We start from the raw sequence: 71,574 nt of genomic DNA, 5'->3' as shown, positions 1-71,574 counted from the left end.
GCAGTACTAAAGGGTATCTGTCATGACTGTAATATTTCTACCCCCACCCCCAGAGGTGTGTGTGTGTGTGTGTCTGTGTGTGTGTGTGTGTGTGTGTGTGTGTGTGTGTGTGTGTGTGTGTGTGTGTGTGTCTGTGTGTGTGTGTGTGTGTGTGTGTGTGTGTGTGTGTGTGTGTTCGGGTGTGAACCCCAAGGCTACAGTACACACGCTTCAGTGGCATAGTGAGTTGGACTGGTGATCAGAAGGTCATGAGTCCAAGTCCCACCTGGGAACACCACCACTAGTGTGCCTTTGAGTAAGGCCCTCAGCCCTAAGAGAGACTGTCCCTATAATCTCTAATTGTAAGTCACTTTGGATAAAAGCGTCTGCTAAATGGTAAAAAATGTAAATGGAAAAAAAGTTATGTACAGTAGTGTATCTCTGACATTAGAGACTAGATGGACTCTGACGTTGTCCCCTTGAACTGGGAATAAGATATGACGTCCATCTTCCTTCAAGACAAAACACACAGTCAGCTGACTCGCTATCAGCGCTGTAGAAGTAGAATCCACTGGCTATCAGACATTCCTTTACTGACGGGACCTTGACGTGAGCTTTGTTATTAGAAGCATGTGATGAACTATTAATGATTTAGTTCCTACTGGGACCATGTATACTGAAAAATGTATCCACTCACTGCGATGTAAGTCAGCTCCTAAGTGCAAATATCTTAAGTTAATGCTTTGACACCGGCATCCATGAGAGTGACATAGTGACACTCTAATCTAGTTAGTTACCACAGTGAATGCCAATTAATCTGTCCAAAAGAATTTCCCGCAGTGATGATGGAATGATTGAGATTATTCTAATAAGTCTCCTGTGTGTCTGGTGACTGAGACAAAGTGCAGGGGGGAAATCCAGCCTTATTTTGATCAATCTCGCAAGACAAAAATTGCGATTATCAAACATAAGCCTGGATTTTCCTTCAGCGACGTTGATGGAATACCCCCCAGGACTCGGATCAGCTCTCCCTTTTGAAAGTTTCCTTTCACCAACTAAGGTATTCAAGAGTATCTCACAAACTTGCCCAGACACAGCATACTGTAGCTGCGACACTTTACTTTCTCCTTTTCTTTTTTTAAAGGTTATTTTTTAGAGTGGGACAGTCCCACTTACATATTCTTAATATTTTATTGGGTAGAGATAGCGTAGGAAGACAGCAAAGTAAGGAGGAGAGGGCGTGGGCCAGAGTAGGGCGTGGGCCAGAGTAGGGCATGGGCCGGATTTGAACCCACGCATATGTGACACAGTCTGATCACATGGTCCTCATGTCGGGATCCGATGTAATGGTCTGACTTTTCTTTCGAAAAACATGAATACATTTCTGCGTTGTTGAAAATCAATGACACATCGCTAGTCAACTAACAAAGCTTGTTTCGTGAGCCTGCTCACAATGTAAAGTAGTGTTATATTTAACTAGGTAGCAGTGGGCATTACTCACCCAATCCATTTTGTTGCAGCATTTTGGCTTGACTAGCGAGTTTGTGTTGTGATTCGTATTTCCGTAGTTCCGTGTTTCAAAAGAAAAGTCTGAACATTTTGATTGGTTGCCGACATGCGGACCAAATGATCAGACTGTGTCACATACTGTATGTGTGCACTGTAGGCAATGGTGCTGGACCACTGGACCACCCCAGGCCACTACTGTCTCCTTTTCTGCATGAAGCATTATGGATCTGCAACCTGACTGTCGAATAGGGGAATCAGCCGTCAAAGAACATTTAGTGGCTGAAGTGGTTTCCTTGCAGTTGGATTGGTTGCAGGTGTAGGCATAGTGCTCTGAGAGCTAAATGATGTCCTTCTGAGAGATAGAGCACACTTGTGTGGGGAGGATCATTCACATAATTATACCTCTCAGTGTCTCCTGCACTCGTGTTTGGTTTTCCTGTTAAAGATGCTGAAATTGGGCATTTAATGTTGAGTAAATTGCCACCTGTCATTTCGTCGATTAGATTGCCCTCTCCTTTCACCTGTTATCAATGACTCAAAAGCATATCTGTTGGTTAGAGGTAATCATCTGTGCATGTGAATAGCTTTTCACTCCACCCAATTCATTCTATGGCTTACATGTTCTCAATCCACCAACCAAGTGTGTTTTCATAATGTATCTGAAGTAGGTAATTATACATGAAGACTCCTGAACGTAAATGATGGGTTGCTGGTGTCAGGGCTTTTGCTGTGTAGTGTCACTTATGAGAGAACGTGAGTCTGTGCAGTAGAGGGGATATAGCCACGTGTTCATGGTCAATAGGTGGCCCTCCCTAGAAACGAAAAACTCAAAGAGACTTCAAATCAGATGAACAAAGACGAGCTTTATTCAGATTAAGTAACACAGGAGAAAAAAAAAGTAAATGAAAAAAGTATGTCCATTCAAATTAAGATGTACAGGTGTAACTTTGTTACATGTCAAAATTTAAAAAATGACAACATTGAGCGATACAGTATTTCATCAATAAATTAAGGTTAAGCCATTGTAACATGAACATTGTGTTTGATTCCAAGAACATTCTTTTTGGAGCTTTACAAAAAACAGCATAAAAAAGCAGGATGTGTACAACCAGATGACTATCTATTCTCTGCAAAGGAGTGTGAGCAGAATTCACTGTGCCATGATGAGTAAAAATGTAGCTTTACCACATCACTGGAGAGATGTGGGGCAGGGGAGGCTGGTGGAGGTAGAAATCGGAGGATGGGCTCATTGTAATACATGGAACGGAATAGGTTATGGTTACAAACACACGTGTTTGATACAATTCCTTATTCCATTCCATGCATTACAATGAGCCCCGTCCTCCGATTCCTACCACCGCCAGCCTCCACAGATGTCGGGCCTTAGTTGCTAACTGTTGATTCGTTTTTTGAAATTGGTCGGAGCTCGGTTCCACAAGGTTCTCAAAATGCCTTTTTAAACTGCCTGGGTCGTCCATAAATTCTGCAACTGAGAACTGAGAAACCCTACCGGTTTGCGGTCTTAAAATAAGATTTCACACATTAAACTGCCCCCCGAAATGTCCAGCCATGACTTTTGCGGCGGTGCCTGTCTGTTGCTACAAACGATGCCCATTTGAAGATGAGAGGTGAGATGCCCAGTTGAAGAGACATGTTTCTTTCTCTCCCAGAGACAGGAACTCCACCCCTGCTCACGCCTGCCCCTGCTCGCACTGTTGCTAGGCAACACATTAAATTCCAGTGTTACGTCCAAAGAACTCAGAGCCTCTGCGCAAACCTAAAAAAATCACCCAAGTCTTCCATTAAATGGAGCTGTCGACAGCTCCTAACACAAGATGACTTCAGTGAATACAACAACAACAAGAACAACAACAACAATAACAATAACCACAACGAGGCCAACAAGAAACTGTTTAACAAAGCCAGGACTAAAGCAGTTGAGGAAACCACCAAAATAAAAATCACACAATACGTATAAAGATTTTTAAAGCAAATGGAAAAATGACTTTCTCCAGACAGGGCCAGCCTGTCAGTTCAAGTTCAGTTTAAACACACCCGTTCATCCCCCAACCCCCCCCCCCCCCCCCCTCCCAGACCATGACCCAATCCCCCCATCTACATGTCTTAAGCTTCCACACATTATGAATGAGATATTCTCCCTTTAAAATGTGTAAGGATTTTCTTTAGTATGCTGTAGATCTGTGTTAACAAATGACCGTGAGCAATCAGACGATCAGAATGACCAGCCCTGAAAGCCACTGAAGGGCAGATGGCCCATCCTGGAGCAGGATGCGACTGTCAGCGGCATTGTTGACAGAAACAGGTGATCTCCCCTGCCATGGGGCTGAGCTTTCTCGAGGCATCATAAGGTGCTTGACCAGAGATTTTAGAATTATGTATTGTAATAGGCTCTATGACTTCACTCTAAAATCCAGGGATTCAAAATTAGGGATTATTTCTCTCTTTTTACATGTTACGTAACCATGAGGCAGAGAGGATTTAAGATCGGGGTTTTATCAAAGCAAAGCTTACCGTGGAGGAACCAGGGATCTGTTTGCCCTCATTTGGGCATATCAGAGGAAACAGGTGGAGATGGAGGGGGATTCTATTTTTGTTTGTTTTAGGACACAGGATTTTTGTTCACTTGGAAAGCTACCAACACTGCGGTACAGCGCGGTACAGACAACCAACTGTATCAGCAGGAGAGAGAAGAATACACACCTTACTGTACCTCAGGATCTCTTAATAACCAATTACCCTGAGGTAAAACAAACAAACAATTAAATCAAGATGATACGCAATCAGGTTTAAGACGGTGACCAACGAAAGGAGAAGAAAAAAGTCATGACAAAAACAACGTTCACACGTTCTTTATACCCATGATCTTCTGTTTTTACTGTCACAACATGTCCTCTCTCCTCCTGCTCACATGAAACGTGGAGTCACACTCCTCCAGATGCACTCAGTCCATCTTCCCCACCGTCTCGTTTTAAGAGCGGGTACGCTTGCCAAACCCTTCCCCCATACCTTACCATACATGTTTCTTTCCTGACAGATTCAATTTCCTAAAAGAAATACTGCAGAGGAGGTCGCCATGGGAAACCATTCCTTTAAGGACCTCAACGGACAACCAGTATCTCGACTCCCCCCCCCAAACCCCCCCCCCCGCCCTCATAATGAACCCCTCTGGGTATCGTTCCCTCTCAATGCCATTGAATGAATGAATTCGGAGACCACCGCATCCTTTTCAGCATGGGTGACGTTTTAAAAGGTTAATGTGCAGAGAAGGAAAGACGAATGGGCGAGGAGAACGCGTGCACGTCTGCATTTCAAAGAGGTCTCCTCAAAGTTTGTGTCGAGAAAAAAAAGGCGACGTTTACAACCACTATCTCCTTGTAAAAACTGATCTTATGTCAGCCAGCTCACTTCTTAGTAGGAACATTACCTGCAGTCTGTAGTGTCTCAGGTCAAACAGCTTAAAGTGCATTTTGTGTACGTTTGGGGTACACAAGATTCTAAAACCAGAATACTGCAACTGATCACCTCCTTAACAAAGACATACATGCCTGTCATATAGGCATGTATGTTACAATGCAATTTAACACCGTTTTTTTTTTTACTGTCCTTACAAAATAAAGTCTGCCCAAAGCTATGACTGGTGAGGGGTGGGGGGTGGGGGGGGGGTGTGAAGATGAGGAATACCAGTATACAGTAAACTTCAGTATACAGATTAAAAACATGGAGGGCAGCAGTCTGTCGTTGAGAGGGTCTCGTGAGGGTGGGGGAGGAAAAGACGGGGTCCAAGAGAAGCCCCCCTTCCTTCGAGATCACACTTTATTTCCCCTCACCCTCGACCAATCAATGCCCCTCCCCCTCCTTCTGCCCGTTCGTTCGTCCGTCCAGCCAATGGAGCGCTTCGCTGGTCACTGCAGCAGTCTCCCTCTGTCTCCCCCCTGCATCCTCATTTTCACATGACGGAGCAGCTCTTGGCCTTGTCCTTGCTGAAGGTGGAGGAGAGCAGCTCCGAGCGGCTGGGCAGGTGGAGGAGTCTCTTGGAGAGGCGTCTGGGGGGGTTGGGCTTGGACGAGGGCTGGAGCTTGTTCATGCAGGCCAGGGCGGCCATGCGGAACACGCTGTGGATGCTCTTCTCCGAGGTGAAGGCCGAACACTCCAGGTAGGCCTCGGCTCCCAAGTGCTTGGCCATAGCTGAGCCCTGCAGCGGGATGGTAAGAGGGAGAGAGAGGGTGTGAGTGAGAGGGCGATGGTGAGGAGTGGGAGGAGGGAGAGAGAGAGAGAGAGAGAGAGAGAGGAAGAGAGAGAAGGGAAATAGGACACACCTGCTCATGGGAGACGGGTGTCTGCTTCTGATTGGACAGCTCCATGAGCGTGCACACATCCGTGCGCAGGTCTGTTTTACAACCTATCAGGAGGATGCGTGTGCTGGGGCAGAAATCCAGGATTTCCGTCTTCCACTACGAAGATTAGATTAGATTAGATTTAGATTAGATTCAACTTTATTGCCATTGCAGAGAACCAGAAGTACCAGACAACGAAATGCAAAGACAATGACATATAACTACCACAGGGCTGTTACGGCTTCATCATAAACTACAGCTGTGATTGTGTGAGGTGTTTTGGGATAATGATGACTATGGGGAGAGGGGAAGGGTGACAACAACAACAACAACAATGATGATGATGATGATGATGATGATGATGAAGATGATAATGATGATTATACCTTCTTCAGTGCACCGTCAACTATGTCTGGTCGGCTGATGTCGAAGCACAGAAGCACTGCGTCTGAGTCGCTGTAGCAGAGGGGTCTGACATTGTCGTAGTACGGAGAGCCTGCAGGGACACACAAGGTTGGCTGTGGGTCAGTGACAGTGTTTTCAAGGGCTTTTAGAGGGCCTTCACACCGTATTCCCTTGTATTCAAAAGAGGTCATTCTGAGACAGTGATTCATGGCTGCTTGGGCATGGGGTTGGAGGTTGGGGTGGGAGTGGGGGTGGGGGGAAGTTTCTGGGCAATGGGGACAACAGTTTGATGCTAAGATGGTGTAGGCGAGGCTTGGATGCTCTGTGCTGACAGAAAGAGACACTTTAGTACAAGCACAAGGAGTCTGTCCCCCCACTGTCCGCCACCTCCCACTCCCCCCTGGTAACTACGGCAACAGCCTTGGTAGGTAATGCTTGAATTCAACACTATTATAACCCCTCACCCCACCCATTTGAACACACACACACACACACACACTCTCTCTTTTCTTCTCTTCCCCACCCTAAGACCTACAGTAAATCATTTCACTAAGCCCCACGCCTTCTTCCCACTCACTGGAAGAATTCTTCCAATAAATCAAATTAGCAAGCACGCACGCGCACGCACACGCACACGCGCACACGCACACGCACACACACACACACACACGCACACAGGGTGACAGTACACTATAATTCTACCCCAATCACACCCCTGTTACACAAAGGATTTATATTAGACTCTTGTTTGTGTGTGAGAATTCCCACTTGAAATCCGATAGCAGAGACGCAGATCTCTCTCTCATCCATCACACGAGACTCTCTCGTAGATTTGGTTTGTTTTCGGGTGTGTCTGGTGTGTCTGGTGTGTTCTACCGTACATGGAACAGAGAGATGGCAGAGGGTTTGGATGGGGTCTTTCTTCCTTACTTCCTTTTTTTATTGTTTACATTTACATTTTAGCCATTTAGCAGACGCCTTTATCCAAAGCAACTTACAACAAATACATTTGTCTAAGTAAGTGAAAGATCTATCCATCGGTCATTGCAAGAAAAGGTAAAATAGAATAATACAGAGTGTGTGTGTGTGTGTGTCTCACTTTAGTTTAATTGTTTCGCTAGTGTTCCCCATAGTGCCCTTTTTTGGGCAAAAAGCACCTGCCCTTCCGTAGGTCTGGGCATGTCCCTGTTCTCAAGTAGCCAGGAAGTGAGTGAAGTGACTTAGTCACTACATGTCTGTACTCGCAGTTGTAAAAGTGGGCCAACGTTTGTGCTTACATGGCAATAAATCACACCATATGTGTGGTCCCCTCTGGTCGGCAGGAAGAGCCCTGTGCTAAAAACAGACCTGGGCAGGATGTCCGTCCTCTATTGTGTTCCCCTCGACACACAGCCTCATCACTCACAATACCAACACTTAGATTTAATTTCCCCCTCATGCTTGTCTAACCCAAATGTGCTCCGGAAAGTCGTTAATACTAAATAAACCAGGATGTAAGAACTTAAGCAAAGTTTACCCCCCGTGGGACTTTGACATACAATGCTGCCTTGACAGGATATCATGAAATATAATATATGTTTTGATGATATTGTAGAATGAATTATTTTATTTTTTTCAATTTGCAATTTCCTGCTCCTTGTAATCCAGTCATCAAATTAAAATATGTAGTTTATTATATATTTATTACACAGTTCAACAATCTGTCAGAAAATATAACCGGTAAATTATGTTTTCCTCTCAATCTGTACCTTAAAATGGGTAGATCAGCTTTGAAATTAGTCAATAGAGTTTAAGTTCTATCCGATTGCACTGCTTGCATCATTTCTCGTCCCTTTTATTCATTTATAAAAACATGTTTTCCCTCTCCCCTAATTGGAAGACATGAAAATAAAGCTAAATAAAATGTACACAGATACACATAAATATGAATATAGACCCTTATAATTTAGAGATATTATGGGCTATTGTGTTTGCCAGCAGTCTATTTGCAGCACAGTAGCACATTGGCCTGGTTCCTCTGAGTAGGAGACAATGCCCACATTGGCATACAGTGGCCCAGGGTGACGCAACACTGGAGAAAGAGATGGCTGTGAGCCCCGGAGCTGGGAGAGGGTGGGAGCCCTGACACCTCCCACACACCCCCTGGATAGAGACACACACACCACACACACAACACACACAACACACACACCCCCCCCCCACACACACACACACACACACACACACACACACACAGCTTCTGAAGAACTGACATCATGACAGACAGGCCATGATTTCTTGATGAAAGCTGGAGAAGCAGAAGTAAGGTGAATTGAAAGGAGGGTCTCACTTTGAGAGGGCAGCAGCACAGACAGGAGTAGCATAGTGAACTACACATCAGACACAGCAGCAGCAGCAGCAGGATCTTCCTGTTACACAACCCACTCTGCAGCTCTGCAACAACAGCCTGACCCCATAGGGACCTTCTCCCTCTATCCACAGAGGAACGGCCTGGGAAAGTTACAGGCAAAGTGAAAATAATAATAATAATACAGAGATACACGCTTTAGAGAACAACGTGACATGGCCATGTAGGGCAGGCCAGGACGCCACCACAAGGACAGATAAAGCGCTTTGCTTTAGCACTGTAGATAAGGACAACTGGAGGGACGTGGGACGGGGAGAACAGGGGAGTCCTGAGGTGTTTCCACTTATATAAGGCTTTCAGGCCTGGTACATCGGAGAGGTACTAAATATATATCTTTCGCTCGATCTCCCTCGTCTGTGCCTTCTGCTGCTCTCTGACAACAACACCCCCCCCCCCCCCACACACACACACACACACACACACATACCATCCACCCCACACCCACCTCTATGGCCAAGGCAATCCCTTTCGCCAATGAAAGCCCCCCTCTGCAGGCCAACTGGCACAATTGGACTCCCTCCAATCAGAGAAGCCAACCCAGGCCATAGGATCTGATATGAGATTGATTTTGTTGCTTCTATCACATTCCGACACGTAGAATGGTGTCATCATGTCAGCGGGTCACCACAACTAATTACAACAGCAAGTAGTAAAAAAAATATAATCTATCTCTAAGCATAAGGTCTTCAACCATTATTAAGATGAACCTTCTACATACCCACAATATAATGAACAAATACAAAATGTGAGATGTTTGACAAATATGCATTGAACTGGTCTATGTATGAGCGAGCTATGTATGTGTGTGTGTGTGTGTGTGTGTGTGTGTGTGTGTGTGTGTGTGTGTGTGTGTGTGTGTGTGTGTGTGTGTGTGTGTGTGTGTGTGTGTGTGTGTGTGTGTGTGCGCGCGTGCGTGTGTATCACAGGCTGGGTTGTACTGAGGTGGAGCTGTCATGTCAGACCCAGCCTCTCAGGATAGCTCTCTTGAGAGCGGATCACTGTCACATAGATTCTATCATTGTACAGTATTCCCTCTAAGCCAGAGAGAGAGGGGGGGAGAGAGAGGGAGAGAGAGAGAAAGGAAATGAGAGAAGAGAGAGGGAGAGAGAGGGGGGGAGAGAGAGAGAGAGAAAGGGAGAGAGAGAGAAAGGGAATGAGAGAGGAGCGAGATAGAGGGAGAGAGAGAAGAGAGAGAGAGAAAGGAATGAGAGAGGAGAGGGAGAGAGAGAAGAGAGAGAGAAGAGAGAGAGAGACAGAAAAAGGGAGAGAGAGAGGAGAGAGAGAGGGAGAGAGAGCAGACAGGAGATGAGACGGGAGCAGAAGCACCTCCATTCCATTCCGCATTACAATGAGCCTGTCCGCCACCTCCACCAGCCTCCCCCGGCCCACACAATCTCCCTACAGAGACCTACAGTCTCCTGCAATAGTGGACCCACTGGTTAACAGGATCAACTGATAACCATCTCACTGCAGGACAATGTCAAACAACAACACAACAATTATGCAGAACTGAGACGGTAAATAATCAAACAATGGCCTGCAATCACTCAGTGACTGCTGACCAAGTCTGATAGCATTGTGTGCAGAGCGGGTGGGCGGTAAAGAAAGGCTATCTATGGTCAAGGCAGAAGGAAAGAAGTCAGGTTTTACTGCCACAAGTCCTCCCAGAACTTGAATGATGAGCCATTTCGGCTACTCTCTTTGATTTTTATCTTGGGAGGCGTTCCAAAAAAAGGCTATAGCCACTTCCATGATGTGTGAGTTTGCGGCCACTGTCTCCACCGTTTCTACAGGTAGACCAGCTCTCATTGTGATGGAGAGTAGTATAGAGAAGTGTGGTTCTCTCACCTGACGTGTCCCAAAGACTGAGCTCCACACGCTGGTCCTCCAACTCCAGGCAGGCTGTGTAGTTCTCAAATACTGTCGGAACGTATGTCTGGGGGATGGAGCACGGAATGCATTCGTTACTAAACAATCTATGTAGATATAACATACATAATTGTAAAGGTAACCTCGATTGTAAAACCAGGGACCCAAATCATCTCAGTGTGAAATCTTTCTCTCTTAGTGAATCTAATATTTACAATTCACCATCACAATTTGTGTAACATTGACAATTATCAATCAGTCTATCTCTGATCAAATGATCAAAGATAATGTAATCTGACTATCTAATGAAGTATTCTGCTACATTAATATCAAAGTTCATGCTTTGGACAAAACAACTCCGTGGTAATAATACACAACTTTCATCATGGAATTACAGGATTTGTTGAAATGACGCGATTTATACAACTAGATAAATAAACCTGACGCATAGAAATGTACTTTGTTCTCATTAGCGTGTTTGTCTTATTATCATCATCATCATCATTTGTAGAAGTGTTCCAGAAGAGCCAGATCATGTAAAGTCGCATACCTCTGGATAGCAGTCCTTGGCCAAGACTTGCAACATCGCTGTTTTTCCGCATTGAACGTCTCCAACCAGCACCAGTTTACATCTGGCCACCAAAGGCTGGGTAAGCCTCCTCTCCTTCATTGTGGATATGGACAAATAAAGAGTATTCTTCTAATAAATAAACAAACAGAAGAACAACTTTGTAAATCCTCTGCCTGCCGATTGATCAGTGCGCTCCTGAGACTTCCACTTGCATACGGTGCTTGCAGAGAGCGATCTGTGCTGAGTTATGACACTGCGGAACTTTATATTGTCCCGCCAGCCAATGAGCGTTCTGCTGGTGGTCGCGCAGCAAAGCTTCGGAGCGCACATATACATACAGAGAGTAGCACTTGTTTTAATAGGTAAAAGGCTGAGAATATGAAGGAGATAAATAAGAGACACATCGTGACGTTAGAATTATAAGGTTCTATCTCCATTTTTGGTCAAAATTGAGTTTTTTTTTGCATAATCTGATCCATGTTTATTAATGCCAGTGTGGTGTTATTTTTAAAATGTTGACATTTTTGAGTTAGTAATTAATAAAATACAAAGGTTCCATCTCACAAAACATAATGGAATGTAAAAACGTTGACGCTCAATATCTCTGAACTACCCTAAACGGAGATAGAACCTTATAATTCTAACGTCACGACATGGCAGTCAGGTCTATAAACTCGTTAAATTATATCTTGTCAGAAAGAGAAATTATTATTTCAACACTTTTTTTGTTTGTTAAATGTGTGTCCTTATACGAAAGGAAATGATGAGGGACATACACACATATCAATAATAACGTGAATGATATTGACCATATTTATGTTAATTAAATATGCATTCATATAATATCTCTCAAACGATCTCACGATTGATTTTCGGGTATTGGACCAATCATGACCACCCTAGCTGATCGTTTGTGGTCGATTTGTTTGGCTTGATTCAGTTGCTCTTTTCCTGTAGAAATGTATAGAACAGAGAAATGAACAGCGGCACGTGACAACGGAGTGTTGACGTAGTATATATAGCGGCATTTAAACAAACCCCTGTTTCATGGCCACAATGACCTAGTTTTCTTTGTTTATTTTATAGTCAGAAAAAAAAAATAGGTCAAACTCAGACGCATTGACCTATATCTGAGCAATTACACTTATGTATCTAAAATAGATCCCCTCTCCATTCTCTCTCTCTCTATCCCCTCTCCATTCTCTCTCTCTCTCTATCCCTTCTCACTCTCTCTCGCTCTCTCTCTCACACACACACTCACAGACACACACACACACACACACACACACACACACACACACACACACACACACACACACACACACACACACACACAATGCCCCACACAAGGGTCAACCTTGTCTCCATGCTGCCTGTGATAGCTTTTTGGACTTTTACAGATATGAAAATGTTTTTGTGTGTGTATTAGAGAAGCATATCCTTCCTCTTTGGATCGGCAGACTCCTGACTCCAAAAAGTCGTATCTAGGTTCAAGGGGTTCACAGTCTTGACAAGCAACATTGGAAACATGTTGTCTTCACGGTCCCCTTGTGAACTTCCCTTCCTGTAACAAATGAGACCAAGATAACATATGACTTATCAGCTAAAATACAATTTAAGTAGTTCTCGTCACTGCAGTTCTTTGTGAGAGCCCTGCGCAATACAAGTGGTCACAAAACACTGACAGACTTTATCTGTTTATCTGTTTATCGCTTGTATGTCTATACCATTGCACAGGGTAGACAAGGGATCCCATACCTGAATCGATGTGGGAAAAAAGGGAGTTGCACAGATGTTTTTAAAGTGCTGTATGACTTTCCCCAACATGTCACTTTTACATGTATGCATCAAGCAAGCAATCACAACTAGGGTACATTTACATTTACATTTTTGGCATTTAGCAGACGCCTTATTCCAAAGCGACTTACAATCAATACATTTGAATACTAAGCATGTGAATCATCAGTCCACCATTCGTAGCAGGAAGAGTAATCTAGCTCAGGGCCGGGGCCATTGATAGAAGGAAAAACCTTCTCCTATCACCTTCTTCTAAAACCTAGTTGTTGTTTTTTTACAATCAATACATTTGAATACTAAGCATGTGAATCATCAGTCCACCATTCGTAGCAGGAAGAGTAATCTAGCTCAGGCCCGGGGCCATTGATAGAAGGAAAAACCTTCTCCTATCACCTTCTTCTAAAACCTAGTTGTTGTTTTTTTACACTGGAGAAAAAGAGAAACAGTACAAGGGGGGCAATAGAAGTTCTTAGGGACACAGTAGAGGGGGAAGCGGGTGTCTTTAGGAGACGTAGTGCTGAGGGGCAGAAGATGTCTCAGGAAGAGCAGTTAAGGTGTAACCTGAAGAGATGGGTAGTGAAGATGGGTAGTGACTCTGCCGTTCTGACAGCCGTGGGTAGTGCTGTACGACTCAGGGACCTGGGACCTGGACTCAGACTCCTGTTTTCAGAGTTGATGGAGTTAGTTGTAATGGATGGCATGGAATGAGGAATGGTGTTTAAACATGTGTTTGATATGTGTTTGATGCCACTCCTGATTCCGTTCCATCCATTAGAATGAGCCCAGTCTCCCCATCTCTCCATCCACCAGCCTCCCCTGATGCATTGTACTCAAGTTTCAAGTTTCAAGTTTACTGTTACGTCACATTACACAAGTGTAAGATAGTACATTTCTTAGGCTTCGATTCCTGACATTGCAGCACAAGACAATAAGGCAATAGGTAGAATACAAGATAAACAAAAAAACTGTTACAATACAGGGCAAGTGACAATACGATTATTTACATTTATCAGTATTTAGCAATTTGTAGACAGTAAGGCACTAGGCTTAATTCAATAAAAAAGTGTCAATAGTACACGACATAAGTGAGAGTATTAAAGTGACTGTGAGCTTAAGCTTATGTAGTCCGTATGCATGGGATGTGCTCATTATTAGCATCTGTTGTTTGTCCTGGTTCCTTTGTTTATTGTAACTGCCAAAAATGGCCCCTGGTTTTGGCATGGATTAATATTTCTTATGACGACTGATGGATAGACGATTCACTTACTTAGACAGATGTAGATGTATTGTTGTAAGTCGCTTTGGATAAAGGCGATTTGACTGGGCTAGCGATGTATTGGCAGAAGATTGACATTCTCTACAACACAATGGTAAATGGTAAATGGACTGCACTTATATAGCGCCTTTACAACGGCCTCTCATTCACCCATTCACACACACATTCACACACCAATGGCGGCAAGATGCCATGCAAGGCGCCAGCCCGCTCAATTTGGGGTTCAGTGTCTTGGACACTTCGACATGTGGCCAGCCGGCGCTCGAACCGCTGGTCTGACAACCTTGCGATCATTAGACGGCAGCTCTACCTCCTGCGCCACAGCGCCACAATACCTACCACTTTGTTGTCTCAGGTCATGTTCTCACATGAAAGTCTGAATCAGGACCCGGAGCAAATGGATGAGTTTGCAACATTGTTGCATAAATTATTTCTCTGATTTGCTTTCTCACAGCCCTTTATGTTGATTGGTCATAAAAATGTAAAATTGCCCGTTCGTCCCGCTCTTATCCAGATCAACATGCATGCGCTGTTGTTTTCCTATGGACAGCCTCGATGCGTCGTTTCTAACCGAAGCGAAACCACCCTTTTCAAGTGGAGCATCCGTTGGTTGTTTGCTCCGGGAGTGACTTCGAATGCGCGTTCTCACAGCTCCAAACGACGCAGAGCAAAGAAAATTTTATCCTAAACTCCGATTCCAAGTGAAGCAAATGTTCTAGTGAGAACACACCCTCAGACATAAGTTAGCAGTGGAATTTGAAGACACAGCATCGTGAGAGTCGATTCCGACGGGGAGTCGATTCTTCTCCCTCTCAGCAGTGAGACTCCGAAGAGTCAGAAGAGTCGAGAGTTGATTATTTTGGGGTCGACTCCCCACCACTGATGTGGGTTGAGGAAGAGTGAACAAACACCGTAGCTGGGGTGTGCAGGTGCAACCAGTGTGTGATATCCTGACATGTCTTTGGGAGTGTGTCAGTTAGTGTTTATGTGTGAGGGCGCCCCTGTGTGCGAGCATATGTTTATGTAAGAGTAGCGTGTGGTGACCCCGGTACAGACAAGGCAGAATGCTGCCTGCCAACCTCAAATAGATGACAGATGGCTCCATCACTCATATAACAGACAATTCTAGAAGGTCAGCCTTTTGGAAAGGAAGTGGAGCATGCTGAGTTGTGTGCCGAACATGAATGAAAAACACACACACGAACACACCGTAGTGAATTCTACTGCCACATAGAGTTGAACAACACATTGATGCTATTTCAAATGGACCTCACCTGGTATTAAACACACCAATCTCTGTCTCGCTCTCTCTCGCTCTCTCTCCTATTTATCTAAAATAGATACACAAAAGAGATGTACTAATGTAGGCTATCTAAAATAGATACACAAAAGAGATGTACTAATGTAGGCTATCTAAAATAGATGCATAAAAGAAATTTTCGTATATATTGGTATCTGTTACTACTAAAAATGAAGAAGAGTTCTTGAGCAAATTTAAGACTTGTTTATTCAAAAAAGCAGGTTACACAGCATGGCCCCTCAATGGAGCTGATGGTCCGAATCGGTCACAGGATGTGATGGATGTGAAGAAAAAGAAAGAGGCAGAGCCCATCTGTGCAGAGGACTTTATACCCTGCCACTGCCACTATCGCTGAGTCAACTAAACAGAGTCCACGTCACTTTAATTTGGTTGAATACAAAGTATACCAGTGAGACCATAGTAGGTGAGGCCATTCTCCGTCCTGCAAATAGGATGTCATTGTCTTATTATAATGCAACTCACCCTATGGTCTAATACAATTCCAATGCAACCTATGTTATGGGCGTCTTGCTGACTCGGGCCCCAATGCAATTATATCTTCCCATGATGACATTCCTATGGGCGTCTTGCTGACTCGGGCCCCAATGCAATTATCCTCCCATGATGACATTCCATCCTCTGCACATGCATTGTCAAAAGGCCACCGTGTGTACCAGAGGGCCATGGCTATGGTTACAGAGCATGAAAATACACTACACTAGTCTTCCTGGGGTCCGACACAACAATCCTATTTGGACAGAGTGAAGTCAAATGTGTTGCCAGGAGAGGAGAAAGATTCCTAACAAACAACAGGCTTGTTTAATTTAAGAAATCTCTCCCTATCTCTCCTAACAGAAACAACACAAACGGACGGTTATCTAGTGAATAGGGGAACGAATCAGATAAATGACAAATATGTTTCTGCCCTCAAGCAAGCCCTGGATGAGTAAAGAGGGAGTCAAACAGAGTCTCCTACTGTGTTGCTTTCACTACGTGGCCGTTGGGTTGCCATGGCTACGGCCAGCTGCAGCAGTTGATGCATGCCCTGGAACGTGTTTCACTCTCTGTTTGGGTTGTCGGTTGGGTTTACACGCTAAGTCATATGAAAATACACTACACAGCCCCCCTCGGAACACGCAGAGTGTGTTCCGAAACTAAACGACAGACAGAAAAACTACATCAACCCATCAACTACATCAACACATCAACACATCAACACACCAACACATCAACACATCAACACATCAACACATCAACACATCACTCAGTTCATCATGCATAATACAAAAACTGAGATACAGAAATTTCCAACGACCGATGTTTCCCTCGTCCGAAGCGGCAGGGTCAGAGGTTGCTAGCACATGGCCCCAGTTGGAGAACAGCCTTTACCGCTGTCTCAGATTGATAACACTTTCATAGTCAGGAGCTTCCATTGTCGCGTAACCATTACATCACTTCACAACCGACATCAATCACATGATATAGAAAGAAACAAACAGGAACCGAAGCAAACAATCACAAAACATCACTTAATAAACAAATCATCAAAAGAGGAAACAAAATCAGAAAGCAAAGCAGAATCCAGCTTTTGCTCATCAGCTATGTCGGCCATCATCAAAGCATTAACCAGAACATCAGAAATACACTTTCCAAAACATTTGATTAAAATACCAAGTAACATAATACAGATGATAATGACAACAAGAATAATAGCGACGGACCTGATCATATTACCAATACCTGAAAAAGCAGAATCAAAGAAATCCAATGTATTCCAACCGTGTTCTTTACGTAAATCCTCTATACCCTTCTTGTTAGATTCATGGAAATCATACAGAGCGTTACCAGAATCCGAAATATAACTGCAACATTCACCGCCTATCAAAGCACAAGTACCACCCTGACTGGCCAAAATAATGTCCAAAGCCATTCTATTTTGGAGAGCTACATTCTTAGTTTCAGTCAATTCAGTAGCCAGGGCAGATACTACAGCATCCGAAGCATTAATGTGTTTTTCAAGAACGGATGATAGGGCACTTAATTCAGTCTGAGAGTTGTAGACACCATAACTTGGGAATATTAGGCCAAAAAACTTCTGAGCGGTAGATAACGCCCTACGACTACGATGGGTTGCTTGTTTGTGAAGTACAGACATCTCTTCCCGAGTAACTTTCCTAATCAAAGGTATCAGATGAGCTAAATAACAAAGACCCTCACTCAAAGCAGGAAGCTTAGAGAATGCATTATTATCACACACAAGAAACACACCCTCCGGGAGTTGAAGCTCCGTACCAGGATACACGAAAATGACACCACCTATACAAGACGCGGCCCCTAGCTGACGAAGCGCGCTGCCATTGAGCCGAGATTGTATGTCAATACAGGTTGTAATATTTACGAGAGGCATGACCTTAAGCTGCGTGGTGCCTTTCTGCCGTCTGGTAGTATTGGTATCATGTAATTTCATTTGAGGCACCATAGCACAATCAACAACTTTACATTTCAATCCAGAAATAACAACTGAACCTCTCCACCGTGTAGAAGTCACACTCCCAGAACATAACAGATGAGGACTCAATGCAGTACCATTCAATTGAACGAACATAGCTTGGATAATATATATCTTCTTCGGGCCTGTTGGTTGTGACAAATGTGTAAGCCTATCAATAATAACCTTCCCCACACCGCTAGGCCTATGGTGTTCGTTAACTGCTGCTGTCAGACGTTCCAACACACCAATATCCACACCTGCATAGGAAGAATTTAAAGGAACCAGAATCGTGCTGGGCTGACAAGAAGAGCTCTGGTTCTTGCCCTGTAAAACAAATTGGGCTAAACCCTGCCAATTATAATGAAGCCATTCTGCTTTAGTTAACGGTATGGGGAAAAACATAGGAGCAGACGCACTTACAGGGACCTGTTGACAAATCCAGCAATCAGAATAATTCATTTTTGAAGCAAAATCTTTCATGATACTAGTGGCAGAATTAGGGTGGGACCGTGTCCCCAGGTGATTAGAATCATACAACAAATAATCGTCAGTAGCGACTACAATCGCCTTCGTAGAAGCCTTTACAGCAACATTTTTAACCTTTCCTGGTAACTCAACTGGAAAAATATATTCATGCACAAATTCCCTACAGTCCACCAAAAAGTCGTGTGGAAAGTCAGGAATGTTACTACAAACTTTGTCCTTGAAATTGTTGGATTTGTCAAACACCTGTTCACCGATATTACGTCTAGCACACCAATACGAGTTCACCTCATTGTCAACATTAGTTAATGTCACAAGTGTTGACATTAACTGTTGTGTAAGTGTAATATATTTGGCATCCAGTAAGTACCACTCAGCCGCTTCAGTCGAGGCATAGATCAAACAATCATCAACAGTACAACGTGAATGTGGGCAAATAAAAGCTCTACCTAATGTGATAAATCTTTTCTGACGTCCAGGCATAACAGTGTGTGAGTGAAGTGTAGCATTGTCCAAGGAAGTCAATGGGGTAGGAACACTAAGGGGTATATTAGTCTCTGAAACGGCATGGCTTGAGTTTCCTCCTAATTGGCCTCGGTGTATCACGGGATCTGTCTGGTTGGGGTGTATCACTGACAGGTCTGTGTCTCTCAATGGTACCTTGGTCCGGGCAGCCGCCCGGGTTGCTGACATCTCCGTCTGGAGCATTGTCAGGGTCGGAAGGGGTGACAACAGGGGCAACACCAGGCTTGGTAGAACCCCCAAGAGGGGTGTCGCAGTCACTGGATCCTTCACGATCTCCCTTGGCCCGCTCATCTCTGGGCTGGACAGGGTCTGGGACGAGGCCCCCGGCATCATCTGCATCACGGCGCAGATACTCACCAACATCTTCGTCAGCCTGGATGTCCAAGCTGTGGACTTCCTCGTCCCCAGGGGTCTCCTCACCATCCTGCTGAGGCTCTCCCTCATCGTCCTCATTGGGTGCCTTGATGCAGTGATGAACGTGATACCAGGTGGGGGACCCCTTGATTTGGATGGCAGTCCCAGTGCACCGAACGACCTCGTATGGTCCTTCCCGTCGAGCCTCATGCCACTTCCGTCTGTAGACCTTCACGTATACTTTGTCACCCGGTTGCAACGCGTCCTTCCTCTCCTGTGCGTTCACCTCCTCTTCACGTTCCTGTTTGTGGAGCACATAAGAAGAGATACTCTTTTGCCGGTTAGTCATGTACTGTACATAGGCTTTCATGTCACTCTCCAAGAGAGCCAAACTTGGCCCTTTCCCACTGGTTCGTGCACAGGGAGCTGTCATTATTCTCCCCATAGCCAGTTCATGGGGAGTCAAGTGCAGCCCTCGAATCTCACTGGAACGACAGGCCATCAATGCAAGAGGGAGTCCTTCCACCCAATTAAGACCTGTATGCTGACAGACCTTAGAAAGACGGTTCTTAAGGACCCCGTTCATCCTCTCTACCATCCCCTGGCTTTGAGGTGAGTAAATACACCCAAATCTCTGCTTGATTCCCAACTTTTGTAGTATAAGCTTTACCGTCTTATCCACAAATTCCTTACCATTGTCTGACGCTATCCTATCTGGAATTCCAAACCTAGGTATGAATTCCCTGCATAGGAACTTTGCTACAGACTGAGCATCCTTTTTTCGAGTGGGGCATGCTTCTACCCATCTGCTGAACCTGTCCACTACAACTAACATGTACCTGTATCCTGCAACAGGACGAATCATGTCCACATAGTCAATCACCAAATGTTTCATTGGCCCGTTTGGGGTAGGGATATGCCCAGTTCCCACTGGTATTCCAGGTCTGATATTGTTTTTCAAACAGACCACACATTGACCAAGGATATGGTCTATTTGTTCCAATAAATATGGAGCCCAAAAACCATATTCCTTGGTGATCTTGCGTCTTACCTCCCCCCTGGCCACATGTGCTAATCCATGGGCTTCCTGTATCAGCATGCCTAATAAATCTGGGGGTGCCACAACCAGTCCCTCATGATTTCTCCATAGACCTGTGTCATCCTGACTAGCCCCCCTTGTTAACCATAGGTTTTTGTCTAGCGCATTTGCCCCACTCTGTAACATCAACAAATCCTCAAGCGTGACCATGCCCTGTAACTGTGTTTCATGTGTGACCAGCAGAACTTTACCTGCTTTGTCTGCTCCTGTAATGGCTTTGGCTGCATCATCTGCAGCCCTGTTACCTTGTGTGACATGTGATGAGTCAGATCTGTGTGCGGCACACTTCACTATGGCTAATTCCCTTGGTTTCATCATGGCTTGTAACAGCTTCATGATTTGAGCGTGGTGCTGAATAGGCGAACCATCAGTTTTCTTAAAACCCCGTCCCTTCCATACAGCTCCATGTAGATGACACACATTATGGGCGTAGGCAGAGTCGGTGTACACTGTCACTCTTCGTCCGGTTCCCAAGTTGCATGCTTCTGTGAGGGCAATTAACTCAGCCAATTGAGCTGAACAAGGCTGAGGAACAGCCTCGGCTTGTTCCACAATGAACCCTGAATTTTGGGATCGGACTATGGCATACCCAGCACGTAAACTTTCTCCTACCCGGTAACAAGATCCATCAGTCCAATACTCAACGTCAGCTTCCTTTAAAGGCAAAGCTAGTAGATCTGCTCTAAGCTTAGAGTACCTCATAGCTTCCTTCACACAATCGTGTGGTTCCCCATCTTCTGGGGTTGGCAAGGTCTCTGCTGGGTTAAGTGTGTTACATCTTAGTAATGTTACATCTTCCCTTTCCAACATCCTGTAATAATTCCTAATCCTAGGCATCGTCAAAGTATACTTGCCTTGATTCAAAAGATTCCTTAGACTGTGGTGGCAGAGAATGGTAATTGGGTACCCCATTGTTAAGGTTGTTGCCTTCTCATACATAAGATATGCCCCGGCCATTGCTCTGTAGCATGGCGCGAAACCCATTTCTACCTCTGAATATGCGACAGAGTAATAGGCTATGGGCTGTGGACTAGGTCCAATGCCTGTTGGTTGCGTAAGAACAGCGCAGGCATACTTCCCTTTGGCTGAAGAAGAAACATACAATCCAAATTCTTTGGAATAATCTGGAAGCGCTAAAGCTGGCGCTTCTTGCAATTTGTGTTTAATTGTCTCAAACGCCAAATCAGCTTCCCTTGTCCAAGTAATGCAACATTGGAGTTTATCACTACCTGTTTCCTTAATCATCCCCCTCAATGGAGCGACCAGTCTAGTGTAATCCTCCACCCATGCTGAACTATACCCAGTAATGCCCAAAAACATCATCATTTCCCTAACCGTTCGTGGTTTTGGAGCCTTCTGAATAGCTTCCAAGTGTTCATTAGTGACACTGCGATGTCCCTGTGTAATAGATTGTCCTAAGTAAGTTACCTTTTCCTGGCAATACTGTAGCTTCTTTTTAGACACCTTGTGTCCCTTCTCCGCCAAAACCTTTAACAGTTTAACGGAATCCCTGTGACATGTTTCTTCATCTGGGGCACAAAGGAGTATGTCATCCATGTACTGAATGGCAGTACTACTTATCGTCTGCCCTAACCCGTCTAAGTCCTCCTTCAAGACCTGATTAAAAACATGAGGACTGTGTTTGTACCCTTGTGGCATTCTGGTATATTGATAATGTTGACCTTTGTAGGTAAACCCAAATAACCCTTGACTTTCTACACTAAGAGGTATAGAAAAGAAAGCCCCGCATAAATCAATCACTGTAAATACTTTGGCTGTAGATGGAATCTGAGTCAACAGCACATGAGGATCAGGAACTTCGGCTGGATAGCTGACAACTACCTCATTCACAGCCCGTAGGTCATGTACCAGACGATATGAACCATCAGGTTTCGTTACTGGCAGAAGAGGTGTGTTACTTAACGGATATTGAGTTATCTTCAAGACTCCTGCCTCTAACAATCCTTTGATCTGTGGCTCAATTCCATCAATTGCTTCCTGCTTCAATGGGTATTGGTTTTTCCAAGGGGGTTTTGCACCCGGTATGAGTTCAACTCTCAATGGACGAGCTGATTTCACAAATCCAATGTCTGTACTGTTCTTTGCCCACAGGTCTGCTGGCACATTCTGTATCATTTCTTCTCTGAGGTCTTTTTCAGGTTGTACAGGAAGGATTAGCTGGTTCATTAGCTTCACAGTCTGCGGATGTCCTATTCCTTGAGCAGAGATCATCAGTTTTGTGAACTGTCCATCAATGCTCCTCCAGATAGCAGGGTTTTCTTTTGTCGTTACAAATCTGGCTTTTTCTGAGTCTGCCATCATTGCCCCTAAATGCTTCTGTTTATAGTGTTCAGATATCATAAGTGTCACATGAGGGATGCTACCCTCAATCTTATGCTCCTGATCTAGATAAGTGTCACTGTTTATCTTCATAGCCACTCCCTGAGGGCCTAGGATTATACAACTTGTACTAAGCTGTACCTGTTTTGGCTGATGCTTCAGCCACTCATCTGGGTTTGCATCTGCAACTTCTCTAAAATACTGGAGTGTACAATGCAATGGATCAGTAGGCCTTCTGGCCTCTGACATGTGTGCCAGGATATAATTGTCCCACATCCTTGCTGGTTCCATTAGGTCTGGGCTAAGCCCTCCCACCCAATACACCATAGATGCGTTGTTGTCCATCATGACAGACAGCTGTCTGTTCTCTTGTGGCACTGTCACCCGACAGCCGTCAGGTGTGCATTTCACTGTACAGTTCAATTGGCATAGTGCATCTCTCCCTAGTAGCCCTATTGGCGTGTGTTCTGATACAAGTATTGACAGATCTGCTCTCTGTCCTTTGTACTCTAAGCTTACAAGCTCAGTAGTAGGGATCAGCTGTTTAATTCCCTCGAATCCGATTGTCTTCACATATTTCCCAGACATAGGAAGGTGCGTGGCATCTTCAGGCTTCAGACAGGTGTAGGCTGCTCCACTGTCCACCATCAATTCTAATGGACGTTGGTTGACCGACACCCATATGGTAGGTTCATCTTCAGGCCTGTTCGTCACCACCAGCTGGCACCCCCTTCTCGGATCTTCTGGGCACCCCTATAGCCCAGCTGCTGGGCCTCCGTAGGGGTTCACCACTCCTGGAGCCGGTGTAGCAGGGGGCCTATATCTTCCTTTTTGTTTCCCCCCTGCGCCCCCCTGGTTCTTCTTCCAGCAGGTACGGGCTAAGTGTCCATCCTGGCCGCATTGGAAACATGGTCCTAACATCTTCTTCCCGGCTGCGGTCCATCCCTCTTGTGGTGGTCCTTGGCCAGGCTGGTTGTATGGCTGGTACGGAACCACTTGCACCCCTGGTGGCCCCTGTGGGTATGGATACCCCCCTTGTGGCCCCTGTGGGTATGACTGGGGAGGGACAGTTTGCAGTTGCTGTGGTTGAGATGGGACCTGTAGGGCTATGGTCTGCACTCTCTCTCTGGTTTTCTTGCCTTCAGTCAATTGTACTTGAGTTAGTTTTCTGAGTGAGTCTTCGTCTTGTGCCTTCTGTATCTGAATCTTCTTTCTAAATAATTCTACTTGGTGTGCTACGTTGTCTATATAAACAGCCTTGTTCATGTGTCGTAGCCCCACCACTTCTGCTAACTTGTTCTTAACTGGGGTAGGGAGACCTTGTTGAATCTTTTCCCTGATTATGGCTTTTTCTAACGGGTTATCTTCGGCATCCTTCCCTGTTACACTTCTCCATTGAGAGTGCACACGGGCTACAAAACCCCTGGGATTCTCATCTTCTCCCAGTGGCATCACGATGATATTGTCTGGGTGAATGTGAGTAGGGTATGTCTCTCTGATTGCCTTCCACAGCCTGCCTCTGTTTGCTGCGAAGAGCTCTGGGTCATAAACTGATGTACCGATATATTTATGAAGTCCTGCCTTCGTCAATATTTCCTGCATGGTGTCCAATCCTGTAATAAAGGCTAAGAGTCTTTTCAGGTCTCCCATCGCGGCCTGCGTCCCTGTCAGTCTCACGTCCATCTCGTTAGTCCAAGGGTGACCCCCATCTTCTAGGACTGGGAGTTTTTCGATCACTTCAGACAGATCTGTATGACCCCAAGGACGATATTCTATCTTGTTATCTCGAAACAGCACCGGGAAGATCCCCTGAATTTCCTCTTCCTCCGATGCCTTCCCTCTTGGTCTAAGGCCATAATTGCTTACTAGTGGCTCCGTTCTTTCGTCCCGCCTTGGTGTCGCTGTAGACCTTGGGAGGTTCGGCTGGGATGTATGATGTGATGACACTTGACGATACTCTCTTGAGAGGTTCGGCTGGGATGTATGAAATGATGTCACTTGAGCTATCTGTTCTTCCAGTTCCTCTATCTGTCGTATACAACTTTCCTCCTCTCTTAGGCTTCTCTGGAGTTTTCTTGCCCTCTTTCTTAACTCCTCCTTATCCTTTTTCACCCTTTCTTCCTCCTCTTCCTCCGACATCCTCTTCTTTTGCTTTAAGCTCTCTTTCTTCTTCTCTATCTTCAGAGACTCCTGCTCATCTTCAGAACCACTTTCTTCTTTTCCCTTTTTATAGCGTCTTGTCCTTCCCTGTTTTTCGGCCCTGGCTATTAGTTTTCTGATCTGAGCACTGTAACCTCCCTGTGCATTGCTGTCAGCACCGGAACATTCGCCTTCACCTCCACTGCCATCTTCACTGTCATCTGTCTTGTTCTCTGGTTCGAAATCCACGGTCACTTTCGCTCTTCCCCTCTCTAGTACATTATCACCCTCATCTTTGATAGTGAAGGCTCCGTTCGTACTTAGGACGGGGACCTGAGGGTAGATCCGCTGAGAATTGTCCTCCAGTATCTTGGCATAGGGAGGAGGACTGGAGATTGGAGCTGTGTGTGAGAATGGAATGTTCACTTTCTCTTCCATTGCTTTGGCCAATTCATCTCTTTTTTCTGGATCCATGTGAGCTGTTTTCTCATTCCAAGCTAATGCTACTTTCTGCCCCTCTACCTTGAAGAGGTCTAAAATAGCTAACTCTAACCTGCGTTTCTCTGATCTAATCTTTCCTTTTTGATGCGCCTTATGTGCATTGATAAGTATCTCCAATGTTGCAATTAATTGTAAGTCAAAGGTGCCCTCTTCTGGCCATGGTTGTTCAATGTCTGCCCAACGAATATTCCATTTCGTTGACATTTTGCTAATCTCCTTAACAAGAGGATTCATTTTTTCCACTATAGCCACAGGGGATGAATTTGCTAATATTCCCTTATCTGTATTAACAGCCCTCACAATGTTACTGGGTTTGGCTCCCATGTCTGAAATATTTATACTGCTTAATATGCTGAAAATATGCTATAAGGTGTACTTTTCTTACAACCCACCTTCTGTTGCCGTATCTGCTAAACAGATGCTAGTCCAACTTTTAACTGCGTCAACTGTCTACACAGAACATTACAATTCAGAACAACGGATTGTTTCAGTGGTATTGTGTATTATTGACTTAAATGTAATCTATGTGTGTGTGTTTTAATTTAAATTTAATTAAAATTTTAATTCAATTTAATTTAAATTATTTAAATAATTATAACTAATTAATCACTAACAATCAACTATCACTATTAATTAATATTAATTAATTATTAATAATCATAACTAAATAATCATTCAATTTAAATTTAAATTCAATTTAATTTCAATTCAATTCAATCCAAATTTAGTTTAGTTTTAATCTAAATGTTTTTCCCTTATTGTGTATGAATGTGTATCACTTAATTGCTCAATCAATACTAATTATAGTTCAGGTCAACTTTAATTATTAAACTACAAAGGCTGTTCAACACAATTTATCAAATTACAAAGGCAGGTCACGCTCTAAGTCTTTCTGATCCACAAACCCTTGATTGATCAATCCTCAGATAGAAACTGTTCTGCTATTCTTTAATCAAAAACTATGAAAAAGAACTTAACTTGAAATAAAAAGATGTAAAACACGAATAATGACAACAACCTGTAAAGAAATCGATTTATCTTGGAAGGAATAAAATGATTAATTATTAATTACAATCTGTAAAGAAATCGACTTGTTATTTGAAAGGAATGCATAATTAATTAGACTTAGTCATTGACACTTCATTGATGTAACCCTGTGAAAGAAAACGTTATCAGTGGACTATTACAATCTGTCCACTAGATGGCAGCAAGTTCCTTCCATAGATCTGATAGGCTCAGATGGAATCTGATTCTCTAAGCAACCGAAAATGTCTTATCGATTGCTTCAGACCACCCTGCCCCACTGGTCAATTCACTTTCCTTATCTTTTAGAATACGACACAACCCATGCGAAATGAATCCAATTTTATCTGCAAGAAATAAGTAATGTAATTAATCAAAGTCAGGTTCCTTTCTAAAGGAATGCTTATTATTCACCAAATGAACCTCACTCTAACACTCTCCATTGACCCCTCTCTGTCCCAGTATATTATCACCCGCAGCCCCCCTTTTCTCTTTGAAACTGGAGACAAAGACAGCCTTGTATGAGACAACATGTGTATCACTGTAGGCATACAGCATTAGAGAAAAAAGGAAGGAGGGGGGGTTTCTTTGCCTCTAGCTGTCCTCTAGAAAAAAATCGCCCCTGTGGGATTTAAACTTTACACCGTACTGGCTTTCCACAATACTCTTATTTTCCACGACACAACAATTTCAAGATTATCTTTCAATGCAGTTAAATTATTAGTTACCAAACCAATCTCATTCTAATATTTTCTAATGCCTTTTTTCCACAGCCTCTGTACTTGAACGCCTTGAGCGCCTGCAGGCATAAGGCTCGACGGCACTAAAGTAATTAGCTGACAATGGTCCTCTTGTCTTCTCACAAACACGGACTATGCTCTTTCAAACTAGGAATTCAGATTCCATACAATAGAATAGAGCTATTTCCTGCTCATAAACACGGACTAAGCTCTTACTTACAAAACACATCAACCAAGAATTCTCATTCCTTTACACTCATCAGACTATTTTCTGATACAAAACACATTTATCAGCCCACTGGGAAAACGTCTTTCCCTCAGTTTTTATGCTAATACCTTGTTCCCAAAACAAGCCTACATGCAGCTCATTCTCTGCTGTACTACAAACACGATATTTTAACGTATCGAACAATCCTGTTATACCACACACACGATAAAGTATCGTACAATTACAATAACACAATTATCAGACTCTCTTCTGATTTATCACAAGATATCAATATTGCCGACCCATTAACAAAACGTCTTCCGTTAATTTTCTGTCGACAGCGCATTCGCAAAACGCGCACTGAAGCAATTCATTCTTTGCTCCACAAACACACACACGATACTTCTACAATATCGTACAATTACACATTTTATGTACAAATACAGATTTCTAAATCCGGCTCTTTAAATTCAATCCAATTGTAATTATCTTATATTTCTAACAGATACTCAACACAAATCTAAATTCTTTTGTTTAGCTTAAGACCATTTAATTACATCAAAGCTGGAAGTCTGACAGAGAGAGAGAGGGAGAGGAGGAGGAGGGGCAGAAGTCATTGGGTTACAGGCACAGAGGGAGAGACAGAGAAAGAGAGCAGAGAAAGGGGGAGCAGAGAAAGGGGGGGAATTGGCTACTTACCTCCAGGCGCTGAGAGAAGTTGAAGAGATGTAAAAATTGACGGTCACTATAATTACTTATAAGCTATTAATTTACTCGTGGACTAGGCTCGCCATTATTTCGTATATATTGGTATCTGTTACTACTAAAAATGAAGAAGAGTTCTTGAGCAAATTTAAGACTTGTTTATTCAAAAAAGCAGGTTACACAGCATGGCCCCTCAATGGAGCTGATGGTCCGAATCGGTCACAGGATGTGATGGATGTGAAGAAAAAGAAAGAGGCAGAGCCCATCTGTGCAGAGGACTTTATACCCTGCCACTGCCACTATCGCTGAGTCAACTAAACAGAGTCCACGTCACTTTAATTTGGTTGAATACAAAGTATACCAGTGAGACCATAGTAGGTGAGGCCATTCTCCGTCCTGCAAATAGGATGTCATTGTCTTGTTATAATGCAACTCACCCTATGGTCTAATACAATTCCAATGCAACCTATGTTATGGGCGTCTTGCTGACTCGGGCCCCAATGCAATTATATCTTCCCATGATGACATTCCTATGGGCGTCTTGCTGACTCGGGCCCCAATGCAATTATCCTCCCATGATGACATTCCATCCTCTGCACATGCATTGTCAAAAGGCCACCGTGTGTACCAGAGGGCCATGGCTATGGTTACAGAGCATGAAAATACACTACACTAGTCTTCCTGGGGTCCGACACAACAATCCTATTTGGACAGAGTGAAGTCAAATGTGTTGCCAGGAGAGGAGAAAGATTCCTAACAAACAACAGGCTTGTTTAATTTAAGAAATCTCTCCCTATCTCTCCTAACAGAAACAACACAAACGGACGGTTATCTAGTGAATAGGGGAACGAATCAGATAAATGACAAATATGTTTCTGCCCTCAAGCAAGCCCTGGATGAGTAAAGAGGGAGTCAAACAGAGTCTCCTACTGTGTTGCTTTCACTACGTGGCCGTTGGGTTGCCATGGCTACGGCCAGCTGCAGCAGTTGATGCATGCCCTGGAACGTGTTTCACTCTCTGTTTGGGTTGTCGGTTGGGTTTACACGCTAAGTCATATGAAAATACACTACAAAATCATGTGCACTGGGCGTCAGCAGGCTCGCTAAGAATATTGAGTTAGTTTTAACCTATCACTGTAAGAGTAAACAATAATGGCACTGTTCTGAGGGATTAGCATTAAATACCCACTAGATCACAGAAATATCGTCTGTGTGCGTGATTCGTTTTTTAAAACGGAATCATTGAGTGAATCTCTCTCTCTCTCTCCCTCTCTCAATTCAATTCAATTTAATTCAATTCATTTGGCTTCATGGGCAAATGAACAAACAAATGTTTTACAACTTCTTGGTTTCTTTCCATTATGTCATAGATCTCATTTGATTGTGTACAATGTGGTCAGGTCTATTCTCCTTGGTGTTGCTGTTCTGAGACTCAGAGGTTTGTTTGGTTTGGGTAACTGAGCCTCGGGACCAGCTGTCTCTCTCTCTCTCTCTCTCTCTCTCTCTCTCTCTCTCTCTCTCTCTCTCTCTCTCTCTCTCTCTCTCTCTCTCTCTCTCTCTCACTATCACCTCTCCATGCTCTCTCTCTCTCTCTCTCTCTCTCACTATCACCTCTCCATGCTCCCTCTCTCTCTCTCTCCCTCTCTCTCTCTCTCTCTCTCTCTCTCTCTCTGTCTCCTTTTCTCTCTAAGAGTGGGCTCCCCAGGAGAGGGGTTGTCACAGGCCAGTGTGAGACTTGCTTCCACCCTGGTTAAGTGTCACCGGCGTCAGGCAGAATGTGTGCTGCTGCTCCCCCCTGGTGTAAGGCTCCAGGACCCAGAGGTAATTATGGACCACAGAAACCTCTTTCTCCTGGGAATACAAAGCCACAGCTGGGTACAGGCAGGCAGACAGTAGAGAGAGAGAGAGAGAGAGAGAGAGAGAGAGAGAGAGAGAGACAGAAAGAGAGAGAGCAAGAGAGAGAGAGAAAGAGAGAGAGAGAGAGACAGAGGGAGGGGGTACATAGAGAGGGGGAGAGATTGGTAAAGGAGGGAGGAGTTCCTTCTTTGTATTTGATATGTTCTACAGTATAGGGTGAAAAAGAACACACTACACAGCACACTGACACACTGTTCTCTCTTCCCTCCAATTCTTGTCCAAATGACAATGTCAATGTTGTTGCCAAGGCGATCAATTTAGATTGCACAGTGCCTGTAACAAAGGTCATATATTGTGTATGTCTCAGGGTTTCAAACTGGCCTGGTGTTTTTTTCCTTCCTATAGTGTCTTCAAGGGTCTCACACAGACACACACACGCACACACACACACACACACACACACACACACACACACACACAGCACAGACACACACACACACACACACACACACAGCACAGACACACACACAGCACTACACAGCACAGACACACACACACACACACACACAGCTCACACAGCCACTCGATTTCTCCCTCTCCCTACTTCAGCTTTAGCATCGTTACGTGTTTGTTTCATAATGATGTGTTGCATAACCTAGTCTGTACCAGGCGTGCAGGGAAGACGTTCACTGTCCCTCCCCTGAGAATCCCCGGTTTATTAATATTTTTCAAGGAATGGTTCTTATCCCATTAAATAGGTTCAAATGTGTCATTTGTATAGCCAGATGCTGTTGTGATGGACTTCTGTAGGACGGTGCATGCCCAATGTATGGTGGTATCTTATCTTAGGGCAACACAATGTAGATACAAAACAGACAGCTTGCCCTCACAAGGGAGGAGTCTTCAGTAGCTTACGGAAGTAGTTTATGGAAATAAACTAATACAACTGTAGAATCAGAACATTTATTAGACCTTTACATCCAAATTGACAAATGCTTTTCTCGTGGCACCTAAAAATACTTCAGGATATTCTGAGGTAAACTAAGGAAAGCTTCAGGCAGTGGCAGACGAAAGGTTCTTCTTCTTCTTCTTCTTTTTTTAAGTATATCCCACTCATATTTTTCCTTTTATTGACAGATACAGTAGAGATTTTGACAGGAAGGATGGGTGAGGGAGAGAGAAGGGAGGACATGCAGGATATGTCCACAGCATCGAACCGGCGGTTACATCGAACCCTGCGGTTACATGGTCGACGCTTAACCCACTAACGCCCAGAAAGGGTCTTCTTTGCTTGCTCCCTAACTCCCATCTCTGCAGACTGAGGCTGCTTTTTTAAATCCCTGTTGAATTACCTGCAGTTGTGACTGCAGAGTGGCTTCAGTTGTGGTGACGAGGAGCTGTCCATAGACCAGGTGGGGGCGGGAGGGGGGGCTGCTGACGGACAGTACTGTTGTGGGTTGCTGTCCATGGTCCTGTGGACTGTAGGGCTACTCCGGTTCTGTAGAGACAGTGCCATTGCCATTACATTTGTCATTTTTTTACATTTAGCAGATGCTTTTATCCAAAGTGACGTACATTTGTCTAAAGTAAGTGAATCATCTATACATCAGTCATCATACGCAAAAAATGAATGCTAGGATTAGGGGCCATTGACAGTAGAAGAGGGAAGGATTACTTTTCTTTTTTTTATTAACAGTAGAGGAACTGTACAGGGGAGTAGTAGGGGGTGAAGAGGTCTTTAGGAGGGACAGTCAAGATGTTGCCTGATGGCTCGTAAGTGGCATAGCACACTAAGGCACATGCCATATCATCGCAAGGTCCCCGGTTCGTTTCCGGCCATCGACATATCCTGCATGTCATCCACCTCACCCATCCTTCCTGTCCATCTCTACTGTCTCTATCCCAATAAAGCAGAAATGCCCTAGAAACATATCTTAAAGAGATGTACCCCTAGGCTCTGGAATAGTCTCCCCCTCCACATCAGATCCACCCAGAGCATCGAGGCTTTTAAAAAACTAGCTAAAACACATATTTTCTCCCTGGCCTTTGACCTGAGGTGAGGCAGTGCATTTTTTTCACTTTTATTTCTGCACTTGTATTTGTATTGCACCTTGTTTTTAGTGTATTTTATCTATTTTATCAATATTTTATCAGTATTTTATCTTGTTTTTCTCTTTTACCAGTGTTTTCTCTTTTTATCTGCTAAGCACTTTGTGTTTGTCGTTGTAAAATTGTGCTACATAAATAAATACCCTGAAGATCTCCAAGGAGTGTCCCTGGCCACGCCCTCTCACAGTGCCTCATTATGCAACACACGCCCTCAATCCCAGTGGTCGTTACAGCACTGTTAAACACAGACCCACGCAGAACACCGGCAGACCCACACAGAACATTGTGCTCTCTCCTTATCCAGTGAATGCACCCATACAAAGCACTGATCTATCTTTGGCAGGGACGGACAAAATCTCCAGTGGAAGGTACTGAACCTGAGTAACATCCCATCCCATTGGTCCACTGGCCTCTGTTGGGTTATTGTGACATGTACATGCATGTGACTGTACCCTGGCACTCAGCGACTGTACTGTCCCCTGACATCCTTACGTGCGCTGACCTTTCGAAACACCTACTGTACATGATGAGTGCATCCATTGTAAATGTTTTTACCCATGGTGCTGGTCAACCATGAGCCAGCCATTCTCTGGACACCTACAGCTCTATGACCCGGGTCACCCATTATGTAACATTGAAGGTTCTAGGAACACAGGAGTGACATTTTCATCCAATGCACTGCCCTACTAATGTGTGCGCCTGCTGTGTGTGTGTGTGTGTGTGTGTGTGTGTGTGTGTGTGAGTGTGAGTGTGAGTGTGAGTGTGTGTGTGAGTGTGTGTGTGTGTGTGTGTGTGTGTGTGTGTGAGTGTGAGTGTGAGTGTGAGTGTGAGTGTGAGTGTGTGTGTGTGTGTGTGTGTGTGTGTGTGTGTGTGTGTGTTTGTGTGTGTGCAAGTGTGTGAGAGACAGAATAGTATTCTATAGGAGGTAACATGAAAGCACATGAAGAGTAATTCTATCTGCGAGTGAGGTATGCTTAAAGGGGGATGAAAAAGGAAAATCCATTAAACTAATGAAAGTTGTCATCATCATTCCAATTGTAATTTCCTGAATAAATAGAATCTGATGTTTTTAGCACAGATTACTATCCCTTCACACCAACAACAACAATCATCACACAGAGCACATAATGTTCCATCCGTCGTAAAAATAAATAAATAAATAAATAATAATATTCTTCCTTCTTCTAGCATTGTGACTGGCAATGGTCCCTGGTGCTAGCATAGATTTGTTTTTCTTATGACGACTGATGAATAGATGATTCACTTACTTAGACAAAATGTTCTTGTTGTAAGTCGCTTTGGATAAAGGCGTCTGCTAAATGTCTAAAACGTAAATGTAAAATTAGGCTGGGCACAGCCAACAAGCAGAAAAAGTCACATCCAGTATGCCTTGCAGCCAGAGAATTTGCATAATTCAAGCAAGACATGGTTGAGAGGGTGGCATTATGTAAATGAAGTAATGATTAAATGATATTCCGAACACAAATGCAATCATAAAGAGGAAACTCAGAGGAAAATTTTTTAATTTAAACTGCCTTTTGAAAATGTAACAGTTCATGGAAAAAATTGGAAGTTGATATTAACAAAATGACACGTTTACTAGACCACAGGTATTTGTATAGGCCTACAATTTATTAAATAGGATTGTTTATTTACTTTTCAGAATCAACCTTTTGACAATTGTGACAATTATGCTTTTTGCCTAGTGTCCGTTTGAGATTCACGAAGGATCAGAGGTCTCAAATCCAGGTCATGCACAGCCACTGAACCTGCAAGTTAATTGCTTTAGCTCAGTGCTTGATGAATCAATTGAATACATAATCAACCTATATACAGTATGTGGGCATTCTCTCTAGATAAACAAATTGCTTTCAATGGCCATGACTGGACACCACAGATTTGGGGCAAAAACATCATAGCTACAAGAAAAAACACAGTGTGTGCTCCAGCATCAGCTTTTGAGGGGTGTTGGGGTTGTTGGAGTAGGGGGGTTAGGGTTAGGGTGAGGGTGAGGGTTAGGGTTAGGGTTAGGATTAGGGTTAGGGTTAGGGTTAGAGGGGTCTGGGTTGTTGTTGGACGTCAATGGGTGACCCATGCAGAAGTGGTCATAAAGGATAAACTTCAAGGGAGTTCAAGGGAGGAAGGGGAAGCTCTCCGCCCCCACTGGTGCCAAGGCAGGGCCAGGAAACTGTCCAAACAATGGAGTCACACTCGCTAGTGTAGCCCAGTGCTATGCTCTGTAGCCCGGTGCTAGGCTCTATAGCCCAGTGCTATGCTCTGTAGCCCAGTGCTATGCTCTGTAGCCCAGTGTTAGGCTCTATAGCCAAGTGCTATGCTCTGTAGCCCAGTGCTATGCTCTGTAGCCCAGTGTTAGGCTCTATAGCCCAGTGCTATGCTCTATAGCCCAATGCTATGCTCTATAGCCCAATGCTATGCTCTGTAGCCCAGTGCTATGCTCTGTAGCCCAGTGCTATGCTCTATAGCCCAATGCTATGCTCTGTAGCCCAGTGCTATGCTCTATAGCCCAGTGCTATGCTCTGTAGCCCAGTGCTATGCTCTGTAGCCCAGTGTTAGGCTCTATAGCCCAGTGCTATGCTCTGTAGCCCAGTGCTATGCTCTATAGCCCAGTGCTATGCTCTGTAGCCCAGTGTTAGGCTCTATAGCCCAGTGCTATGCTCTGAAGCCCAGTGCTATGCTCTGTAGCCCAATGCTATGCTCTATAGCCCAATGCTATGCTCTGAAGCCCAGTGCTATGCTCTATAGCCCAGTGCTATGCTCTATAGCCCAATGCTATGCTATATAGCCCAATGCTATGCTCTGTAGCCCAGTGTTAGGCTCTATAGCCCAATGCTATGCTCTGTAGCCCAGTGCTATGCTCTATAGCCCAGTGTTAGGCTCTATAGCCCAGTGTTAGGCTCTATAGCCCAGTGCTATGCTCTGTAGCCCAGTGCTATGCTCTATAGCCCAGTGCTATGCTCTATAGCCCAATGCTATGCTCTATAGCCCAATGCTATGCTCTATAGCCCAATGCTATGCTCTGTAGCCCGGTGCTAGGCTCTATAGCCCAGTGCTATGCTCTGTAGCCCAGTGCTATGCTCTATAGCCCAGTGCTATGCTCTGTAGCCCAGTGTTAGGCTCTATAGCCCAGAGTTAGGCTCTATAGCCCAGAGTTAGGCTCTATAGCTCGGTGTCTCTGTAGCCCAGTGTTAGGCTCTATAGCCCAGTGCTACGCTCTGTAGCCCAGTGCTATGCTCTGTAGCCCAGTGCTACGCTCTGTAGCCCAGTGCTATGCTGTGTAGCCCAGTGCTATGCTCTGTAGCCCAGTGCTATGCTCTATAGCCCAATGTCTCTGTAGCTCAGAACTATTCTGACTGTCTTGCTGTCTGACAGGAGGAACATTCCCCCTATAATCTGTCTCCTTTTACAAAACACCACTCCCCTTTTCACCCCCTCCATCCTCCTCTCAGAAACTGCAACACCATTGTTATTGGCAAAACAGATCATGGCTATTTCGGGGGAGTACTGACAAGTAAATAGGCTGGTGCAATTCTTACATCCTCTGAACCCCCACCCCTCATACCTCCAAATCCACCGTACAGACTTCAAAATCTTTCACCCTTTAAAAGAAAAACATCATAGCCAGCAGAACAATGTGTTTATGTATTCCATTGACTATGAAAAACAAAACCCCACCTAACCACAAAGGACCAGTCATTCCATATAGTTATGACCATGTAGACCATATCTTAAAAACAAAAGTCAGAGACAATTTATTCTTATCCACCTAATTTTTCTGGTTTTCTGCTCGAAATGACATGCCCACAGTGAATATAGAATATCTCCACAATCACAAGGGCCTTCATAATGATCTTGTTATCAAATGAAAGCTAACACCTGTGGGGTGGCTGTAGAAGTGTCAGAATCAAAATCTATGTTACTGTGTCAGAGCAAATAGAGCTAGAACATTATAAAACATCTCAAATTCAGTCTCCGCCTAAAAAAACAACAGCTTTTACAGTGAATATCACCTTGGAAACCTGATAACCAAGCCCAAATCATCTAGGAATCAGTACTCCAGGGTCTTATTAGTACTTGTGCCAAAGTTGATGCTAGTAATGTGAGCAAATGCAACTTTGTACCTGTTTTAGTACAGGTATGTTTAGGCGGACACCTATATGTTTAGGCCATTTGGAGATATTTTGGCACCATCTTTGACCTTTGACCTTTCTCATGTATCAGATTATTTTTTATTATTTTTTATTTTTTGGGTTGGCCGACCAATGGTATGGAAATTTGGCGTTGAAACCGGACATGACACATTCTCCAGTTGGAGAAAACTGGATGTGACTTAGGCCGTGTTTACCGTCTCGGGAAAAAAAATGTGGCATCGTATAGCATGCAAAATTGTGAAAAAAATGTGATATCGATGAAGAGAATTGATCAAGGTAAACTCTTTATATCACTTCGGATGCCCATCTGGGTCCGTGGATAAGAAGAGGTTAAAAAATAATTGCAGGTAAGAGCAGAGGGATGACAGTGTTATTACATAAAGGTTGTATTGGATTTCATCGCTCAGCGCATTGCATTTGCATCCAGCCCTGTGCTTTTGGCTAACAGTAAACAGAGTGTAGGAGTGGTAGGAGAGGACAACGTTTTCTCAGTTTACCTTCTGTGAGGAACTTATCTCCCTAAATGTCCATCTTTATGGAGACTTCTTAGCATTAGCTGGAAGTGAATGGGGTAATGCGGAATTGAACAAGTTCACCATAGATCCAGGAGCAAGGGGAACAGCATGTGAAGTCATGTCTGTTCCTCGTGGCCATCAGGTTTTCTTCCATCCCTGACAAGATCTTCAACATACCTTTGCTGACTGTTCTAAGCAGATGGAGCACATCATACCACAACATTCAAAAGTCCTCTGGGTGGTTTTAGATTCGGTTTTCCCAAGGTATCTATGTCTCTAACGACCTGGGGAGGGCAGGGAGAGGGATGGTAGAAGGAACAAGGTGAGAAAAAAAGAGAAAGAGAAGAGAGAGAGAGAGAGAGAGAGAGAGAGAGAGAGAGAGAGAGAGAGAGAGAGAGAGAGAGAGAGAGAGAGAGAGAGAGAGAGAGAGAGAGAGAGAGAGAAATGGGGGGATGAGTGGCTGTGAGATTACAATTGAGCAGGCAGACGGCAACCCCTAAGGATGTAACAGATGTCTGGAGATCCTTCACCAATATAAACCTACACTTGACCCATTACAGCCAACCGTTCTCCATTTCCCCTACTATCAGACTGATAGAGAAATACTCACAATGGACCTCTCATATGTTGGCTGTCTGTCTGTCTCCAAAACAAGTGTACAAAACATAAAGCCTTGCAATTATAAATAGATATATTTATATCAATATCAATAGATATAAGTATGTGCATAGAAAAGTGGGACAGAGTTGCATAGGCTGTTGCGTATCCATAGACTCTCTGTATCCTGGCAGAGAACAGCTCTGTGAGTGCCTGGAGACATAAAATAGGTTGCTATGACGCTAGATCAGGCACATTATGTACTCTATTAGTACATGATGTGACATCGCTCTGACATCTCTCTCCCATTTTTTTTTCGCTCTCTTTCTCCTTCTCTCCCACTCTCTCTCTCCCATTCTCTCTCTCTCTCCCTCTCTCCCATTCTGTCTCTCTCTAGATGTAAAGTGCTTACATGTATGTACATGTCTTTCAGGGCTGCATTATGTCACCAGCTTTGTGCTCATGTAAGAATTTCTCAATTGTATAGTTGTAGACGATGTGACATGAGATTAGTACTCTACGTCTTTGTTCGCAAAGCTAGCAAGGGACTTTTATATTGAGCTAAAGTTATACAGAAGCCCTATGACATCACAATGAAAATATGGGAGAATGATCATGTTTTTCCATTGTTAGAAGAACCACAGATATTTTAGCTCTCACATTATGCCTCCTCCCCAGGGGGTTGCATGATTGACCGTCACAGACGCATAATCAGCCTTATGAGGAGACCGTTTGAGTGTAAAGGCATGGTTGTTGCTTATTATGATAGACATGCCCACTTGTTCTCTTTTTTCCCCCACTGTCTTTGAATGGAAGCATACTAGACCTATCTGTACATTCTCAACCCTAAATACTTCTATTGCCCCCCTTGTACTGTTTCTCTGTTTCTCCAGTGTAAAAAAAAAAAAAAAAAAAACAACTAGGTTTTAGAAGAAGGTGTTAGGAGAAGGTTTTTCCTTCTATCAATGGCCCCGGGCCTGAGCTGGATTACTCTTCCTGCTAGGAATGGTGGACTGATGATTCACATGCTTAGTATTCAAATGTATTGATTGTAAGTCGCTTTGGAATAAGGCGTCTGCTAAATGCCAAAAATGTTAATGTAAATGCAATTGTTCTCCTTTTCCCTCCACTTACTTTGAATGGAAGAATAAGCAAACTTCTCCGGATGAATATTTTAAAAACTTGTATATGTAGAACTGGTAATCCTTAAAGGCATGAATTGAAGATTAGATTAGATTAGGTTAGATTCAACTTTATTGTCATTGCACAAAGTACAAGTACTGAGACTACGAAATGTAGTTTGGCATCTAACCAGATAGTGATAGCAACCAGATAGTACCAGATAGCAAATAGTGGTATGGTGGTAAAGACATGATAATATAGACAGTGCATGGTATTACAGTATAACGTAGCATACTATACCTGCCTGTTCATTCAAGTCTGTAAATAAAAGACAGACCTCTAGCTCTATCCAAACTCCCAATCTAGCCAGACATCTATTATGCATTGTCCCCAATCATTCACCTGTGTGTTTGTTACAATGTATTGATAGAATTGTTTACCAATTGCGAATATATTCTCTGATGTAGATTGATGTGTAAAGACAAATATCGGAATTGCTAAAGAACTACTAATATTGTACTTATCATTTCATAACTGTAGGCCTACATATCCAATTTTGTCTACACTATAATGTCCTTGCACTATATGTCTACACTATCATGTATTTGCATTATATCACTATTTGCACTTCTGGTTAGATGCTAAACTGCATTTTGTTGTCTGGTACTTGTACTCTATCTAATCTCAATCTAATCTAATCTACTCTAAATCTGAAAATACAGAAAGTAAATGTTAAAATAATCTTATTATGAGATTACATAGAGGCCCCATGTTACATAGAGTCGCTATTGAAGTTACATGGAATTATTATTGGTTATTACATATTTAGTCCCTTCAGGTTACATGGAAGCCCTAAAACTGGTTAGCCTTTAAAGATTCTCTCTCTCTCTCTCTCTCTCTCTCACTTTCCCCAAAGATGGTCCTCTTATGTGCATCATTATGAGATTTTACTTTGTTGTAAAATGGATTCCAAATAGAAGCCCATCTTTGATGTATCGAAGTAGGGGGAAAGGTAATGTCATGGAACACATTGTGCTCTAATAGATGCATCCTCACGATAGAGGAGAGCTCTTACCGCAGGGAGGATTGGGGTGTGAAACAAGTCTGTGTTTTGGACATCTACTGAACTCTCACTCATCTGCACTTACACCTCCTCCAGCCAGGTGATGACACACCATGCACGCACCACGTTCCAGATAGAATCCAAACATACATGATTTTTCCAGTCGGCCTAGCATGCTCCACATGTGTCGTACATGTTTACGCACGCAAGCACAGACATAGACACGCACAGACATAGACACACACAGACACACACAGACACACACTGACACACACATACACACACACACACACCCCTATGACATTTAGTGACCCCCTTAGTCCTCATATACAGAGATGGAGAGGGTGTCATACACACACACACACACACACACACACACACACACCAGGGGCGTGTCCAGGGGGGGGGCAGGGGTGGCTCGTGCCACCCCTGAAATCTGATTGGCCACCCTAGGTGCCACCCTGATTGATTGGCTATCTGCCTAGTCACTCAGAGCAGAGGCCACTTCGCGCCACGAGACGAACTTTTCGAACAGAACACATTTTTGATCAGTGGTGAGGTGTGGTCTTGGCGCTCCTGAAGAAATGTGAGTACCATTAATAACGTTAGACTTTTGCATAGCTACATATAGGCTACGGTGTTGTGCTAGTGGTTAAAACGTTTTGCTTAACTTGGAATCAGAGTTTAGGATAACATTCGCTTTGCTCTGCGTTGTTTGGAGCTGTGAGAACGCACATTCGAAGTCACTCCCGGAGCATTGATTGATTGATTGAAAACTTTATTAGAAGATTTGCAGAAGTAGGTACATGAAAGTACATATTACATACAAGGTCAACTAACAGGATAAAAACCCATGAAAGCCACTGGCTTATTTCAATTGGGGTCCTTGATTCTCAATTCATCGTTACATGTAAGACAGACAAAAAAACTAGTACTATCTACAAGATAATACAGACAAATAACTATGACTATCTACAAGATAAACATACATCCATCATGGGAAGGACAATACAACAAAACATAAGGTATGTACAGCGGGTAGGACAGGTGGGGACATACACCACAGGTGGGGGCGGGGGACAAAACACAAAGTATGTACAGTGGGTAGTTCGGGTCTTTTAATCTGATTTTTGATTTAGAGGGTCCAGTTACGGATTGCAGTCTCCTGTAAATGTTTTTTGAGAGTGGTTTTGACGGTGGGCAGTGTTTTGCACTCCTTTAAGAATTATTATTATTAATTATTATTAGCAAACAACCAACACATGCTCCGCTTAAAAAGGGTGGTTTCGCTCCGGTTAGAAACGACGCATCGAGGCTGTCCATAGGAAAACAACAGCGCATGCGTGTTGATCTGGATAAGAGGGGGACGAACGGGCAGTTTTCTATTTTCCTGACCAATCAACTACCACGTCTGTTGCTTCAATTGCCTATGTTACTTTGTTTACATAAAGGGCTGTGAGAACGCAAATCAGAAATAATTTATGCAACAATGTTGCAAACTCATCCGCTTGCTCTGGGTCATGATTCAGATGTTCATGTAAGAACATGACCTTAGTAGCCCAATTAAAGTAAACAATGGGGAGTGGAGACAGAAATGGTAATAAAAAGCACAAAATGGTGTGTACAAATTCACCAGAATGCAGGGAATTAAGTGTTAAATTCTCAAAATGGTGCCACCCATGCATAACAAGGTGCCCACCTGGGCCACCCCAGTGAAAAAGGTCTGGACACGCCACTGACACACACACACACACACACACACACACACACACACACACACACACACACACACACACACACACAGTCAGGCACATGCACATGCAGACACACACACACACACACACACACACACACACACACAATGCATTCGGGGGGAAACATCCCTGAGAAACACATGACTCATTCCAATATCGGGGGCATATCTGCCCAATCTATCTCCTCCTAAAGAAACTGCAGTGCGGCGACGTGGAGGAGGCGGGTGGGGTTGTACGTTCGAAGAGGCTTCTCAATAAAAGGGCAGCCTGAGAAGATGAACCCCGAGAAGGTGAAGTTGTATTGCCCTCTAGTGGTCACAGAGGAAAAGTGCAGTGTAAACACAAGCAGCGAATCCCAGTATAAATTATTTATTATTTATTTTATTTATTTAACATTTCATGTAAATATTGCTATTTAATGCGGATTACCAAACAGCCTGATTACAAATATGTGTTTTTGCATTTACAGAGTGTTCACTTAGGCGACATTGAGGAATGAACCGTTTAACTACAAATGACTACATATCCCATGGAAGTTCTCTCTTTCCGGTTTATGATTTTTTTTCGCGCGCGCTCGAAGTGTCATTAGAACTGCTGCTTCTTGTCGTGGAGATACGGTTTTAGTAAACAAACCTCATCGTTTGCAGAAATACTTAAGAAATGGCAACATCAGATTACGACCCATCTTCTCTGCCGGACCTTTTACCCCTGTACTACCGCAGACTGTTTCCTTTCTCTCAATACTACCGATGGCTGAACTATGGAGGAGGTGAGTAGAGTAGGACCTTTTGATTGATTGATTGAAAACTTTATTAGAAGATTTGCAGGAGTAGGTACATGAAAGTACATATTACATACAAGGTCAACTAACAGGATAAAAACCCAAGAAAGCCACTGGCTTATTTCAATTGGGGTCCTTGATTCTCAATTCATCGTTCATCGTTAACCTAACTAGCCTGTTCATCTTCATGACATAATGAATGAATGCATGTGTTGACAGACACCTAAGCCTTGTGCACAATCAAGCTGATTTCACTGTTGTACTCAAGTCCCTACTGTTGTAAGCCCACTATCAAGCTAGCAAGCAGAAAAGTTGTCAGCCAGAGTGTGTATGTCCCTTGTTCGTGACCCTGGTCATTACACATTAGATACCTTTGCCTAATGGTTGGCTCTAATGTATGGTGTATGTAACTACTTCCTCCACACCATCACACACAGCTTAGGCCTAGTTGTCTGTCTCAATGAATCCACCACCAGGTCAAGTCAAGAAATTAAGGCAAATTCTTTGTTTTGCAACCCTCAATAGTGACCAAGAACTACTTCCAGAATCGAGAGTTCAGCTTCACATTGAAGGACGACATCTACATTCGGTACCAGTCGTTCACCACACAGAATGAGCTGGAGAAAGAGATGCAGAGGATAAACCCCTACAAGATTGACATCGGGGCTGTCTACAGTCACAGGGTGGGGCTGGAGTTCTGATCTGGTCACCTGCTATTCTTAATCATCAGGCCTTCGCTCTCTCTCTCTCTCTCTCTCACCCAGCCCCCCCCCCCTCTCTCTCTCCCTCCCTCACCCAGACCCCCCCCCCCTGTCTTTCTCTCCCTCCCTCACCCAGACCTCTCTCTCGCTTTTGCTCTCTCTCCTCCCTCATCTAGATCTCTCTCTATCTCTCTATCTTTGTGTCTCTCCACTCATTCCTACATGACTGATTTGTCTCTCTGTCTACATTCCTAATGTGCTTATTGTCTGCCACCCACAGCCCAATCAGCACAACACAGTGAAGTCTGGAACCTTCCAAGCTCTGGAGAAGGAGCTGGTGTTTGATATTGACATGACAGACTATGATGACGTTAGAAGCTGTTGCAGGTATTTGACAATCGCTGCACAATGTTTTTTCACATTGCTCCAATTTTTACCATCAGACAAAAAGGCTTTCGAAGACAAGTAACATTTTATTATGTTCATAAACACATCGTCACTCACCATAACACACTTCACTCCATATGTCATGTAAGATCTCACAGACCATCAATGTCATTAAATCTTAATTGTCCCTCCTAAAGACCCCCTCATCCCCACTTCCCACAGTTTCTCTACTATAAAGAAAAAACAGGAATTATTTGTTCTCCTAGCATTGTAACTGCCAATGGCCCCTGGTCATAGCATGATTGATTACTTTTTCTTGCTATGACTGATGATGGATGATTCACTTACTTAGACAAATGTGTTTGTTGTAAGTTGCTTGGGATAAATGTGTCTGAGTGCTAAATGCCAAAAATGTAAATGTATTTGGAGCACGTCAGCCAGAAAATACTACCACAGTTGTCGACTACCACAGTCATAGTCAGCTGGTACCTTTGATGTTATTATGCTGGGGATGTGGACTGTTCATCCTCTGTGTTGTCCTATTTGTTTTCCAGTGCTGCAGATATCTGTCCTAAGTGCTGGACCCTGATGACCATTGCCATCCGTATCCTGGACAGGGCCCTTCGAGGTGAGTTCGGGAAAGCTGGTCATGATGTCAGACGCCACCAAAAAGACCATCTGTATCCAATTATTGTTGTATTCCTCCCACTCATTCAAGGGTTTTTTGGGTGTGATTCTGTAATGTAATTTCATAGTGATTTTCTTTTGACTTGGGCTGCAGAGGACTTTGGTTTCCGGCACTGCCTATGGGTGTATTCAGGAAGGAGAGGGGTGCATTGCTGGGTGTGTGATGAGGCTGCCAGGAAGCTGTCTGTGGCGGGGCGCTCCGCTGTGGCAGAGTACCTCAGCCTGGTGAAGGTAGGTTTGTAACTACCAATGGCCCCTGGTTTTGGCATAGATTAAACAATTTTTATGATGACTGATGGATAGACGATTCACTTACTTAGACAAATGTATTTGTTATAAGTCGCCTTGGATAAAGGCGTCTGCTAAATGCCAAAGATGTAATGTAATGTTAATGTTTACTTTTACAACATAACCGATGCAAAACAGGGTGGTTGAAAAGCAAGAGGTCACATTCTATATAGATTATGGACAGATTTGGTGGCCTCACCTGCGGATAAAGAAATACCTCAGGGACTAACTGAGCCTTCGGAAAATGACTGAACTGCGCCCAGCCATATTGTGCTGAACTCACACTTTGTTTATTAAAATCTCTGAGAGCTTATAAATGCTGTGAATTCTTAGTATAGTAAAACTCTTGCTGTTCTTTAGGGCGGGGATGAAACAGTGAGGAAAGTCGTGCTGAATGACCCAATTCATCCATTCATCAGGTAAGACCAATCCACTGGGTTTACATTTCATTTAATGCCCTATTGATATGTATTTTCTATGTTCATACATAAAAAAAGCACCGAAAGAAACTACTACGGTACTACTTCAAATTGAGCTTTAACCCCTCTAGAGAGTCCCTGACGGTGGTGGAGCACTATTTCACCAAGTATGCACTGCTGGGACAGGAGATACTGAGCAGCAAGGAAGCTGTAGACAAAGTGTTGGCCATTCTCCCAGAAGATATCCTTTTTCTCTGTAACTCTTTTTTATTATTATGATTTAAAAAAATGTTTTTAGGGCATTTGTGCTTTTATTGGGATAGAGACCGTAGATTGACAGGAAGGATGGGTGAGAGAGAGGGGAGGATGACATGCAGGATGTGACCATGGCCCGAATCAAACCAGGGAGCAACGCGATGATATGGCATACTCCTTAGTGTGCTACGCCACTTCTGTGCCACCCTCAGTCACTTTTTATGATATTCCATATACAGTACATATTGTAACCAGGGAGTAGCTGAAAAGGACTGTATAATTTAGGAAGGGGCTGGTTATCTAACTAATGGAGCTAAATAGGCAGTGTAGGAGGATACAGGCAGGGGGCGCCAGCAAACCGTTAGACTAGCAGTTACTATCGTTAGCATTAGCATGGGAACTAGCAGTAGCATTAGCCTTGTAATTAGCATTAGCATTTAGCATTGGAACTAGCATTAGCATTAGCTTTGTACTTAGCATTAGCATACAAACAACTAACACACGGTAACGGTATCACATATGAACAACACATTTATTTACATGACGGTTGTATACATCCCCATATATACATTCCCTCCCGGCCGGCCACACACACACTCAATCACTCACTGATAGTCTCTGGCCTGAACAGGCTTCTAGTCCAGGGCTGTGGTGCGCGTTGAGGCCTGGTTGAATGGCATGTGCGTCGATGAAGTTAGCCGACGAAAGGGGGGGGTGACGTAGCAACGCGGAGGGAAAGGGCCGTCTTCGTGGTCCACAACGAGGTGAAGGGCCCAAGTCCGGTGGTCCGCGTCGAAGCTCCGCTGGAGTCAGTGTTCGGTCGCAGTCCGCTCGTGGAGGCGACGATTATGTCCAGCTGGCGTCTCGCTTGGTCCAACGTTGAACAGCCGGCTGCTGGCAAGGCGGTCCAACGGGAACACAACTAAACGGGCTACAGTGGTACACTCAATAATCGCTTTCCTGGCGTCCTCAGCTTCTGCACGGTGTGCGTCGTACTGAATCCGCCATCTTACATTGACTTCGCGTTACTCTCTCTCTCATTTGGTCTCTCTCGTTCTGATGCTCATCCCACACTGACTCGCGGACTACTTCCGTTTCTTATATATACACCACCGAACGTAGCATCCGGGTCACGGACACACCCCGGATACTACGTCATCAAACATATGCATAAACATTACAAGAATAATACATACACTTCACGAAACGTATATGAATAGTATAGAAAATAACAAAGTAAATAACTGGGGCAGAAGGGCTGATTTCGGGGAAACTAAAACTGGCTCTAAAACTGTGGGCCTTCACAACAGCCGCCCCATGAAACCCTCGGTTTCAGTTAACTAAGAAGGCACACTGGCTAGGCTGCTCTAGCAGCGTGAGGTATGAGGTGATAGGACCTTGGTCACTCTGCCTGTCTGCCAGGCGGCGCGTGGAAGGGACTGGTCGATCACCAGTACCACGGCACCTTCGGACAAGTGGTCTCTCTCCCTCAGCAGAGTCTTCTGCTTCTCCTCCTTCTCCAGGGCGCGGATGTGCTCCTCGAAGCAGATCAGAGCGTCTTCCTGGTCCATGTTCTGCAGCTCCTCGTACTCATCGAAGGTGGGGTCGTCCAGCAGGTACTGCTGGGCCTCGGACCAGGTGGTGCGGTAGGTGACGTTGGCCATGTTGTCCAGAATGCTCTTCAGCGCCTCCCAGTTCCTCTTCCTGAGCTGCTTGGCTTGTTCCTTCTCCTTCTTAGCCTGGTAGGCCTTAAACGCTTGCTTCTTCTCACTCAGCTTGGGCAGGGCGCTGTAGAGTGGGTCGTTGATGATCATTCTCATGGCTTGCTCCCATGACTCGTTGGATGAAACACCCTTCTCCTTCAGAAGCTCCTTGAAGGCCTGCTTGGCCTCCTCTCTTGGGTTCCACTTGTACGTTTTCTTCGCCAACTCCGGCCTTTCCTCCTTGGAGGCGTCTACAATACTGGCTGAGACTTTCATGGCTGACGTGTACTCGACGGAGTTGACGGGTGCGTCAATGCTGACCTCGGCCACGTGAGGGTGCATGGCCACCTGCAGGTGTTCCTCGGCAACAGCTGTTGCCGCCATGGCACGGTAGCGCCACCACCGGGACTCCTTAGTCTGGGAGTTGTAGTAGTAAGGCTTTCCCGTGTCAGGCTTGTACTCCTTCCACGGGCATTTAGACAACATTTGCTCAGCAGGAGATTTCAGGTCGTCTGGTTTCTCCCCTGAGGACTGTTTAGTCTCTGTGTTGTAGAAGTAGGTCTTCCCATCCAGAGACTTATGCTCTGTCCACAGAGACTTCTTCTTTGGTTGGTCATCCTGTGGTGAACCATTTGTGGTACTAACTGTTCCAGGTGCACTGGCAGCAATAGATTCCACTCCAGGCGGTCCGGTTGGTTGGTTTGCTTCTTCGGTTCGGACATGGAGGGATGACGTAGCTCTCCCGTCTCTATCTCTCCCCTCGGTAGCGCCTTGGAGGGCCCACCCAAGCGCAGTCTTAACAGCCATCGGGCAGCCTCGTGGTCCTCTCAGCGGAGGACGGAGCGACACGATCAGGTCAGCGTTGTCCGAGCCGATGAGAAGGGTTGGCTCCGCTCCTTCTATCGGGTGTAGGTCTACTCGCCGTAGGTGGGGATATCTTGCGCGTAACCTCTCCAGGGGGTAGTCGTAGCGGGAGAGCGCTAGCTGGTCGGCGGTGAAGACATTCTGAAGCCGATGTCTATCCGACGGCCGCCCCGCCGGGGAGATAGAGAAGTTGATTCTCGCCCCGGTGACCTCTTTAAGGTCGCGACGTATCGTGCGCAGAGTCAGCTTCTCCGCAGTCCCTTGGAGCCCCAACTGGCGCGCTGGCCCCTGGAGAAGGATGGTCCGTTCCGACCCGTCGTCTAGAACGGCGTACGTGTCGTACACAGCGTTGTTGTGGTGCAGTCGGACCTTCACCACCTTCAGGAGGACCTTGGAGCCGCTGCTCCGGGCTGGGTCTAGGTAGTAGACAGGGGTTTCCTCTTCCGGTGCGCGACCGGACCTAGGGCTTCTGGTGCCCTCCGTGGACCTGGCGAGGGAGACCTCGTGTAGAATGTTGAGGTGGACCTCCTCACAGCGATTGCACTTTCTCCTCAAGGTGCAGTTCTTAGCCAGATGGTCGCGCCCACAGTTCCAGCACCTCTGGTTCTCCTCGAGCCACCTCTGCTTGTCCTCGGTACTCAGGTTGTTGAAGTCACTGCACTCATTGAACCAGTGCTCACTGGTGCAGTACGGACATGGCGGTGGACCTCTCCGTCCCTTTTGAGGGGGTTGAGAGGAATCCTTTCCCTCAGGTCGGGCTTTCCTCTCTCTCCGAGGCTCCTCCTCCGTGTGCAGCACTCCTACTGGGCGTCCTCTGTTCGAGCTCGGCCGGTCCCAGCGGTCTCCCTTCTCCCTCTCCTTCTTCGGCTCAGCGTAACCCATGGCGTCTACGTTGGTGTCATGCACTTCCTCCAGTAGGAACTCCGCGAAGGCAGCCATGCTCAGACCCAACTTCCCGGGGTTACGAACGCGCTGCTGTCGCCGGAACCTCTCCTGCCGGAAGCGTGGGATCTTGCGGAGCAGCCGCTCTACGTTGGAGGTGCTGTTGATCTCGCTGGCGCCAGCTGGGCCCTGCGTCTTCAGCATCCCAACCAAGGTGTGCACGCGGAGCGCGAAGTCATCCAGCGCCCGGTCATCCTTGATGGGGGCCTGCTGTTCGAGGGCTTGCAGTTCAGCAAGGGCGTGGTTCCAGGGACGACCGTAGCGGGCATCCAAGTCAGCGAGCGCTCTGGTGTAAGGTGTCGGTGCGGAGGCATGGGCCAGTACCATGTTGTGGGCTCTGGGGTTCCTCACATGCTGAAGGAGAATCGCATATTTGTAGGACTCTGAGCAGGAGTTGTCCAAGAGCGTGTCTAGGCAGATGCGTAGCTCCACATACTGGCTCCTGTCCTCGTCCTTGAAGAAGGGGAACTTGGGTCCCTCCACCTGGGGGAACATCCTGTAGTGGATCATCGGGGCTGGAGTGACGGTCTGGGTGTCCGGCCTGCATGCATTTTGGTGCACTGGAGGACCTAGGGGTGTGCTACGCTCTTGGGGGATGGCTCCCCTCCCGGGCAGCGACGCTGGCTCCCTCTGGGCCGCGTAGCGGTCGGGTCCCTGGTCCTCTTCCTTCCAGGTGGTCAGCTGGGCCTGTAGTTGGACAGTCATGGCGGGGGTCATGGAGCCATCGGCGGGGGGTTCAGGAGATGGCACTCGAGAGGGCCGTGCGGATGATGCTCTGGAGCTACGGGCCGACGGAGGTCTGCTGATGCACACGTCGCGCATGGTCTGCATCACTTCCTCCATCTTCTCCGCGTGCAGTTGCTCTCTCGCCATCTGCCTCTCCGCCGCGCGTTCCGCCCCCTCCATCTGGAGGCGGTCGCGCTCCATCTGGAAGCGTTCACGTTCGAGCGCCTCCTGGCGCTGTCTCTCCGCCGCCCCCATCTGGAGGCGCTCGCGCTCGAAATGGATGCGTTCCCTCTCTCGTTCACGCTCGAACTGGAGGCGTTCTCGCTCTAACGTCGCCTCGGCCTGTTGGCGCTCCCGCTCTAACGCCATCTCGGCCTGTTGGCGCATACATTCGGACAGCGCGGCACTACTCCCTCTGGAGTGCAGGCTATCCGCCCCAGAGGCAGAACTGCCCACGGAAGCCCTGGACCGGTAGGAAGCCACTGAGCGGCAGGAGCTAGGTCTCGAGCGCGCCGTACTGGGAGGCAGATCGTTAAGGCTGAGGCCCTCCCTCTTCCGCCCGCAGGCGCTGTCGGACCGGGCCTCTCCTTCCTGTTCTTCCGTTTCCACGGCAAAACCCTGCGGTTCTGCCATCTCATCCTCAGGCTGGTGCTCTTCGAGGGCTGTCTCAGTGCTAGCCACCCGCGCACCGGCGGACACCTCGGCCTCTCCGACCACTGTATCCCGTGGAGTGCGCTCCTCGCTACCACTCAGTGAGCTTTCGAGCTCAAGCTCATACTCCTGTAACCTCGGAGGCAACCGCGGGACTCTCTGTGGTCGTGGCTCTGGCTCAGGGGGCGGAGAAGGGGGGGTAACTGTCTGGTCTGGTTGGCTGCGCTCAGCCATGCTATCACTACACTACCGATCCGGCTCGAAGGACCAATTGTAACCAGGGAGTAGCTGAAAAGGACTGTATAATTTAGGAAGGGGCTGGTTATCTAACTAATGGAGCTAAATAGGCAGTGTAGGAGGATACAGGCAGGGGGCGCCAGCAAACCGTTAGACTAGCAGTTACTATCGTTAGCATTAGCATGGGAACTAGCAGTAGCATTAGCCTTGTAATTAGCATTAGCATTTAGCATTGGAACTAGCATTAGCATTAGCTTTGTACTTAGCATTAGCATACAAACAACTAACACACGGTAACGGTATCACATATGAACAACACATTTATTTACATGACGGTTGTATACATCCCCATATATACATTCCCTCCCGGCCGGCCACACACACACTCAATCACTCACTGATAGTCTCTGGCCTGAACAGGCTTCTAGTCCAGGGCTGTGGTGCGCGTTGAGGCCTGGTTGAATGGCATGTGCGTCGATGAAGTTAGCCGACGAAAGGGGGGGGTGACGTAGCAACGCGGAGGGAAAGGGCCGTCTTCGTGGTCCACAACGAGGTGAAGGGCCCAAGTCCGGTGGTCCGCGTCGAAGCTCCGCTGGAGTCAGTGTTCGGTCGCAGTCCGCTCGTGGAGGCGACGATTATGTCCAGCTGGCGTCTCGCTTGGTCCAACGTTGAACAGCCGGCTGCTGGCAAGGCGGTCCAACGGGAACACAACTAAACGGGCTACAGTGGTACACTCAATAATCGCTTTCCTGGCGTCCTCAGCTTCTGCACGGTGTGCGTCGTACTGAATCCGCCATCTTACATTGACTTCGCGTTACTCTCTCTCTCATTTGGTCTCTCTCGTTCTGATGCTCATCCCACACTGACTCGCGGACTACTTCCGTTTCTTATATATACACCACCGAACGTAGCATCCGGGTCACGGACACACCCCGGATACTACGTCATCAAACATATGCATAAACATTACAAGAATAATACATACACTTCACGAAACGTATATGAATAGTATAGAAAATAACAAAGTAAATAACTGGGGCAGAAGGGCTGATTTCGGGGAAACTAAAACTGGCTCTAAAACTGTGGGCCTTCACAACACATATACATACACATACATATGATTTTAATTATCACACACACACTCACACATTCTCTCTCTCTTTCATTGTTTTTCTCACTCACTATCAATTGTATACTGGGAACGAGGGAGAGAAAATGCTTGAAGCTGAGTGCCCTTAACTCTAACTTCACATATCAGAAAGGATTGTTTGCAGCAGTTCCAGAATGAGAAGAACCCTGAGAAGCGCTGGGACAGGCTTACGGCCCTGGTCGAAAAGAAACGGGTAGACGATCAATCTTTACTTTATAAAATACAGAATACTGCAATGGAGATTGATTGACTGTCAGAACACATCACTACAACATAACACAGCCATTAATGGCAGGCAAACATGCATTTCTGAAACTTTTTTTCCCCATCCAGGCTACTGTCAAGAAGGGCCACCACTTTGAGAAGGAGATCATGCTGCAGTATTGTTACCCTCGGCTTGATGTAAACGTCAGCAAAGGAGTAAACCACTTGCTAAAGAGCCCTTTCAGCGTCCACCCCAAAACAGGTGAAAAGAGGAAGATGACTAACATATTGCAAGATAATGACATAACTGATATGTTGCCTGTGAGAAGAAAAACTAACAACACATCTCTCACTGACCCCCCCCGTGTTCCTCACTTTCTCACAGGGCGAATCTCTGTTCCTATTGACCTGAGAGAACTGGATCAATTTGATCCCTTTGTTGTACCCACCATCAGGTAAGCCATTGGTCAGTTTGTGTATCTGACTGCTCCTCTGGGCCTCTGTTGAGGACTAATTGATATGTGAGTTATACTCAACTGTTCTGTTGTTATGCCTCTGTCCAGTCAAATCTGTGAGGAGCTGGATCGGCCTAGGACAGAGGAAGAGGAAGAGGAGGAAACCAAGGAGAAGGAGAAGGAGAATGAGAATGAGAATGACAAAGAAGCAGGGGAGCGACGGAAGATACGAGGTACCCATAAAAACCCAGAAAGATCTGGATACTATACTACTATACCTGTAGGCTACTGTCTATAGCCCTGTCCGGACGGCATATAAATTACCTGAGGACCTCGGTAATATATGTTTTTTCTGGGGTAATTCGGTAATTTTTATCCCGTCCGGACCGACCATGTCAGTGATTTACTCCAGGGACCCCAGTAATTATTCCGGCTGGAATTACCTACTGTGTTTCAGCAAACCCTGAGGTCCTCAGGTAATTTTATTACCGTCCGGATCGACATGTCAGTATTGCATGATTTTGCGCGATATTAATACTAGAATGTACCGTTTTGACCGGGGTAGCTCTGTGCAAACAATGGATGTGGATGACATTATTAACTCCCTTGAATCTCCACTATCGGATAACCAAACCACCTAAAAGGTTAATCGACGACGACAAGTGACGATGGACTGATTTCTTCTTCTGAACCAGTTCTAGCGAATTTACCTAACATTAGCTTGTAAACTGTGCAGTTTGTATGGTCTGGATCTAGCACTCTATAAATCACGGTGTCTGACAACACACAGGGATGAAGTTAGGGGTGGGAATCGCAAGGTAACTGACGTATTGGTAACCGTACAATATTACCCCCCGATAATCTATACATTGTAAGAGAAAATTCATCAACGATACATCCCAATATCTGTTAACTGATATTTCATAACGTGGTTCCAGTGTTAGCAGCATTCGGCAGAAACCTTCGTTTTCCACACCCCTGTACAGGCGAAGGTCCTTGAATGAATGAATGAATGAATGAATGAGCCCTCGGGGAGTTAAAGTTTGTTTTGAAATATAATCGTTCGAGACTTTAGATCTCGTATCTGTTTTTCCCCGCTTTGCGCCATTTCAGCCATTCATCTTCTTAATTTTAATAACATCAAAACATTCTGATAGAACATCGACATGCTAGAAACACATAACTACACATAATTAGATGCGAACACAGCCCCAAACGCGAACACATCCCAAAACGAAAGTATTTACAAATTATGAGTATTTCGTGATCGTTAAACTGCTGTTTATTATATCGAGTGGGTACTTTAAAACGTAAAGTTTCGTGTTATGAAAAAAACTAGTCTGCGAGTGGTGTCGGCTGCGTTCGGAAATTCGCTCTGGAAATCTGATCAGCAGTCACGGAATGCCTCTTGTCCAATCAAATGACTTGTTGTTGCTACACGTGCGTTGTGTTGTGGGTCTGACAAAATATCCGGCAGGAACAGCTTCTTCTTCTGTGATGTTAAATGGCAGCTTGCACGCGAAACGCAAACATGCATGGAGATTTTTTATTCCATCCGGATAGGTCATTAAAATCACTGGGGTCCTAGGGTAAAAAAATATTACCGAGGTCCTCAGGTAATTTATATGCCGTCCGGACAGGGCTTTAGTCTATCACTGTTATACAAGCCCCATTCTAATGCTACAAAGAAGACACAATGGCATGGATGTGTGCTTTTATACCATTGTACCATGACTTTTATGAACACCAACACTTCCAATACTTGTCTGTTTCAACAGACTACAAACGAACCAGCTTGGCCAAGTATGTGAAACGTTTTGATCAGTTTCTGGAAGGGATGGCTCGCTTACGGAAAGGGGAGCTTCTTAAAAAGAGTGGTGAGTTTGATCAAAAAATTCTGTGTGAAAGACGATCACCATAACCTTCACCATGAATTAAAAATTCAGGTTAATAAAAATGTGTTGATCATTGATTCCCCATTTCTTTTCTCAGATCTCCAAAAGGACTTCTAACCCTGCGCAGTGTCCAACAGAAAGCAAAAACACCATGGTTTAACTCATACTGTACAGCATACTGATTTTGTAAGCAATGCAAGCCCCTTTGCAGTTCAATGTCTTGGGATACTAATCAATTCTTAATTTTGCAACCCACCCAAAACTGTCACTGACAAAAAAGTACACTTCAGTCAAATGCACTGAACAAGGGTCTCAGTCGAAGAATGTCCATGCAAATACGTTATTACATATCAATGATTGAAAGTGAGTGTCAAGCAAAATGTTTGTAGATTGTATCTTCTTTATTATTATTTTTCATTAAAATGATATTGTAATACCGTGTGTCTCGATGTCCCCTATTCTATGTCTTGATGTAAATATTATATTATTTGTATATGGCATACCTATTCTGTGTCATTTTTTAGTAGCTCTGATAGGATCACAGAAGTATTTAACCACCTTTTAGGCAGAATACAATTCAAAGTCTGCATAAAGCTGAAATGGCTGATAGTGACTATTTAACTGCTTACATTCGTGGTACTGACAATCTGTGCCAATGATACAGACATGGGCTGTCCAGTGTTGAAATCCATGCAGACCACTGTCAAGCTACTGGCTTTCATAACAGCTAGACTGATTGTCCTACTACTATTATTATTATTATTATTATTATTATTACTACTATTACTATTATTATTTAACAATTCTACTATGATGCGCAGTCACAATAAAATGTTAAGACCTGGTTTTCGTCGGGAGCTTTTATACATAATGTAACTCGACGTAAGAGAGATGGAAATTATGAGCTAAATGACATATGGAAGGAAACCAAAAACATCACGACAACCCGGAAGCAGAAGAAGTCTGTGGTAAATATCACCGTGGGACAGAGGTTAGAAACTCTCTCTCACAGCCATCTTGGATATAGAATCCTGACTCGGTGAGTATCTCTGTCAGTAATCTAACTCCATCTACCCGTTTGTTGCAGTTTAAAATGGTTAAAACACCACTTTAACAGTGCACGAGATTGTTGTCGTCTAGCCGATGTGAATATTGATCCATATTGTTTTTTTATATAGTGAATTATTCACTGTTATGATATCGATCGCTAGTACAAAATGGGGGAACACCGTGACTCCCCACCAACTGATGGCTGTTAGCTTTTGTCGCGAACTGTTTCAGAACAGCCCTTGTTTCAGTTGACATTAAACATCACTGCGGTGACACTTTCAACAACATTTACTATTAAGTGATATCCAACGTGTTTGCTGGTGACTAGGTGAACATTGGCAGTGAGTTGACTTAGACAAAACATGGAATTGTCTTGGTCAAAGAGCTAGCTCCCTTGACAGTGCACTAAGGCATGGGTTTGTGGCTAGCTAGCTAGCTACTTAGCCAGCTATGTTGGTTTAGATGCGAGTAATCTGTTAGTTGTATTGTTTCACTTTTTTTTGAAGCGTTGACAGTTTATTTAACTTGCTAGCGAATAGAATGACAGGATTTTAAAGAACATAGCCAGCAATGTTCTGTTTCTTTTATCGGTGTTTGAGGTTGTTGGTGTTCCGATTCAGTCATTTGGGTGCTGATCTGTTCGCGAACACGTGAATGTCAGCACATTTCATTTGTGCTAATTGACATGTTGGCTAGCTTAGCCAGCCGGCTATCCTCATTCTAGCCAGGCTACTAGCTTGTTCCCATGTTGTAGAAGTAGAGCAACTGTAACGTTAAGCATGTTGGACAACATGGGTGTGATTTTTGCTAACAAGTTAGCTAGCTTAAACGTGATCGAATTGACATTCGATCACACCGGTTGCGTTTTCAACAAAGTTGTGTCAATGTGGTTGGGCGTGTGTGTTCAATGTATGGAGAGGGTAGCTATTTATGTCCTGTGCATTTAGCCAGCATTGGATAGGAAATGTTAGAATAGGTATAGCATTGGATAGGAAATGTTAGAATAGGTATAGCATAGAGTACAGCACAGTGTTTTATTTGTATAGTATAGTGGATAGTGTACATAGCCTTTATTTATGTAAACCAGCTCTTTTCCCTTTTTTTTTTTTTTTGTTTTTTTTTTTGCACCAGGTGAGCCCCCCCTCCCAAATTTCGTTGTTTGGTACCTGTACTATATCAATGACAATAAAGACCATTCATTCATTAATTGTGAAACTTTATTTGATTTTTTTTTCCCCCCTTACTTCTCTTTTCAGACAAGCATGCCTGGCGAAGCCACAGACACTGTCCCGGTCACTGAGCAGGAAATGCAGCAGCCTCAAATTGAGACTGGTTCGTAAATCAACTTCATAACGCACTTGCATGCTAAAACACTAAACCAGAGGGATAATGGGGGTCCTGGAACTCGTCACACTGCTGTAGCTACATCAACAGTAGAGGTACTGGCTGGGCTTAGTAAATGACTTCCCACCTTTTAATGGTAGCCATGTTAATCAAGTGTTATCTGCCTAATATAGTTGGATTTTAGAGTTTTTGTTAATTATAGTTTTAGCTGAGATAGTCAAGCAGGTGACACTGTTGTGGAATGCCACTTGACATCTGTTGGTGACATTCGTGTGAAGCTCGGTTTTCGCCGGGTCACCTGCTGTTTAGGACAATCCCACTTCCCCCGTAATCTCATCATATGGGGGGAGGCGTAGTGTCAGGCAGTTTTATTTTTAGGTGGAAAGTGGGCTGGCCAGTTGAGGGATGTTAACAGCCATAGTCGTAGTAGATGGTATTCCTGGGGAGGCAGCACTGTTAGCACTGAGTTAGCCTTCGGGGGTTGACGGTTACTTTTCTTTTTGTGCTGATTTATTGCCATGCAATCAACTTGTCAGTCAGTATTTTTTTTATTTTTTTTGACAAGTCAGCCATATTCGGTGCCCCTGGAGCATTTAGGGACTAAGTGCCTTGCTCAACTAGCCTAATTTTGCATTGATGTGGGAACAATTTTACTGACCTCAGTTGGGATTTCTAAAACAATAGTCATCTATGTAGGATCCTCAACTGCAGTTCTAAAGGGTTATCCAGGACCTCTTGTTTACACAAACTCACACTCACTGACAACTGCCTGTGTTGAATGTTTCTGCACTGACCACTGGGTTGTGACACTTTCTAACGCACGGGTATTGAGGTAGTCTGTGTGCATGGAACCTTTTAAAAGAAACAAACCTTGCACGGATTAACTATGTTGAATTTGTTTAGAGATCTTGATGCAAGGCAGTGGCACTGATCATTATCATGGTAGACATTCCTTTTAATTTCAGAAGTATTATTAGGATGAAACATTATCATAGTAGCTTTAATAAACATTTTTTGTTTGTTCACATACATCCTCATTGACCATTTAATGTATTCATCAGTACTCAAACGTACTGCGGTTTTCTGTTTGACAAATTCCTGTCTTCCTAACTGATTTGATGGTAATGATAATTACAAGGCTACGGTTACATGATACGCTAATGGTTATTTGAATTACTTGTGGTAGGCATCATTTATAGCGGTTATGTAATTGAAAGGGTTTATAATAGACTACATGTCATTTGGCGATAAACAAATGGTCTGATTGAACTATCAGGATCATTGATTTTTCTTTTTCTCTAAGCATTTTCTCATTCATTTCATGCTGGCAAGGGACATTTCTAATGCAGGGATTCCACAAACAAACTCTTAATTAATCCAATGAAGATGCCCCGCTGTAAGTGGCCGCCTTTTACCAGTCACCCAGTCTTGCAAAAGAAGAGAAAATCATGGTAGGTAGATTGTCTCCTTAGACAATATGGAGTCTACTTCAGAAACTCAAAGGTGAAGTGAATAAAGAGAAGACCAGTAGTCTCTATCAGAAGAAATTCATAATCAAGAGAAAATAACGTGTTACAGCTGGTCAAAAGCACTGATGTCAACTGAAGACGGTCAAATTATGACAAATGTTGCCGGATGAGGTTTCTGAAGAAAACCAAGAAGGGAGATGAAGAAAGCCAACTAAAGTTAATGCGTTTAAAGAAAATTGGTTGGATGAACGGAAGAAGACCATGGGATTTGAATTGGTAACACACCAATGATTGTAAAGAAAGCAGCAGGTTGTGTAGTTGTTTGGGAGGATACTTAAGTATTTGGTTTACTTGCCTTTTAAAATGGATGAGAAAATTATCAGATTTGTCCAGTTAATTGAAGGTTATTCTGATGAATAGTACACTTGGAATAGAAGTCTCTTGTTATCAAAAAGCGAACGCATTCTTTGAATAAGTCTTCTTTCTATACTAATCTTTCAACTGTTTCACAAGTGGTTCAGTATGCATGGTTGTCTCATTTGTGAGACTCTTTCACTCCACTCTTTTAAATGGTATGTCCTATTAAGGTCTGTAGATGTATTGAATGCCACTCTTTTTTCCAGTTGAGGGGTTCACACTGGGCTCGAGGTTTTATTTATTTTTTCAGCCTCACTTACGGATTGACACACTGCATGGTAACAGGGAAATGGGCACAAGTTTGTGGGTGTGCACAATATTCACCTATTCTTGGTTCCCTCGTACACTGTACCCCTGAACAACCTCACAAAAATGTTGGTTCAATTTGGAACGATAGATGTACAACACAACCCTCATTGTTCTTATACTCTTATTCAGCTGTTTCCTTAACATTTTGCTTCATAATCAAAACATTTTGATTAAACATCATATTTCTGTCATATACCTTAATGTTTAGTATGTAACATTCATGGAGCTAGGTCTCCCTAATTTGAAAGGATTCAATCATTAGGTCATATGCTTTGAAAGACCCTTCCTGTAAGCTTATCAGCTGCTCCTCTCACTATCGCTGTGACTGCCCCCTGCTGCTCCTCCTGCCCTTCCTTTCCCTCCTATCAGCTCCGGGGGTGTTGAGTTCCTCTGCTCCCCCTGAGATGGCTGTGCCCGAAGTGACGAAGGCAGCTCCTTTGGAAAGTCCTCCTCTCCCAGAGGCCTCCACCGTTCAAGAGGTTGAATCCCATCCGGTATCAGAGACTGCTGATAGCCAACTTAATGGCGTGGCAGCAGTGGAAGAGGACGCCTCCATCCCACCGCCCGTGCCCACGTCAGAACCACCAGCGACCGAAGAGTCTGTGTCACCAGTCGAGACTGCATCTGCCCCGGAAGAAACCCCTGTCCAAGAATTGGCCCTTTCTGAAGAAGCTGCAGTGGCTGCACCTGCCCCAGAAGACAGCCCTGTCCAGGAAGCTGCAGTGACTGAATCTGCCCCGGAAGAAACCCCTGTCCAAGGATCGCCTGTTACTGAAGAAGCTGCCGTGACTGCATCTGTCCCAGAAGAAACCCCTGTTCAACAATCAGCTGTTACTGAAGAAGCTACAGCCCCCGTTGAAGAACCAGCTGTTCAAGAGGAAGCTACCGTTGTTGACGACCCTAAAGAGGTGGTTGAAGAACTTGCCACCCAAGCACCAGAAGAAGCCACTCTCCAAGTTTCGGCTGAAGTTACCGAGTCCTCTGTGGCAGCCGATCAAGAGGCAGTTGCAGAAGAACCTGTTGCAGCGGTTGAAGAGGCTCCAATCCAATTACTAGAGCCAGTCGCTGCTGCCGAAGAACCCATTGCAGATGCTGTGGACGGGATGCCACGTGTTGCCGCGGAGGTCACCCCGGAGCCTGCTGTTGAAACCATCACTGAAGGCCTCGACAATGTGAGTCTGGAGTGTGCGCCCATAACTGAAGATGAAGCTGCAAGCATGGACACTGGGGTCACAGAACCTGAAGCACTGACTGCTGATCTGACTGATGGACCCATGCTAAATGAAACTCCCGTTGAGAAAGAACCAATTGCGGCCCTCTCTGAGGCCGTCCAGACGAAGGTGACATCTAATCGCGCAGGCCCATCCCTCTCCACCCGGCACATGTCAGGTGGGTCATTCTGTGTGAAAAGTCAAAGCTGCATTTCCCCTCTTACTGCAGCTTCCCTTTCAAACCTTTCGTTTCTTCTGTACTTTCAAACTTGCAACCATAGGGCCTAGGCTATATTTTCTCTTTTTAACTGGTACATTTTACCTAAGCCATCAAATCTTTCCCTCCATGATTCTCAATAGAAGGGGCTGATCTTCAGATCGGATGACGATTCTTTTGAGTATCGCACGACGATTCTTTTGAGTATCGCACAATCTTCTATGTTTCTATTTACCTAATAAGCAGCCATTGGCTCTCAATTCTCTTGCGTCACTGTGTTAACTCAGTGTTTCACCTTGAAACAGGCCAGTCAATATAGGCACTTTTAGTGACTTCCAGCAACTTTCTTCTTTTGTCGCCAGAGTTATTGTGTGTCCTTTGACTGTTCTGTTTCCGCCGCTCTACTTTCTCTGGGCTTATTGGTGTTTGTCAGGAAGAATGCACCAAGCCAACTGTGATAATGTGCTTACACTGTGGTGTGGGATTTTGACATTAGTATTTGTCAATTTTCTACTAAAGGGGAACTTTTAGTTTCAATAGGAGTTTTATTAATTACGACTAATGTACCCTTTTAAGTTTTCACCTGCCACAAGTCAAACTGTTCAAATTGATTATTGTTTTAATGTAATCCTCCTGCAGCACTGTACACAACACTCTACAACTGTGCTTTTTATGACATCACTTTTCAATAGGGTTAATGACACATTTGTTAGTTAGCATCTGGAGTGAATTTATTGTGAAACTTAACCTCGTTACACTCTCTTCTGTCTAGTTTGTAGCTTAGCAGCTCATTACTTTTACTTGCTTGTTATTAACACTTCAAAACATGTTTTAGGTGAAAATAGTGCGTTATTTGTGTCCTTTACTCTCTTTGCATAGAGTTGGTCCTCAATTGTAATCTCTGGTTGTGAACTTGGAGTGGTGCTGTACAAAATGCTTTGAGACTGTGGTTCTGTGCTTGCTCCAAGTAGATGTGTGTATTAACTCTAGGTTGTGGTTTTGCCTGAATACTTGATTTAGTGTTATGAGTGTGCTGTCCGATTTGGAAACCAGGTTTTTGTGGTGTGTTTTCCTAACCCTGAAGAGGCAACTTTGACTTCTGTTTTTCTGATCTTTTAACCCGCATGGTTAAGGCCTTCAATTATTCACCTGACAAAATTATATTAAATCAAATTTGTTTCATGCAGCCGCACCTCCTGCCTCTGCAAGTGTGCCCCAGGCTGCTGCTGCAAAGCCCAAAGGCAAAGAGGCCAAGGGTGGGCCAGGCTCCTCTGCCCCAAAGGCTGTCCCTGGCAGAAGAAAACGCTCCTCAATGTCTGCTTCCTCTTCTCCCACCTCCCCAAAATCCACTTCATCTGCCACTCCATGCTCCCCCTTAGCTACCTCACCAGGAAGCAATACAGATCCCAAACAGGGCAACCGTGCTGCCCCGAAAGTGGTTAAGGCTGGCAAACAAGGAAGCTCTAAGAAAGGGGTTGCGTTCAAGCCTGCTGATGACAAGCCTGCCCCGGCTGAGGCTCCTGTCGTTACAGAGCAGAAGCCAGCACCTAAACCTGCCCCTGTTGCCGCTCCTGTAGAGCCTGCAGCTGCCTCCCCCATCCCTCCCAAGCCTGTGGCGTCACCTGTGGCTTTTAAAGTGACCTCAAAGTCCGCTGCACCAGCCCCTGTCTCATTCGCAGCCGCTCTTTCCACCAGCCCCACCAAAGCAGTCCCTGAAATGCCCGTAGCGAAGCCAGAGCCTGCCACGGTGGTTGAGGTGAAAGAGAAGGCCAAGGTGAAAGTAGCCCCAGCTCCACCTAAGCCTGCCCCCAAGGTTTCTGCTCCTGCCCTGGAGGACGATGATGACCTCCCCCCTCTCATTCCTCCAGCGAAACCAGTCAACATGCCAGTTTTCCTGCCTCCTACTAAAGTAGAAGCTCCAAAACCTGCCAAAACTAAGGCTCCCCCAAAACCCACTTTTGTTGAGCCCGCTGTTGTTTCTGCACCTGCCCCCAAACCAGTGGCTGTGCCTGCACCTGAACCAGTAGCTGTGCCCGCACCTAAACCAGTTGCTGTGCCTGCCCCCAAACCAGTTGCTGTGCCTGCCCCCAAACCAGTTGCTGTGCCTGCCCCCAAACCAGTTGCTGTGCCCGCACCTGAACCAGTAGCTAAGCCCGCACCAGCTCCCAAACCAGTTGCTGTGCCTGCCCCCAAACCAGTTGCTGTGCCCGCACCTGAACCAGTAGCTGTGCCCGCACCAGCTCCCAAACCAGTTGCTGTGCCTGCCCCCAAACCAGTTGCTGTGCCTGCCCCCAAACCAGTGGCTGTGCCTGCCCCCAAACCAGTGGCTGTGCCTGCCCCCAAACCAGTAGCTGTGCCTGCCCCCAAACCAGTGGCTGTGCCTGCCCCCAAACCAGTGGCTGTGCCTGCCCCCAAACCAGTGGCTGTGCCTGCCCCCAAACCAGTGGCTGTGCCTGCCCCCAAACCAGTGGCTGTGCCCGCACCTGAACCAGTAGCTGTGCCCGCACCAGCTCCCAAACCAGTGGCTGTGCCTGCACCTGAACCAGTGGCTCTGCCTGCCCCCAAACCAGTTGCTGTGCCTGCACCTGAACCAGTGGCTGTGCCTGCACCAGCTCCCAAAGCAGTTGCTGTGCCCGCACCTAAACCAGTGGCTGTGCCTGCACCTGAACCAGTGGCTCTGCCTGCACCAGCTCCCAAAGCAGTTGCTGTGCCTGCACCTGAACCAGTGCCTGTGCCCGCCCCAGCTCCTAAACCCACTGTTGTAACACCCGCCCTCTCATTCGCTGCTGCTGTTGCTTCCAGCCCCGCCAAATCTGACCCAGAGCCTGCCACGGTGGTTGAAGTGAAAGAGAAGGCACCCGTTGTGCCTGCCCCTGTTGAACCCGTTGTTGTGCCAGCCCCTAAACCCGCTGTAGTGGCCGCGCCAGCTCCCCCTAAGGCTGCCCCCATTGAAGTACCTATTGTGCCCCCTCCGGCACCGGTTTCAGCCCCCAAACCTTCCCCAGCCCCCACCACTAAAGCCCAAACCAAAGTGGAGCCTGTGATCAAGAACGATAAGGGTATTTCTCCTTCTTTCTCTCTGTTTCCTGTCCTTTCTGTATATGTTTTACCAATGTTAGTGATCTCTGTGCCCTGTTCACTGGCTTGCTTGTCTCCTTCCCTTTCCTAAAGGTTAAAGATAGTAGATTGTAGTGGTTTATAACAGCTTAGCTTAAAATGTAACCAACTGGCCTGTTTCAAAGATGTACAAGTAGTTGTGAGCTTTTGATTGGTGAAATCAGTTTCTCCTACTACTGGATACCATTATTATTTTGGTGGTAAAAAAAACGAAAACGTAAGTCTCTCTCTGTACGTCCAAAACATAAACATTGTCTTTCTCCCTAGCATCAAAAACTTGATTCTTTTCGAGTTGAACGTCCTCAAGTAGTCTTAAAGTTAGGAGACGTAATGTATTTCAAAACAATTTTTGGGGTGAATACAGTAAGTAATCCCTGGTATGGAAAGATGTAGGTTGCGTGTCTGGGAGGGGGGTGGGTGTCCATGCCATTATGCTGAATTATGGCAAATATTTTGAATTTGGTGGTTCCTCTTAATGTGTATAAAGTGTGGTTTTCACTCAATCAAATTATTTTACATGTACTCTAATTAATATTGACATTTTATTTTATACATTATATACATACCTTTTTGTTAACCTCATCCACATAAATTCATTTTAATCCTCTCAGTGCCTCGGATTAGATTAGGTTGGTTTCTATTGCACCGACATGTATGTATCCATTTTAGATGCCGTAAACACGCTTTGTTCTGTTCGATGCCCATGCAATTACAGTTCTGCTCTCACACAGGCTACTGCAGGTTAATTTCTTATGTGCTGCTCAGGCCTCTGCCTGAGACCGCCTGTATGCTGTTACTAATGCTTGCTTCTCTGTGGGGGGCTTACAGGGTCTGGCACTGAATCAGACAGCGATGAGTCGGTACCAGATCTGGAGGAACAGGACTCTGCGCAGACACAGACGCAGCAGGCCCAGGTAAGTCATCCCATGAATGAGACTACCTGGACAGGTTTTTTATTTTTTATTTTAAGGGCATCAGATTAGTTAGCTTAAACTGGTTTGGGTGGTGAGCATGTGTTGCAACAGATGCGCTAATGGCTCAGATGACCACCTTTAGGAAGTTTTTTTCATTGACTCTTCTGTGATGATTGATACAGTGACTTTCGTTCTTCTGAGTAAATACTGAAGCCAACCTTTCTGTCCTGAGAAGAGAAGACCCATAATCTAACTATTATGGGGCTCAGCATTATACATGTTCGTCCCTCAATTTCTAAAACTTGCATGGGGAATATAAGTGTAAAATGCTTGTGTAGACTTAACTTGTATCTTGTCTTTACATGTCTATCTGTACTAAAGGGGGATGAATGTTATCTTCTCTTTCCACAGCTTGCTGCTGCTGCAGAAATAGACGAGGAACCCGTTAGCAAAGCCAAACAGAGCCGTAGTGAAAAGAAAGCACGAAAGGTAATCAGAACAAGAAGATTTGCCAATATACTACTTAATCTCAATACACTACTCTAATGAAGAAGTAATGAGATTTGAGATGTCAATGTGCCCCTAGTTCATCATGAATATTAACATTTCAATTTCAACTAGCGTTGAGTCTCTAGATCTAGTGTGATGGGCAGTCCCACACTGAATACTTGAAGGAGTGTGATTGAATAATAATAATGTTGTGCCCTCCTGAATAAGCCCCTGGGGTTAAGTTGATCCATTCTCTTCAGTGATGATTGATACAGTGACTTTCGTTCTTCTGAGAATAATGAAGCCATCCTTTCTGTCCTGAGAAGAGAAGAATCCTCTACTAAATGTTACCAGGCTTAGCGTTATCATGCAATGACGCTTTTTATTATTATTATTTTATATCATTTCAACATACAACACAAAATGGACATCCACAGTTCAAACTAGATTTGAGTCTAATGATCTAGTGTGATATGCAGGCCCACACTTGCAGGTGCTATGTGAAATAACACTGATGTTTGCTTTTCACCAGGCGATGTCTAAGCTCGGTCTCAGGCAGGTGACTGGGGTCACCAGGGTCACCATCCGCAAGTCAAAGAACATCCTGTTTGTCATCACCAAACCAGACGTCTACAAAAGCCCCGCATCAGACACCTATATTGTCTTCGGTGAGGCTAAGGTAAGATGTCTACAGCGTATGATTTCCAATGCGGTGTCGAGTCTAATTCAAGATCACAGTTGTTTGTTATGCGATTGGACATCGCTTGCACATTCCCCTGGTTTGTCATCAAAATGTACCGGAGTTGAAAAGGTCTAGAATCAGCCGGTGGTCAATCCATTCTCTTCAGTGATGATTAATACAGTGACTTTCGTTCTTCTGAGTCTAATGAAGCCAACCTTTCTGTCCTGAGAAGAGAAGACCCCTATAAAACTCTATAATGGGGTTTAGTGTTTATATGCACTGACTCATTTTGTCTCAACTTCACAGGAGTTGATATGTAGTCTAGTCTATTTGAAGAATGCCTACATGCAATAGGCTCCTTCTGATAACCAGAATCACACAGGTTCAGAGTTAAAATTGGCAGTGTGATTCCTTTCAACCAATGTGTCTTGTTTTTTGCCAAAGGATACAACTGATATCCCTCTCTTCCCCTCTTTTGTTCCTCAGATCGAGGATCTTTCACAGCAAGCCCAGCTGGCTGCCGCAGAGAAGTTCAAGGTACAGGGAGAAGCAGTGTCGAACATCCAAGAAAACACACAGACGCCCACCGTACAGGAGGAGAGCGAAGAGGAAGAGGTGAGGGCCTCCGGATGGGTTTTGTTAAGGGCTAGCTTTGCTTATCAAAAACACTGTTTATCTAGAGTTTGGTTTAACTCTTGTCCACTTGTGTCAACAAAACTCGCCTTAGTTGGAAGATTAGATTAGATTAAATGTTTTCGTCATTGCATAGAGTACAACAAAATAAGAAATGTTGCTCTAGGCATAGCGTCAGCCATAGTCAGCGCCCCTGGAGCAATCAGGGGTTAAGTGCCTTGCTCAAGGGCACAACGGCAGTAGTAGGCAAAAAAAAAAAAATCTTGCCCCTCAGTTTCTGGAGCTAAGCTTATTTCTGTTGTCCACAAGTGATTGTCCTCTGTGTAACCACACACACTGTAATTCATGGACGTTTCCTAATGGACTCATTGCATGATTTTAATTCTAACATATTATTTTCCGCTTAGGTTGATGAGACCGGGGTCGAGGTGAAGGACATTGAACTCGTGATGTCACAAGCCAACGTGTCGCGGGCAAAGGCTGTACGCGCCCTGAAAAACAACAACAACGACATCGTCAATGCTATCATGGTAAGCGTTTTGACAGTTACACTCTGCATCAAAAATATATATCCAGCATCTCCCCGTGGCCGAGCCGTTCTCTTCAGTGATGATTGATACAGTGACTTTCGTTCTTCTGAGTCTAATGAAGCCAACCTTTCTGTCCTGAGAAGAGAAGACCCCTATTATCTCAACTATTATGGGGCTCAGCATTATATACATGTTCTAAAACGTGTGTTGTCACCACTTGTGTACTGACGCGTTGTGTTGCTGTCTTCACAGGAATTGACGATGTAGGAGGAACACTGGAGTGGAGGGGGTTCTGAAAGTTGCTGATTTAATCTACACTATTGTTTGTACAATTTATACCCAAGATGGAAATAAAGTTGTGGCTTGGTAAATTGAATGGTTGAATTTCTCCTTCTGTACTGCCGTCATGTCTTAATTGGGGGGTTTTGTTACTGTAAGGCGATCAACTTCTCCAGAATTGATTTAATTGAGTTGTCACTTACAAGCGAGTTCGTTTAATCTCAACGAGACGTCCTTGATATATCTTCTAAGATAAAATGATCCAATCATATATTCGGCACCACTACTGAACTGTTCTTTAAGAGAATATTTATTCGAGCACATCAGCAAACAATAGCATTTCATTCCATGGAAAGGGGTCCTATCTAGCTTCACCTCCGCAGACCAGAATAGCTGGTTAACTCCAGAAGCTTCACCGGACAAGAGCCCCGTTTCGCCTTGGTGCATAGTCTTTATACATTTTCCTTAACATTTAGGGATGGGCTGTCCCTCTGGTAGGTTTTATGGTAAGCGTCTGTTTTATATCGGTATGTGGCTTTCGACTTCTTTCGGTGTCCGTGCGAGTGTGTTATCTTCTTCTTCTGACCCCCCGGTCGTTTGTCATGGTGAGAGTGTTCGGACACTCTGTCGGCAACGGTATCCTGAGCAGCCTAGTCTTGCGCGACGTTAGATACACACACATTCTAATGTTTTTTAAGGAACCAGTAAGCATATGCACACAGTTATGTTTTTAGGATGCACAGATATTTTGATAGTTATTTGGGGTGTATTCTACGTACGTTCTAAAGCACTAATTGGCCAGTTATTTAATCTTCAAACACATTCCCTCCTGACCAGGTCTGTAGGTCCTATGTCCTTATAAGGATCGCTTGTGTAAACGTCACTGTTGCCAGGCCCACAGACTCCCATGACTTGGGATTCGATTAACAAGTTAAAATACAGTATAGAAGAATAGACTTATCATTAGTTATGATAGTATAAAATGAGTATAGGAAAATAGAATATCATAACAGCAGGTACAAAATGGTTGTTAGTACATAGGTAAAAAATAAGCAATCTACAGGCGGTTTGAACCACAACACTTTCTCCCAGTCAGGAGCCCCTTCCCCCCATGTCGCTCAAAAGCAGAACCTCTCTTTTATGGTTCTGTGAGACTTCAACTGACCTCAGTCACATATTATTTAAATGAACACACAGTACTTGATTTATCACTTCTAGTTATTTTAATACAAATCCCTAACATTACTCATCTGGTGAGCTATCCATATTAACTACTTGCATATTGTAGTTGAACTGGTGTCAGGTCCTAGTGGTGATTGAAATCCAGGATATAATTTGTACACAGAACTACAAGATGTTGATGTGTTTAGTGGCATTAGTCTCTGGTCATTAGGCTAGTGCGAGAGACTGTAAGGTGTCTTTCACCACAGAACACAGGCTGTTTCCAAAACAAATAACTGATTATATTTGAATTATTCACCATGTCACTGGTGGATGGTGCAATAAAACTGGACTTTGTCATACTGCGGAATGAAGAGCCAATAGGAGGCAATCAATGGGTCCACGTAAGGAGCTGGTGGAGAATGAGTCATTTGTCTGATGCTGGCCAAGACATGGGCCTCTCTTTCCTGAAGTGTACACTCCTTTACTCCCCCACATGGCTTTAAAAGGGATGGGCAATGTCTATGCTAAAACCCAATAAATACTCAAGTGATCAAAAAGAAAAGGGATGGGCAAAGGTATGGTGTCCTCTCGCCCAATGCCCAATGCAAATGTTAGTCTAGTCTCAATAAGTTTGAGTTAATGGATTACTTTTGGCATTTAACAGATGCTTTTAATCAAAGTGGTGTACAACAAAACCACATAACATCGGTTTGCAGAAATTATCTTTAATATTGAATTGTGAATTATAGCTTGAGACGGCTGTTGGACTTGCTTTAAGTTGTACAAAACACTGACAGAAGTTAGCCTTATTGGTATATGCAAAGAACTTCTACATCCATTGAGTGTAGTAGGCCTAGAGTATTGGTGACAAAGGCTTGAGATTGACATTTACATTTTTCGCACTTAATAGATGGATGAAGATGTCCTCTGATTCATGGTGTTGAGGTCGGCATAACAGAGTATGTTGATTAATGAGGGCCAGTGAGGGGGTGCACTAACCGTACAGTTCCATCTTTACCCTCCCCAATATCCACACACATCCCTGGCTGTGTGTCTGGGCTACGTACATCTGAATCATCTTCTGAGTGTAAAAACTGTTGGGACAGAAGTTTAGCATTTGGGAGCAAAAACCCACAGTAAGTACACACAAGGAACTCTGTTCCTTGTTGATCCATCAAGGTTGTCTGGCTCCTGTTTATGTCGTGGGCACATGTGTCACTCAAACTTGATTCCCTGGGCCAGGGGGAGGTCCTTATGTTCAAAGCCAATTGTCTGTCCATCATTTACTACCTTTCCTTGTAGCCTTTCCTCATCTCCTTCCTCCCCGCTGATCTAATAAGGACCGTTGAATTATCATATAACATGTATTGCAAATGTATTTTGTCAGCTTGAAGCCAATTATTATTGCGATGTGGTTTTATTCCCTTCTATAACACATTTCTAATGAATCCATTGTTTCATGTGCTTTACTTTAGACAAAGACAATCAGTTACACTAGAGATACAGGTGACCTTTGATCCTGACATCCTGGTCACATGAAGTGTGCACTGCTTATGGCCATGACATAGGAGACACAGGAGATGGACATATTTCTATTGCCAAGGTGCAGGTCACAAGAGTCTGCTTAGCAATATATAATTTCTAGCTAATGGACATTTCTCATGATTTCATATACTTTGTATATGATTCCTGTTATGATTACATGTATGGGGATATTGCATCAGGAATAGCTGTAAACATGCTACTATATTTGTATATATATATATTTAATATATATTTATACATTTTTCGCAGTTAGCAGTTGCCTTTATCCAAAACGACTTACAAAAAAAGTAGTTACACAATCTTCACTTCACTTTCAAGTGGGAACCAAAATGTAGAATAGTCACACAGACCAGCAAGAAGGAAGGAGACACAATTTAATCTAATCTAAATCTAATCATTAGTGATCAAAACAATTATCAAAAGTTTCATCATTCTCTCTATCTTCCTCACATGCTCAGCACACACGCACATTTCGTAAGCCTATCTATCTAGCCTTCTATTCCAGCAATGGAGCAGCTGGTTAGTAAGAGAACGTGTGTAGAAAGTGTCTTTTGTTTTGTTTCATAGAAAATAGTGTTTATTTCAGATACTGTAGTGGAAGATATTATCCTCATTTCCAGTGAAGTAGCTGCCATCTAGTTGTGACATTTTAGCAGTGGTGTGCCGTCAGGGCCAGCAAGGCCTTCTCTGCTGGCCTAAACATCATCAGAATATACATTTTATTTTAATATATTTTTTCCACAAATATGTATTAATGATTCCCCATAGTCTATTCTCTTCATTTCATAGCTTTCCTCTTGGTTGCGCTGCTTCCAGTCTCCGATTGAGATTTGGAGGGCTGGCCTTTATGTTAGAGCTTTTATCCAATCAAAATATGTTGCTAGGGGGCTCCACAATCTGCCCGCCTGCACATTAAACGGTGCCGCGAATTCGACCTGTAACTTAACGTTGGAACGAGAAAACCTGTGGCGTACCTAGTAAACCTACGTAGATGCGAGCAAAAGCAACAACGGCGCCTGCTGTAAGGCTCAATGATGTCAGCACCCAGCACGTCTTTTGATTGGATACGCACTATTGATACGCACTATTGATACGCACTATTGATATTCACTATTGAGATGCGTAACTATGCCGGTAGATGTGAAACTTTTGAAAGTGCGCAGGGAAACGGAGCGCCACAACGAAAGCTTTCGTTGACTGATCGATAATACTGATCGATTGTGTCCTGTTTTTGGGTAAACAATAACTTTCATTTAGGGGACACGATGAAAGCACCGAGTCCACAAAGAGAGGAAACTACGTTGAGCTTCTTTCTTTTCTGGCTGAAAACAACCCAGATTTACATTACCACCTGTCCACAAACAAAGTGTTTACTGGGACGTCAGGCAAAATACAAAACGACCTGATTTTTGCTATTGCTGAAGTGATTGGAGAAGAGATCAAAATGGAGATTAAAAAGGCACCCTTTGTCGCTATTATGGTGGACGAGACGACAGACGTGGGTAATGTAGCGATCTTAAAGATGTTAGTTTAACACTCTTCATTGTAAATGCGGATTTATTGATTAAAAATGCTTCGGAAATATTAATATAACTCTGTTGTACTTGTCTGACTATGTTAAGGTGATGCAACGCCCGGTTATACTGTGTTTCTGTCTAGTTTCTAGAGCCATGGCGTCATAACGATGGTATTAAGAGGTAGAATAATTCAGGTAGGAATGTGTCGGACATCACTGAAGGCCTAGGTGTGAAATGCACCGCCCGCCACTGCATTTTAGTTCATCCCGCCCCTTCATCACCGTTCGTTGATGACGCGGAACGCGGGCTCGTTCGGAGGTTCCCAAACGTGAACCGGAACGGTTCTTTGTGTGAAAGCCCTACTCTTGGAGAATCTCCGGGTCCATGTGGTTCATTATTATGTTCACCACGTCGGCCATCAGCTGTCTGGGGTCACTGACTGAATCCACTGACTGAACAGTTTCATCTAAGCCGTTGTTGATGGTTGTGCTTCTAACTGTGGGGAAACGACATTCTACCGTTAACTTAGTGGGAGATGGAGTTCCGGAGTTGTATGGATGATTCAAACACACATTATCAAACACAGACTTTGACATTGGCCTTGAGGTTTTGGTAGAGGGTGTGGACTGAGAGGATGTGAGTGGCTCTGTAGCTGCCGGCTCCTCCTCACCACCCTGACACGAAGCTTCATCCCCTAGCTTCCAAACAACAGCATCTGGCCCAGCGAGACTACCCTCACTACCCACCATCTCTACTCCCTTTAGCAGAGAGTCTACAGCACTGTGTACAGCAGCACTCCATCGCCGTAGCTCCAGTGAGGTCTCCGTTTCCTCTGACCTTGCCACCATGTCACCCTGAATGGCGACCAGGATCTGCCTAACGCATATTTACAAACAACTTACGGGTAGCAGAGAAGATCGTATTATCATTTGCAATAGGCGCATCTAAATCGGTGGTCTGAATTACAGTATGTCTTTAACATCAGACACAAAGGCGTCGATGACGCGGGACGCCTATAAGTCTACATCACTAGGAGTGAGGGAGGTAGTCATTGTGGCGGCCATGTTGGCCTCGCCAGTG

The 71,574-nt window shown here is 44.7% G+C and overlaps 4 protein-coding genes across 4 annotated transcripts; 3 read left to right on the top strand and 1 right to left on the bottom strand.

Moving 5' to 3' along the window:
* Positions 1-5,379: 5,379 nt before the first annotated feature.
* Positions 5,380-11,207, bottom strand: LOC308159361 (rho-related GTP-binding protein Rho6-like). The gene is made up of 5 exons (XM_080533131.1): positions 11,075-11,207; positions 10,504-10,591; positions 6,230-6,339; positions 5,826-5,960; positions 5,380-5,701 (listed from the first exon to the last, which is right to left on the bottom strand). The coding sequence occupies exons 1-5, from the start codon at positions 11,192-11,194 to the stop codon at positions 5,456-5,458; spliced, it is 699 nt and encodes a 232-aa protein (XP_080389257.1). The 5' UTR covers positions 11,195-11,207; the 3' UTR covers positions 5,380-5,455.
* A 30,714-nt stretch (positions 11,208-41,921) lies between these two features.
* On the top strand, positions 41,922-53,881 carry prim1 (DNA primase subunit 1). The gene is made up of 13 exons (XM_080533138.1): positions 41,922-42,031; positions 42,569-42,726; positions 43,025-43,131; positions 43,686-43,759; positions 43,913-44,049; positions 44,467-44,525; positions 44,657-44,773; positions 51,162-51,246; positions 51,387-51,519; positions 51,643-51,712; positions 51,821-51,945; positions 53,491-53,589; positions 53,705-53,881. The coding sequence occupies exons 1-13, from the start codon at positions 41,923-41,925 to the stop codon at positions 53,722-53,724; spliced, it is 1,293 nt and encodes a 430-aa protein (XP_080389264.1). The 5' UTR covers position 41,922; the 3' UTR covers positions 53,725-53,881.
* A 692-nt stretch (positions 53,882-54,573) lies between these two features.
* LOC308159362 (nascent polypeptide-associated complex subunit alpha) lies at positions 54,574-66,365 on the top strand. Its single transcript, XM_080533132.1, has 8 exons — positions 54,574-54,646; positions 55,914-55,989; positions 63,570-63,655; positions 64,067-64,144; positions 64,677-64,823; positions 65,313-65,441; positions 65,867-65,989; positions 66,242-66,365. Exons 2-8 carry the CDS (start codon positions 55,920-55,922, stop codon positions 66,254-66,256), a joined length of 648 nt encoding a protein of 215 aa, XP_080389258.1. The 5' UTR covers positions 54,574-54,646; positions 55,914-55,919; the 3' UTR covers positions 66,257-66,365.
* Positions 59,803-63,563, top strand: LOC308159354 (uncharacterized protein). Its single transcript, XM_080533124.1, has one exon. The coding sequence runs from the start codon at positions 60,937-60,939 to the stop codon at positions 62,791-62,793; it is 1,857 nt and encodes a 618-aa protein (XP_080389250.1). The 5' UTR covers positions 59,803-60,936; the 3' UTR covers positions 62,794-63,563.
* Positions 66,366-71,574: the final 5,209 nt, after the last annotated feature.

Source organism: Nansenia antarctica (genome assembly GCF_963989245.1).
Source record: "Nansenia antarctica genome assembly, chromosome: 6".
NCBI lineage: Eukaryota > Metazoa > Chordata > Actinopteri > Argentiniformes > Microstomatidae > Nansenia > Nansenia antarctica.
Note: the sequence above shows the minus strand (reverse complement) of the source record. Positions and strands in the feature narration are given on the sequence as shown.

What these genes read in the sequence shown, in the direction of transcription:
- LOC308159362 (XM_080533132.1), top strand. Translation starts at nt 55,920, where the DNA reads ATGCCTGGCGAAGCCACAGACACTGTCCCGGTCACTGAGCAGGAAATG. An exon ending in GCAGCCTCAAATTGAGACTG is followed by an intron (nt 55,990 to 63,569) that starts GTTCGTAAATCA and finishes GGGGGCTTACAG; the next exon opens with GGTCTGGCACTGAATCAGAC. An exon ending in GTGAAAAGAAAGCACGAAAG is followed by an intron (nt 64,145 to 64,676) that starts GTAATCAGAACA and finishes GCTTTTCACCAG; the next exon opens with GCGATGTCTAAGCTCGGTCT.
- LOC308159354 (XM_080533124.1), top strand. Translation starts at nt 60,937, where the DNA reads ATGTCTGCTTCCTCTTCTCCCACCTCCCCAAAATCCACTTCATCTGCC.
- prim1 (XM_080533138.1), top strand. Translation starts at nt 41,923, where the DNA reads ATGGCAACATCAGATTACGACCCATCTTCTCTGCCGGACCTTTTACCC. An exon ending in ATGGCTGAACTATGGAGGAG is followed by an intron (nt 42,032 to 42,568) that starts GTGAGTAGAGTA and finishes AACCCTCAATAG; the next exon opens with TGACCAAGAACTACTTCCAG. An exon ending in TTTGTTGTACCCACCATCAG is followed by an intron (nt 51,713 to 51,820) that starts GTAAGCCATTGG and finishes GCCTCTGTCCAG; the next exon opens with TCAAATCTGTGAGGAGCTGG.
- LOC308159361 (XM_080533131.1), bottom strand. Translation starts at nt 11,194, where the DNA reads ATGAAGGAGAGGAGGCTTACCCAGCCTTTGGTGGCCAGATGTAAACTG. An exon ending in CCAAGGACTGCTATCCAGAG is followed by an intron (nt 10,592 to 11,074) that starts GTATGCGACTTT and finishes TCCATCCCCCAG; the next exon opens with ACATACGTTCCGACAGTATT. An exon ending in CAGTCTTTGGGACACGTCAG is followed by an intron (nt 6,340 to 10,503) that starts GTGAGAGAACCA and finishes GTGTCCCTGCAG; the next exon opens with GCTCTCCGTACTACGACAAT.